A 72,089-nucleotide genomic window follows, 5' to 3' on the forward strand; every position below is an offset into this window, starting at 1 on the left:
GGTGCAACTTGGCTGTGTTTTTCTTTCTTCTCAAAGACGGGATACCAGCTTGATAGGCTAGTTGTCATACCTGATACTGAATGTTTTTACAACATCCCTAAAATATATTTAGTAAAATTATTTTGTACACCAGCTAGGCCTTTCAAAAGGCTCTTATATTGTACGTTTCTTTTTTTTTCCTCTTAGTAAATTGCTAAAAATTACACTTATATCTAGGAGAGAGAATATGCTTCCCATGAAAATTTTACACTTCAAGAAGATCATGCAACTCTACACTTAAGGAAATGATAGGCTGGCTTTCCAAAATCAAGGCAGTAAATCCTTTATCAAAAGTCAGGAGCAATCATTGGTAGTATGCCTTACTAAATCACAGATTGAGAATTACGTGAAGAATGCAGTTAGCATTAGTCTAAGCCAGGTTCCCAGGATTCCCAGGGTTTTTGTAATTCGTTCCTGAGAAACAGTGGATTACATTTGTTCATGTTCTTTGCCCTTAAAAAAGAAAAAAGGGGGGGGGGGAGGGGAAGCATGTATTCCTCTTGTAGCTCACTGTTATTAAGAATATAGTTCAGATTTAAAACATTAAACATGGAGTAGGTTTAAATGTTTTGCAGAGTTTTTTTGTTTCAGATATTGTAAGTCATACCTACAGATTTTTTTTCATTGCATTATCTCTTTTCCTCATCATGAAACATTAGAACCACTTCAAGCTCATGTTTTATGATGTTACTTTTGATAATTTGAGATAGTTTCCCTGGAAATTTGATGCTACACATTGCATGATGTGTTCCTTGGTAAGTTTGTGTAGAGACAACATGGAGAGATGTTTCTAGAGCCTGTTTTTTCTAGGGTGTTAGGAAAACTGATCATAAAGGGAAGGTTTGTTTGAACGGTGATATGAATGCAAAATTTGGACCTCTTATCTAAAAATTACCCCCAATTAGTTTTCAGCGTAATAGTTTGAAAGAATTAAATGGATTTTGTTTATATCTAGAGACTCCCAGACAGTGACATCTCAATATTAAATATGCATATAGTGTGTGTGTGTCTGTGTTTTGGGGTTTTTTTTGGAGGAGGTAATAAAAATTCTGGAGCCTTATCTAGTGCATGCTGCTAGAGAAGTGGCACAAAATGTGTCAGAACAAAGTGAGGGAGGGGGAAGGCAATTCCAGTACTGTGAGAATATTTATTTATTTATTTATTTGGGTAAAATATCTTGCATTGCAACATCAAGAACTATTATCTCTAATGGAAAAGAAAAAGCAACTGGTAATTTCAGGGTTTCTTTGTGGAATGTAATGCTGCAAAGCTTGATCTTATTATAATGTTGTAAAGGGACTGTGTACCTTAATGATTTGCCTGTATTTTAACACAAGTGCACAAGTCTGATTACAGCTAGAAGATCACTGTGAGGCCAGGGCAAAGCATGTTTAACACATTTAGGTTAGATAAATCTGATTAAATACAAGCACATTTGACCTTGCCCTGTTGCTTTCTTCCTGAAAAAAAAAATATATTACTAAGTAAAAAGGCTGGGACTTTAAGGCTTGATTATGCTTTTAGGATGGTAGATAAAATTGTGTTTCCATGGAAGGTCAGTAAGACTTATTTCATTATTTCTTTTTTATTGCCTTTCATCCCTTGGATTTTGAGATTAGTTTTCCTGGGTTGGAGAGCTAGGATCAGCTGTCCCTGTGAACTTGAACTCCACTGCACAGGTTTGGGAGGAAATCCTCGTAGAAACCAGCACTGCAGGTATAATGGGCCAGCCAGCAGTCTCCCTTCTCCAGCAGACGTGAGGGAAGTTGCCTTTGAGATTCTGCTATTCACATTTTAAAAATAAAATAGATAGAGTGCAATTTTTAACTTAAAAACACAGAATCTACCGTTTCTCAGTGGTTTTTTTTTTCTTCAATAAATGTTTTATTAGCTTTATTAGCTTTTATTCTAAACAATTCATCTCAAATGATTCAAGTCATTTTCTTTCCCAGGTTATGCTCCTATTTGTTAAGGTTTGCAATAAGGTTTTTTTAAAAGAAGAAAATTTTACATGTTGAAGTATTATTTTAGGAAATTCTGTGCATCTGTATTTCTAGCAGTTATGACTATATCAAGTTAAAGCTTTAATAACATGTTTGACAACTGCTTACCTCCAGTCGAGTGTGAGTATCAGATGGAAATCATACATTTAGAATGTACATATTTAAGGACTTTATTGGATGAAAAACTAATTAGGACTAATGACATATCTTAATTAAAACTTAGCGACCTATCTTAACCCTTATTATTCAGAGAGAGCTCTAATCCTACATTTACTGAAGTGCATGAACTTAAACTAAAGATTAAAGAATACTACAAGGCTGTTGTACTGCTGTGCTAAAATATATTGTATTTGAAATATATTTACCTTTTTCAGTGATAGCACCTGAACTTAATGATAGACCTTTTATAAACAAAACTGTTACGAAAGTGCTTGTTTTCTTCGCCGATATTGTATCATTCTGAGTGCATTGGTACTGCTCTGTTGCTGCTACAGGTGCTTTATTACTCTCACACTCTAGTCTGTGAAAATTGTAGTGAAGAGAAAAAGCCTTCCCTGAAATTATGGAAGTATTTTTTAACATAATCCCAAAGTTATTAGAAATTCTTCCTCATTTTGGGGGTCTAGGGATCATCCATGTTTCTGCAGAGCTTGAAATAGTATAAGCGCAGTTGTGCTGTGCCTCTTGAAGAACGTCTTTTCAGCTTAGTTTTGAGTAAGATTACGAAAATCAAGTTATTTAACTCAAACCAATGTTTGGTTTAACTTTTAATACTGGCTAGTATATATACTTAACCATAAATACTGTGCCAGGTTGTGCTGGCCTTGGGCCCAAGATCCGTGTTCTCCATTGCTGTGGGAATCATGCAGGAATTGGAGCTTCCACGTGCACGTCATGGGGTCTGGCCCAGCACCCCAGAGCCCAGAGCAGGGCTTGCTCCAAAGCCAGCACAACCGGGGGGCTTCACCTCAGCGGGGTCTGAGAGCCGCTGTCTGAGCGGCTCTTCCTGCACTTCCCAACCGCTGCTTCATTCACTGCTTCCTTCCCATAGGGGACACCTGGGAGCTCCATATTCTGCTGCTTCTCCATATTCTTCTGTATTGCAGGAATTTTAAAATACGTACATAAATACATATATATATAGGAACATACATAAATACACACACACATACATATATATACACATATGAATGGAACTTGTACAGAAGGGATTTTTTGAAATGGTTGTCTGAAGTACCTTTTCTTAAATGAGTTGGTGGCCAGTCCAGATTCATGTTTGGTGCTGAACATCTTCCTGAGAACAAATTTATCTTTCAAGGTCTAACTGAATGAAGTCTGTTGCAAAAACAAACTTCTTATCATCTGTATCAGTAGTTGTAGCTGTCATTGATATGTTCTCTATGACTAATAGGATGTGTGCTAGGGAATATGAGAAAGATTTTTGTGATCTAGGTAGTTTTTACTATTTGAAACTTGCGTCTGGGCATTTTTAAAATTCTAATTAAATTAATTTTAATGATTAGCCAATGGGTGCTGTTTATAATGAACTATCTGTTCACTATGTTTAAAACTGCTGATTTTAGGAGAATGAGAAAGGGAAAAAAGTTGGTTTATTTCAATTCTACTAATATGCATTTAACATACATTTGAAACCTGCTAAAGACGGACATTGAGGACACTTGTGTGTGTGCACCATAGCTCGTATAAGAAAATTAATGTGTTGTATTTCCATGTTTAGATATTGCAAATGGCTCCAGTTCAGGAGGATACCGCCCCCCTCCCAGAACAAAAGAAGTGATCATCAATGGACAGACAGTGAAACTAAAATACTGTTTTACTTGCAAGATTTTCCGCCCACCTCGTGCCTCACATTGCAGCCTTTGTGATAACTGCGTAGGTAAGTATAGGAAGATGTGTTCAATTTAATTTGTATGTTCTTAATACATTTCAAATACATTTGGTATCAGAGAGAAAAAGAACCAATCTGAGTTTGATGACAGGATTACCCAGAAGGTCTTTTTCTGCCTTCATCCTTCTTCCCCTAGCTAATTGTAAGTAAATGCTAATTATTTTAAAGGAGGCAGAAGATGAAGAGATTTGGCCTCTCAGTTGTTTCCATCCTAGGAAAGAAAAATATCTCTTGGCACATACACTTTTCCTGAACCGCTCTGCAAGACAAGGAACGGACCCAGTTTGAGTAAGACTGTCTAGTATGTACCTTGAACTTTCTAGCAAAAAAGAAAACCAAAGTTTAGAGGAGTCTCTGAGCTATTTCTTCACCAAACTAAACTGAGGACAAGGAGCTGTTTTTCCAGTTTTAATTCCAGTCTAACTCTATAGGGCATAATTTAAATATGTAGGCTTTGGTCTGTGGCCAGAATATATACTGTAGGTAATATCTAGCTTTGAACAGTTTCAAAGCTAGAAATTGGAAAAACAGAATCCATACGAAGTTACTGGGCAAGCATCATATTTTGGGAGTGAGTAGATAATGCTAGGACTTACTTGTAATGATGTTCTCTCTTGCTTTCTCTCTCTCTTTGAGCATATTGTTTTTTTCCATGACATTTTTCTTTGGAGGCTAGGCAAGGTGATTAAGATATGTTTCAATTCAAAAACCAACCGAAAAACCCACCAATCAAATCTAAGTAGTTTTCCAGTTAATTAGATCACATTTGGAGTTTAGGCAGCTGATTAGCCCACTGTTGAGCTTGGATCTTATGCATTCAAGAAAATAATGCAGAAAGATGTCTCCAGCTGAGAAATGTAATTGCAGCACTCGGCGGTGATATTTTTAGATATAAAGCAGTCATTGGAAGAATTATGTCTTCGTACTTAGATGATATTCATAGAGTGAATACTCTTAGATGAAAATGAAGTATTTAGCCTTTTAGCCCTGTATGATGGATTGATATTTATAGATGGTTCCTTTCGTAAATAATTAGTTTTTCTGGTGTTGAAGATTTATAAAGCGTTGTAAAAGTCATTGCACTTCACAAATAGGAATGTTTATGAATTGCAGCTGATATGTTCTCAGATAAGTATTCTGTTACACTGCTGTGGTATTGCTTGACAAGCCTCACCATGTGAAAACACAGTTTTAGACCAGTTCAATAAATAAAAGTTAGGAGCTGCTGTCTTTACAAAGTGTGTGCGTAACTGTGACCAATTTTCTTCACATGTGCACACCAAAACTTATTTTAAAATAATGCCTAAACTTTTCTTAATACTCTGAAACGGAAGAATTGTTTTACAGGTTATTCCATAATCTGATAATGTTCTTTTTGTGCTATATTTTAGAAACCTACTGTGCAAAACGTCTGATTAGTGATGGGGGGCAGGACTAACTCAGGAAAAACCTCTGTATTTTGTTTATGTTGGACAAACAGATGTGACACTATGAATGTATTTCAGAAGAGGACAGATGAGCAAATTCCTTAAATGATAATTGTATCAAAAAGATTACTCTTCTGCTCATAAAATGGCTATGAGATCTTTTTTTTGTCTTATGCAATTATGATTTGAAGTTTTTTTTTTCATATTTCATCCATTTATTGGAATGAATTGCCTGCAGTTTGCTCCTCAATTTTTAGAATGGGAAGCACAAAAAGTGTGACGACTTCGAGGTACAGGGCATAGTACTGTCATTTCCTGATTAGCTACAGATATTTCTCATATAAATATGCATGTGCTTTTCATGCAAAATATGAAACTTACTAATATTAGTAACTAATTTCCTGTAAAAAAAAAATCTCAGAAGAAGTGGATGGTTCAGGCACTTGTGAAAACTGCAGTCTGAGAGTGCACACTTGATCAGACTATGTATTACTCATCTGCCTCTCCATTTAAGAGACAGGCTTGTCTCTATGATGATGCTTTTGCTTAATTTAGGTTTAGTCTTACTTAGCTTTGAGTTTTCTTGTATCACTGCAATTTGCTAGTTCCCCGTTAATGTAACTAAACCAATGCAAAAACTTTCTTACTTCACAGATGTGTAGACATTTAAGTAATTTAATATTGCAACTCATGAACAGGCTGCCCAGAGAGGCTGTGCAGTCTCCTCTGGAGATCTTCCAAACCCGCCTGGATGCCACCCTATGTCACCTGCTCTGGGTGTCCCTGCTGGAGCAGGGGGGTTGGACTGAAGTCTCTTCCAACCTCAGCCATTCTGGGATTCTGTGTGAACTCCTTTTTGCCATGTAGCTAGTTCCTGAAGCATTTGCTGGATAAGTAAAAATCAACTACAGAATTGTATCATACGGGAATGGAATCTTTCTTCAAACCAGCATTCCCTGCACAGAAAAGCCAATATGCTTTCTTGCTTTCTTTCCTAAAAGAATTTCATGTTTCTAAGCAAAATGACTATAGGGTGAGAGAGAGGTGTTTTATTCGATATTTTCTTTTGATGCATTTTTACTCTAAAACATACTTAGCATCTAAAAAAAATAGTAGATACAAAAATGCTTTTGTGCATTATTTTCCATTTTACTTAATCCTAACTTTTTAGTTGGCCAGTAAACATTATCTATTACTTCTTGATCTGGGTTATGTTTTCTATTTCTTCGCTAATATTATACAGAATGTCACCTACAGTATTTCCTGAAAATAGGAAGTAGTAGTAGCGCAAATGCGGCTAGCTTTGCAATACCTTCATAGAGTATCTAGAAAAATCTAGATTTTTGTGCTGATGTGCTGTTGCGTTTATGCCTTCAAAGGTTTGGTCAAATAAGTGTTCCCTGAGGTAAAGATCTTGGATGGGTTCCTGGCTTGCTTTCTTTAACTGCCTTTCTGAATGTCAGGTGGAAGTTAGCTGCTCAAGGGCTTTCTGTGTGCCATATGTCTGCTTTAAAAACATAAAATAATGTAAATATAGTAAATAGAAGAACTAAAGTAAAATTTGTGTGTATACACACATACATACCTAAAAATAATTCATACATACATAAAAATAATTCAGCAGTCAACTTAGTTTGGTTGTTGCTGGGTTTTGGCAAAAGATTTTGATTGCAGTATACGATGCTATTAAAAAGCCAGAGGCTGGACTCTGTCTGGAAATGACATTTCTTGATCATTTGTTTCAGCATTGACTGTCTCATTTCCTTTTTTATTTTGTTTTGATAAATAATTTTATTCTTGTTTGCTTTCCACAAGAAAATTAAAGTAAACACGATTCAATTGGCTACGTCTGAACAATTTATTTAAATACTGTACAGAATGACTAAGTAGAAATGCTAAATAATTATTAGCAAGCAGTAAATCAGCTTAGTCCACTAAGCCTGAAGTCTGAAGACTCCCTTGCATTGATAGGCCTCATCTTTGCCTGCCAAGCAAATTAGCCCATCCTAGACTACGGCAAAAATTCAGCGTGATGGAAGGAGAGACACCACATACATTAACCTAAAGGAACACAACCTTTTTATTTCTGTCAAATCTGTGCATCTTAAATCTGTACGTGATTGTTAAACAAAGATCTCTCTTGATGCTCAACTGTGTTTCTTTCAATACAGATGATTTTTTCACAGAGGATTGAAACCTTCAAAATTTTGAAGTTGGTTGTCACAGAATAACTGTGAAATGTGTTAATATTTAATAAGGTTTGCTAAGAAATCAGCTAGACATTTCCAAGCTCCTAGATGAACACGAGAATGGATAGTCTTAAATTTTGCTTAGTGCAGTAGCCTATTTCCAGCCATTCTCAGCGTGGATCCCTAGGGAAGAACAGAAGAAGAGAGCAAGCATGCAATGATACTTCCTGCAGAATATTCTCACGCTCTCGGAAATTTGCAGCCTAGGCTTTCCTGTACCCTGGAGGGTTATTCCGTTTCAGTAGCCCATGATGGATCCTACTTGGCCGCCTTTATGCCTAACATAACCTTTTTCAGATGGGAAAACAGGATGCCACATAGTGCTAAAAGACTGTGTGTCACACTGGCATTTTCTGTTGATTTTTTTTTTCTCAGTGGGAGGTAATATTCTTCTAATTTGTATATCTGATTTTCATTTCTCTTCCCATTTCTCATCCTAAACATGGGAGTAAGGGTCGGGATTTGGTGGGGAGAGGGGTTATTGTTCTGAGTGTTCTTTTTTTTAATTTTTTTTTGCTTTTCAAGTAGAAGATATAAAGGATATAAAGGAAGGAGATGAGTCTAGAAAGTTGCAACATTGTGAATACTTTACATTGTGAATACTTTTTGACCTTCATTTCTTTTCTCTCACTTTTTTTTTCTTTAAGACCATATTGTATATGGTTAGCATTCTGTACTAATTCTTTATATCCACTGTAAAATTACATATGTTGCTTTTTGGGATAGTGATATAAGTGAAATGCTGCTTTCTATTTTCATTAACTCATATCTATCTTAGACAGTAGCTAGCCATAAGAGAGAGAACATCCTGGGAAAGGTAATAGGATATAGTTCCCTGAGGATGGGGAAGAAACAAAATCAGATTTGTTTACACTAAGTTGTAACATAGTCAAACTGGTGGCCCTTTAATGAAGAGGAGGGAAAAAATAAAAGACGGAAAACAAACAAACAAACCCCAAAATATGAAAATACAAATACCTACATCATTGGCAAAGAAATTATCATTTTTAGTCCAGAACTGGAAAGGTAATACTAGAGCATTATATAGTGACATCCTTGAATGTAGGAACAATTCTCTGATAAAGAATATAAAAGTATAGTGCAGGTTTGTCGAGGATATTGAGGATATTTCATGTTTTGATGACTCTAATCGCTTAAGAGAAAGCAGTGAAAAGCAGTGAATTTGAGATAAGCAAGAACAAACTGTGCGGTTTAAAGAAAAACAAAACTGGAAAACATGCAGTATTAGAAATCAGTAGACACCCCCTTTTCTGTTTAAATCACTGCTTCCATAAAGGATTTCTCCCAGGCAGTCACAGACACAGTAGTTTGTTTCTGACCTGGACTCAATTAGGTTGATTTATTGTTTTGAAAATATACTGTGTCATTTACCAGCAGTATACCAAGCAGCAGAATTCAGATAAAAACATTCCTGTTTAAAAAAGTAGTTTCCCAGATTAGGCACCACTGCTGTAAATTTATTTTCTTAAAATGCAGAATTAGTTATTTAAACATACAGTGCGTCACTGGTGGAAGATAAGGGGCTAGTGTGTTCAGAGAGAAGCTTTTCCCAAGGGCTGTCATTTTAGATGCCACCATCTTCTGGCTTGGAAAATGTGAGATAGTTCAAATAGGCCAAGTGTTGGCTTTATAACGGCTTGGTTTTTAACATCAACACTATGCCTGAGAGTAATTTACCCTAAGCTTCCTGGTGTTGTATAACCAGTGTGCATTTTCCTTGATGTCACAACCTGGCTTGGTTTTAATTCCGTTCTGTAGCACTCTTCCTTCATCACTCTATTATCTCATGTTTTGCTTTCAGTTTCCTTTTCCTGACCTTCAACTGTTTCTCTCCTTACATTTCCTGATCTTAGCTAGAAAAGTTATGAATTGCTAATAGGAAGTGAGTACAATAATGAAGTGCATACAGTTACTCTTTAGCTCAACAGTTGAGTCTATAAGGTGGTCAACTGTTAGGTCTACTTTTTCTTTTCGGTTTTCACAGATGGGAGTCAGTTTTGGCTCTTTCTGTTGCAGGTGCACTGCAGACAATACCAGAAGTACATACCAGCACTTAGAGAAATGACCAATCATTCGTCAATGGTTATGCAATTTATATACTGCACATACTTTAGAAATACAGGGAGAATGGCATGTTTCTCAAATTTTGTAGTCCAAACATTAGAAAACATTGCAGGAAGCCTGTTGAAAAACAATGTGTGTTGCAGGTTTCTTGAGAGAAGGATCACAACTTATGTGTTGTCCTGTCTGTGGAAGAAAAAGCAGAGATGGTCTAAATACCCCAGGATGTGAAGCTACTAAAGAAAATGCAAATATTTTTAGGAACCTAAGTAAACAAATATTTACATTTGAAGCAATAACAATTGAAAGATGGTTAAGGAATTCAAAGGCAGAGATAAAAGTTGTGTTTTGTAGAGAGCAAGAAAGAACAAAGCCCTGAACTTGGTGGAGACTGATAGCTGTATGGTAAGGATACCAAACTTCCCTCAGGAAGCAGTGAATACTGCCTTTTATTTACAGGATTGTGTATGTAAAGGAGAGAATGTGAAGCAGTGAGGTCCTTTCCCATGCACTCTGATTATTTTTCAAATAGCATCCATTCTTAATTGCCACTGGTGCCTTTGAAAATGTCACTGTTAATGTGCTTGCAGGCAAAGGGATTTATTGTTAATTAGTCAATATTTATTATTGGAGGTAGCACTGAAGTGAGCTATGTGGTGATATAGTCTAATTACTCTGAAATATCCTAGGGCAATGACTGGATGTTTTTCGAATAAATCAATTGCTATTTTTATTAACAAAATTAAGCGTGTTTATTTCCCTTTTGTGAATAACATGTGTTTGCCACTATTGGAGCTGATTAGCATGTAAGAAGTTGACTTTGCAGCTTCTTGGCAGTGGTTTTTTTTTTTTTTTTTTTTAATACCCATATAAACAACTTGGCTTTCTGGGATAGTATTTAAATGATCTGCAAAGTAAAATGTCTGCGTATCCCTTGTGTTTGCTTTTCTCAGTGACTTTGTGGTGTAGCTGTCCACCCACATTACTGATTTATCTCATTAATTAGAGGCCTGCTTTTCACAAAGTTACATTACTGTCTCACTTTACATCACAATGTAGAGATTAGTTTAGTGCCTAGGATGTAATCTGGAAGAAATTTTTGATAATATGTATTTCCTGAAGGTAAACCTGAGCCTAAAAGGCTCATTCTGTTCTATTTTGTTTTCTTGGAGTGTTTCAATTTGGGGTAAGAGTAAAAAAGTGCTCAAGTTTGGTGCTTTAAATGACCTATTGTGCATTGTCTCTAGCAGATGTTCCGAAATAACGTAAGAGTGCATATAAATGCAGTTCTCAATCAGTTCTTTGTTGTTTTATTATTGACTAATTTTCTTTATAAATTTCCCCTCTGATTTCATTCCAGAAAATAACATCAGAGGCATTGTCAGGAGAATGACTACCACACAGGTGGATGTGATGTGTGCCAAGATATACATATTGATCTATATTTTTAGATTGCTGTTGACAGTGGAGGGCAAGTCCCATCAATTTTGTTAAGATGAATAATTTTTGTCTAAGTGATGATTTTTAAGTAAATGGAACAAAGCATCTGAGCATGAGTTTCGTTAGGTTCTGTTAGGTTTGAGCTACTGTATTTTAGAACAGAATAAACAGTTTCTGAAATAAAAAGTACATATCCTGTATAGGAAAATATAAAAACCTCGTTTACTTTTCCATTTTAATAGCAACCAGATTCAGAAAGTACGCTTTGCTATACAAAAGAGCACGTCAAGAAGCTGAAATAGCTATAGTCATATCATGATGTCATGATCCTACAAAAAGCTGTAATTGTCATTATTGTAAATATGTGCAGATGTCGGCGATCGCTGCATAACTGCCCAGTGTGTGCAGAACAAAGGCCTGGTAGTACCTCTGAGGTAATTTGGATTAATGTGGCCCAATTATTTGAGTGATGTGAGCAATTTTGACTGTTGTCTAGTTTGAAAAGTAGACTGTCGACTCTTCAAAATCCTAGATTTTCATGCATTAAATAGAACTCAAGTATTAAATATTAAAATCATTAAACTATTACAATTATAATTATAATAATTAAAATTATTAAATATTCACTGAATGTCTTAGGTGTATGTCTTTGCTGTACAATGCTTTACTTGAACGAGATGAAAGAATAAGGAAAGAAATTTTAACTTGTGTGCATTAGAATCTGCTAGTGTGCATGTGACCTACATGCTTTTGTACCTGTAGACTTTGTGTCTTATTGAGACCTGCCTTCACGCTAAGCCTTAGAAAACGTACGTTGGCTGGTAGCAATTCAGTCAAGCAGAGAAAAAAAGCAGCAGTTCATAAATAATAATAAGTGCTGTTAAGGTCAGAAGGCATTACAGAGAAGAAAGGCTGCAAGCTGAAGGACCAAGCTGGCCTACAAATGTTCCATGTAAAAGCACTTTTTTGTTCTTCCATGTGATAGAACTTTACTGAATGTTTTAAAAGAGGAAAAAAATCCTTAGGGTCATTTTGCACATGGTTTCCTTGTGTGCAGTCATTCAAAAATGGAAGAGAAGTGTTTAAGGATTTAAAGAGTCTGCTTGCTGGGCTATGGAAAGCAGTTATTTGTCTCTCTGGTCCCAAGCAGCATGGAACATATTTCAGTGGGCCTTGTGAAGAAACACTCTGCTTCTGTAAAGCCCAAACTTGACATTGCTTATAAAATAAGAACTGTTCTCATTTCTGTTTTTATTTGAGATAGCCAGCAGTTAACATTTCTTAAGCAAGTTTGCAAATGTGAATGTTTCAGGGGGAGGAAAAAGAAAGAGGAATATCCGAAGTATGGTATAACTTGTATGAGCTTCTGTTATCCCGTTAGCACATATTATTAGGTGAGCTTTAGTTGGACTGCTTAGTCATGCTGGCAGCTTATGGCTTCCAAAGGGATGGTCTGCTAAGTTCCTCCCCTTCATTCCCACTTGTGTGGTTCCCTCCTCCGTGCTGATTCAAACAGCCCTGGGTAACACATAGCCCTTGGTAAGCTACCTTGCTTCCTGAGCAGCCTTAATTCCCTTTATTCTTCCTTTTTTCCTTTTTTTTTTTTCCCTCTCTCTCCTCTGCCAGGTTAGTTTACTAGTTAACTGACTTGCCTCATAAACAGCTTAGGTGAGGTAAAGAGGGGTGAAGGAAAGTCAGCTCACGACATTTTTCACTGCCAGTTGACAGATTGCCTCAGTAAACCTTCCCACAGTTTTGGGTATGCGGGTACTGATTGTATGCAGAAGCTATTACCCAAATTCTAAGCTATTGATGTCTTAGGAAAAAAATAGTATAATGAACAGTATTGGAGCCTTCCTGATGTCGCTTGAGGCTTCTTACCTCTTTGTTTTTGTGTGATCGTTGCAGCAGCATTTCTAGTCTCCATATACTTGTTTTTTTCATTGATACTTCACCTGATAAAGTGTTCATATATTTTCTCAGTCCTTTTTATTCTACTTTTGTTCTTAGGCTCTTCAGAATTAGTCAAAACTGGATTTCCTGATCCATTTTAACCGGTAGTGCGGTTGGTGTTATAACTAAGCTAATTTAATGCATAGCTGTCTCTGAAGGGGTTATTTGATCTCTTCTTGGGCAGCATATTCTCCCTGCTGCACTTTGTGCCAGCTTTGGTGTTCAGTATTTTGATGAGCTGGTTTGTGGAACTAAGCAATAGAAAATCAACCCAGTTTTCAGTTACTCTGCCTCACTGAACCACCTCCCTAAGGAGAAAATGAGCACTAGTCATAGCCCAAGGAAGGAGGGCCATAAACACACAGGGAAGAGGCTGCTCACAGGATGCTAAAAGGGGGGAACAGGGCCATCCCTTTCAACAGTAGTTTGTTATTAAGTGTTGATATAGCTGTTATACCATGTCCTGAAGCAAATGCCTGCCTTATTTTGTGTGAAAGTCAGAGTGCAGGAGGAGGATCTGTCCTAACTTCTCTGTTCCTGGGATGCTTCCATAGACAAACTTTCCAGGCCTTGTATCTTCCTTCCTCCCACATTAGGAGTTCTAATATACATCTTACCAACAACTATTTTTATTGCAAACATTTTGATTCTCTCATTTGCTGCAAAGATTTTTGCAATAACTTTGACATAAATATCACATTAGCTAAGGTAGGAAACACTGTGAATTTAAACCAAATTTCCAGCCACCACCTTCAGACAGTTTGTGACTCTTCATAACACATGTCATTGCATTTATATTTGCATTGCATTTTAAGTTCATTAGGCCAGAATTCCCATTTTCTCTCAGTATTATTCTTTTTCAAGGAAGGTAAATCCTAATTCTTCTGCCAGAATGATCCAAAACAAGCAAAAATGATAGGCAAACATTGTTTTACCCAACTGATGATGGTTTGGTTTGCAGGTTTCTGGACTGTTGAGGATGAAAGTTAATATAATTTGTTATTTCTTCATTAATACTTATTAAGCTATGAGATACTATAAGAAAGAAGAAAGAGCTCTAAAGAGAGGCAATATGTATTTTTTGATAGTGCTAGAAGTTTCTGCTTAGTATATGTTTGCTAATTTTCGCATTGACTGTTGACTCTTCTCTTGCATTAATAGCTAAGCAGAGTGGTTCAAAAACTCTAAGATGATAGGTGTTTTAAGTTCAAAATCCCTTTACTTTGCAAAATAAATACATAAATAAAAAAAATGCCGTTAATTCCTGAGGATTCTTTAGACCTTCCAGTAATCATTATGGAATTTGATGGAATGGATTTTTTCACCTAGAGGCTGAATGAACAGGTCAAAAACATTTCCGGGGGTGGGGAAAAAAAAAAAAAAAAAACCTACAAGCAGCTATTTGAGTGCCTGGTGTCTCTCTGGCACTTTGTTCAAGCACCAGGCAAAGTGAGCCTTGTCTGGCATATAATGTGGCTATTATCTTTAACTTGCATGTACGTGTTTGTGTTCAGCTGAGTAGAATAATCCGTTACTATTTAATGTACTATTTTGTGGCACATAGCATTCATGTCAAATCCCTTTGTATATTTAGAGCTTTTTATTATTTGTAATGCTCTGTATCTGTAGAGCTGGGATTGCTCAGCCTAGAGAAGAGGAGGCGCCAGGAGGATTGTGTCCGTGTGTATAAATATTTGAAGGGAGAGTATAGTGAAGATAGAAACAGACTCTTTTCAGAGGTGCCTAGTGACAGCGTGAGAGGCAATGGCCCTGAACAGAAACATGTGAAATTGTCTGTATTTACAGAAAAAAAAAAAAAAAAAAAAGTACCGGCAGGGCAACAGAGCACAGGCTGCCCAGAGAGGTTATGGTATCTCCTGAAAACCTGAGTGGACACAGTCATGGGTCACCTGCTCTAGGTGACACTGCTTGAGCAGGGGGGTTGGACTGAATGGTCTCTAAAGGTCCCACTGACCTTAGCCATTCTGCATTTTTTTGTGACTGTTGTTGAGAAAGATAAAACCCATTTTTTTTTGTTCATAATACTAATTGTAATAATTTGGTTCAATTTGAACACTTTAATAAAAAGCTTTTCTTATTCAACTAATATGTTCTGACCTATTCTGCTTTATTAACATCATAAATAGTTATTTTCACAGTGATTAGTTAGGCTATTATTGTAAAAACAGAACCTTTCAACTTACCAGAAAGTCTGAAGGCAGAAATGGAAAGGAGTTATCAAGGTAGTTTGCAGTATGGAATGTGTGTATGTCCATTTATATGTCCACCCTACATACATCTGAATATCATCATGGCTAGCAACTGGTATTTATACTAGTAAACTTGTTGGTTCCTACTGTTTCAGCATAAAAGAGAATTAATATATATATTTTAGATTCTTCTTCCAAAGACACATCATGATTGTTTTTTTCTGAAGCAATAGGGTACAAAAAGACCTTTAGGACTATGCTTTTAAAATGCTTTTTAACTTGATTTTCCTTTGTGGTACTACTTGCACTAAATGTACTGCACTAGATACTATTAAATGAAGTGTTTATCAGAGCATTAGGACTCATGCAGAAGCACAGATTTTAAAAATAGAACTGTCCAGGTTCAGTGTGTGGTTGCTTTGGGAATACTACTATATTGCATTGAGGTAAAGGTGATAGTGTCTACCCTTTTTGGTACTTAAGGTACTTAGTATTCATAGCAATACTCAACAAATTAAAGTATTTTTGAAGCTTTGCCCTAAGAACATTCAATAACTTCACCTTGAATAGCCCTGTTGAAATTTGAAACAGATTTATGGCAAAAACATGTGGTTCAAACAGCTGTCACACAAAACTAGTTTAAAAAAAAATCTCTGAAAGTCTAGTGAACTCAGAAATCTATAGTGCATGTTGTTTTGACTTTGTTGCTGTTGTTAATGAAGATAATCCTAAACACATCCTTCAAGGAAAACCTCTCATGTAGGTCTTTAACATAAAACCATAGCTAAAATAAACTAGTCTGTTTGAACAGATGTGCCTTTTTAACACAGAGCTTAAGGACTTCAAATTTGTAGCTTGCCTTTCCTGTGCAATTACAAATAGAGTGATATCATACGTCAATGGAGGCATAAAAGTCAGAGAAAACAAAACAAGATTTGGACAAGGATCAGAGAGTGAGAGGGATTCAGCATGAGAGCATCTGTCTTATGTTATAATCTTGGATTTGATTAAAAATTTAAAATTCTGTTACTATGTCATGTAATCTCTCCAAAGCAAAGTTACGAAATGCTGTTTTGTTTCCTGACAATCATTCTGTTTTCGTTACCCGATGTATTGGAACTGGGAGGTTCCAGGTTGCATGGGGAGACCTGCACAAGCAGCTGGATTAACTATTCCCTGTGACATCTGCCAACGCTGGGGCATTTCCCTGATGTTCTGGAGGCCAGTTTCTCAGCTGCCCTGGCCTTTTTCTGACTCACTAATGAGTTAATCTCTCAGAGAAATAAAGGGAAAGGGCTTGGTGTAGTACGGAAAAGAGGGAGCCCACGTGATACATGGGGTGACAGACCAACTTGTGCCATATGGTGTTCACAAAGATAAAACAAGTGATTAAAAAGCAAAACATCTAATTTAAAAAAAAAATTATTAAGCTAAAGGAGAAAGTGGATTTTACCAGACAATCTAAATCATAATCAGTGAAAATGTTGTGGTTTTGGTTCTACAACTTTGAACAGTTCTGTATGGCAATGTCAATTCTAAGTGGGAAATTGGGAGGTCTGAAATGGATAATATTTGAACAATACTAAAAGAAAAGGGAGAAAGTGGAAATACTTCATGTGCCGTAATTGATGAGTGATATAATGGTGGGTATAAACCTTTAAAGGTATGATCATGAAATATGAAGAAAAAAGAAAAAAAAATCAAAACCTCCAATTTTGAGTAGAAAAGTCATTGGAAAAAACAATCCTTACATTTTAATTGATACTGTGACATATGCTGCTGGAAAATATACACTTATCGGTCAAACTGTGCAATTTATCATCATAATATTGTTAGTTTAACAGAAGCTCGCCTCAGCCATACTTTTTCTTTAAAAAATGTAAAGTTTCATTAAAATATTTGTTTTTTCATTTCTATTTTTTCTTTTTTAAATGAGATTTCTCTGTGGCCTGAGTTCTAATATAGTATTCAGAGAGCTTTTTTTTCAAATAAAACAACATTCTATTAATTGTTTTCCATTTTTTTTTCTTCTGCCTCTCATTTCAGAACGGTTTGATCACCACTGTCCCTGGGTAGGCAACTGTGTGGGGAAAAGAAACTACAGATTTTTTTATATGTTTATTTTATCTCTGTCCTTTCTGACAGTCTTTATATTTGCATTCGTTATCACCCACGTCATCCTTCGTAAGTATGCTGGTGAAATCAGATTACGTATGTAGCCATTTGCTTGAGTTTTTTATTTTTAAGTTAATCTTTTGATCATTCAGGGCTTGTTTATTTATTTATTTATTTATTTGCCTTTTCTCTGAAGCGTCACAGTCTCCAGTGACTCCCATTCAGGGTCTGTAGTAGACCCTGAGCATGGTAGTCATTGATGCAGCACAGGCTTTATTAGTGTTATTTTTTTTTTTTTTTTTTTTTTGCCTTTGTGGACAGCTGTTTTGCAAAAACAGCACACACATTTTACATCCCATCGTAGAGTTAGTAGCATTTCCCCCTCAAAACAACTGTGTGTGCTTTCTCAACAGTAATCTTTGGTCACTTGCTATTCATCCAAAAAAGGTGACTTAGAAACTAATAATTTGAGCTATTTTGCAGCTTCTCTTGTTCTCCTGTTTAGTTTTACATCTTCCTCTATCCTGTTTTTGACATAAGCAACTTTCATTTGCATAGACATTCTGGAAATGATTGATTTATAATATAGTGAATGTTGGAAGATGAACATTCATGATTTTGAGGCAGATTTTTATTTGTATTTGGGATTGGGTTTAAGGATTTTTTTTTCAAAGCTTTCTTATTTTCTTTCTTTTCTTTTTTTTTTCCTCACACACATAACAAATTGTCTTAGCTTCTGCATGTTGTTATTATTCCAGTTTGTGGTGATAGACTATATGAGCTGTCTTCAAAGACCTGTTTTGTATTCTGGATTTTTTTTAACCCACTTTCATTAGGAAATTTAAGAATGCTGTATCTTTTTTTTTACTAAGTGTATGGGGTGTGTCCTCTTGAACAGAATTTTTTAAAACATTTTTGAAATACGATCTTTTTGCTGCTTTATGTTCCTTGTTACAATGGAAACCTGATAGAAACAAAGTCCTGTTTATTTTATAATACATTTAGAAAGCTAGCTTCATAATGACAGTGCTTAAAAATCATCTAAGAAAACATATGCCAGATTGTGCTCAGTTTCTTAAGTTATTTACTGGGTGTGGGGATGAAAATTTGTATTTTGAAAGGCAGAACTCCTCTCGCTTGTGCTTCACAGCAGAAGGATAAGGTGACACTCCACAGTGCTCCTGTAGCTTGCATTTGAGACCAGAGCTAGGGACACTTCAATTCGGTGTGGTTCTTGAGCAGCAAGTTGTCCTCACTGACAGATACAGCAATTCTAGTAGTAGTTGCAATAGCAGAGGAAAGATGTACATGTACTTTAAAAAGGAAAAAGTAATTATTAGAAAGAGAATGCTTGCCAGTAATATTTAAATCCTTGAATTTTATTTGGATATACCTGAGCACACACATGCATAAGTTTTAAGGAGGAGGCACGCTTTTAACTGTGGTTTTGCCTGCTAGAATTCAGTAGTTGAAAAAGTAATTGCTCTGACAAGGCTTTTGTTGTTGAAGCTAATTTACCTTTATTTCACAAAAATGACAGTGCTTTTTCCCACTTCTAAGTATTTAAATTACTAAAATTTTCCTAGCATTTCATGTTCTGTATGCCAAGTGAATTTATCCAGTGTATCTTACCTTTATAATGTTGACCAATTAGAAGTGCATATCTAATTCAAAGTGAGCTTTAGGTAAAGGTCAGAGAAATGGATTATTTCCTGTTGTGTTTGAGAAATGCTTTAGGTATAGGTGTTGCAGGTAATAAACGTTAAATGCTGCCTTTTTAAAGTATATCACCTGTAAAAGATTTTGGCTGTAAAGTTTTCTCTCCATTACGTGAGTCAGAAAAACCTCTACAGTTCTGAGGATTGCTTGGTCTTTAAAGGCAATGGGAGCAGGTACGAACATTGAGCAGTTCTTGTGCTGTTTGCTCACTCATGTTTGCTACATTTGAAATTTAAGTTTGGCTTTCAGATTTATCTAGTGCATTCTTGATTGCGAACAAAAAGAGTTCCCTACATGCTTAATCAGTCTGAACTCCATTCTTTCTGTGCCCAGCATTCTTCTGGTGCTCTTCCTGTTCACTTTTTTTTTTTTTTTCCCACTTTTCCCTCAGCTGATTTTGCTTTATTTTGCAGCCCTGAGGTTATTCAACTGCTGTTTACTGTTAGACAAGGATCTTTGCAATGGGCATAGGGTGTGTTGCGCTGGTGTGTCTGTGAGCAGGCTGCCTCAGTCCTAATGTTAGGACCTAACCTAACTTAGTTAGGTCCTAATCAAGATTTAGGTCCTAATCAAGTCTCAGTCCTAATCTTAGGACTCTGGTCTAGTGTTTTGAAAGTCATTCAGCTGCAAAGATACTTTTCTTTTTTCCTTTCTTTCTAAGATGTCTTCTAATGCAGTGTTAGTTTGATGAAAAGGAGGATCACTTAGTGATAGTTCCTTAGTCGAAATAATACCATACTGACCGGGGGGGGGGGGGGGGGAGAAAAAAGGAAAATAAAAATAAAAATTTAAAAAAAAAACAGAACACCCAATGATAGGGTTGTTGTAACCAGTAAAAATACCTCCGGATTTGTATATTGTTACAATAATTATGTTTGCAAGGAACACTATGGTGAACCTGGAACCTCTGTGGAAGGAATATACATATATTTTCAAAGAAAATTCTGGAGACAAGCATCATGATGTTGCAAAAGAACTTGATCTCAGACAGGAATTTTGTTTATAGAGAGAGGAAGATTTTGTCACTTTATATAGTTGAATATTTTGTCAAAGAAAATGCCCAATTATTTGTATGTGGCAATGGGAAGAGACTATAGTAAAAAGTGATGTGTTTTTCACTACTTTTCCTGAAGGGGGAGAATAAATTTGTTCTATTTCTACAAATCTTGACAAAATTCTTGATTGTAGAGAAAGTTCTGATGATGTTGCCAAGTCCAGTTCTTAGCTCTTGATGATGAATTACCTTTGTCAGCAACATTTTATTCTGGATCTCCTGTGTTTGACTTCACGCCATCTGACAGTGGATATTTAGAAAGATGATGAGGGATAGTCATAGTAATCTTTAGGCATTTATATTAACAAAACCTTACATAGCTCATCTTAAGAGGGAAGTTCCTTCTCTGGCTTTGTTCTTGTTGATAGAAAACCTATTCTTTATCTTTTATATATCTCATATATATCTTATATTATATATCCTGCTTGTGCATACAGGTGGAACTAGGTGATCTATAGAGGTCCCTTCCAACCTTAACCATTCTGTGATTCTGTGATTTCTTGATACAGACAAAATGTTGTAATGATTTAATCTTGTTAGCTGGCATTTTTGTAATTTCTGATAAGCATAAGAGGCATTGAGATTTATGAGTTGTAGCTTAACTTCCTGTTTCTCAGGCCTTACTTTTGGATCATCCCTTTGAAACTTTCCCTCTCCAGGATTAAGAATCTTTGCACATAATATTATGCTGAAATAAGTCTGAAGTTGGTGTCTTTCAGTTATTCAACCCGGAGGCATCAGTATTTCGTTTGTGTGTTATAATGAGGAGCCTTTCCCTTCTGGGGGAATTGAAATAGTGTGACCAGCAGTAGGACATGCAGATAATACCTACCTGCTGCCATTGCCATTAAGGATCTTAAGCAGAAAGAAAGTAGGGGTATGTCCCACTAATCTTGTGCTTTGAGACTGTAAGACTCAATTATGAGATTCTAAAAGAAAAATCTCGAGACTCAGAAAAATAAGGTAAGTAATTTTTCCCTTTTTGATGATAAACAGTAAAATTGGCCAAACAAGTCTGGAGAAACAGTGTATTTTTTTAAGGATATCTTAAAATTTTGCTGTGAGAAATGCTTTCAACCTGATGCATTTAAATAAATTATAGAATAAAATAAAAGCTATGTATGCCTTATCCTTGTGTAACAATAAGACAGTTGCAAATTGTCAAATTGCCCTTTTTGACTGATGTCTCATGGCTGGAGAACCCAAGTAGAAGCTTCTCCATCTCTGATTCATTAGAACTGTTCTTGGGTTTGTTTCAACTAGCAGGTATTCTCAACTCAACCAGAGGCAACAAGCACCTCTACAAAAAAACCTATGTAAATTCAGTGAAAGCATAATTTTAGTCTAGAGAACTTCAGCCGTTTCCAGAATAAGGAACGGAAAGCTGAGAATCTGGGTTCATAGTATAAATTTCAGAAATTTTTCCAAGTCAAAAGTTGCTTTTGAAAAATAATATTTATTAAGGAAAAAATAGGGTTTTTTTTTTTTCCTATATTAGGTCTAAAAAGAACAGGCACAATCGGAGATCTTCTTCATGGGAAAGTATGCAGGCATCAATCTGGTATTACTGAGAAAATATACTACAGGTTGTTGTTGCAGCTGAACAGCATAATTTCAGATTCACATTAGTAAAACTATTCTGCAATTATTCAGTAGATATTCAAATATTAATTGTGTGAACTATGGTGAATACAGCCTGTAATTCAGTATGATATTCAGTTTGTAATTTGGGTTCTCTTTCTGCAGGTTCACAGCAAACAGGGTTCCTCAATGCCCTGAAGGACAGTCCTGCAAGATATCCTTTTGCTGAAAGAATTTGTAGCTTTTGTTGTGTAATAACATCTGAGATGCCTTTTTTCTTTGGTTGCTTGCTCTTGTTAGATGTGTGCTTTTGAGACTTTCATCAACGACTTCAGCACTTCCTGCACACACAGGATCACAACAGGATTTCTCACCAAATTTTGGAGTTAGGGAACAGATTAGCCTGTTCTTTAGCAGCACAGTATGTTTGAAAAAGTACTATACATGTGTGATGGAAATATGTTCCATATATTTGTGACGGAATTTGTAAATAAATCTCACACACAGGCCATGGTTTCATTTAGGGTTTTAATTATTCTGCTCTTTCTATAGTAAGCATATCTGAATTGGCAAGTGTAGAAAGTACCTGAAATGGCAAGTCAGAATACAAAAAGTGGACTGTGAAATAACTGAAACCTTAAGCTGCTTTTGAAGAGCTGAATACTTCAAAGTATTCTTAATGTTGATTTAACTTATTTACAGGTTTTAGAAAATCAGATTTTCAAGTGTCTACTTCTGTTAGATTACATAAAAGTAAATATATGCATACACAAGGACTACTATTTTGTAAATAATATTCCTTTTGTTACTTGACACCAGCTTTCTGTATATTTCAGTGAGAATGGAAAGGATTCCTGCTCCTGTCTGAAAGCAGTTAACATAAAGGAAAATGGGAAGCTTCCATTTAATTTTCAGTTTACATTACTGTATAGACTGTAAGCTTTCTACTTATGTACATCTTTTGAATGGTGTATCTGGATAAGCAGCTTGTACCTTTCAAAAAGCTTCTATTAAAATAATGCTTTCCTGTGCATGTGCTAAAGCATCTTCTGTTGGCTTGGCTATTGTACCTCATACAGTTTGTTCTTTTCTACAAAAGATTAAAAAGAAGAAACTTTTCTTTCCCCTCTTCACAGTCATTGATTGTTATTACTTAGAATGGAATCATGGGAAAACATTCCATATGGATTTCAGAATTTTTTTAAGGCTTGTTTTCTTGCCCTTTTAATGTATACCAGTTCTGTGTCCTCTGAGGGATGTCACCATTTTTTTTTCTCATTTTTCAAATAGAAAGGTTGATACATCCACTTACTTGACTCAGTCCTCACTGAGTTGCTCCGTTGAAGTTTTTCACGTATTAAAGGCCAGTAACTAGTTTTAAAACTGAATGTGGTGAATGATGGCACTGTTTATACTCTCTCAATTGTCTGTGAAGCGTAATGCCATTAAAATCCCTTTCTTGTCTGTGAAGATAAATGCAAAGAATGATGTACAACTTAAAAGGGAGGGGGGAGAGGATAAAATGCTTGTGAAGGTATGCCAGAAACAATTTTTAAGGGACAAGTTCCATTCTCTAAAATATCTTTTCATTTTAATGACAAGTAACCCGTTAAAACAATTATATCTATATTGTACATGAAGACATAGTTCTCTTTCCAGGTTGTCTTTCTATAAGTCAAATTCTGCAGATACAGCTTCTTCGCATATGTTTGTAAATATAGTCACTGAGTTGTAAAGCAAGTGCCCTTTTAAAGCAAAGCCACAGTTGAGTTTTTTTTTTTTTTTTGTAGAAAGTAATTTTGCAAAGCACAATTCTAAATAGCACAAAAATAGTTTCCAATTAAAAAATAATAATCATTTCTTACCAAAGATTCATCCCTCATTTTTTTCAAAGAGAGAATAGCTTTCAGTTGTGCTTAAGTCAAAAGGTAATTGATTAGACATTTCAGGATCCCTTGTACAAGAAAAACAGACTGCTTATTCATAATTTGTATTCAGACCTATACAAATCTGAAAGGCTGAATAGCACATTTTACAGAAGCAGACAGGTTTCATAGTGCCATACTGGACAATTTCACAGCTTAGTAACAATTCCTACAAGTAAAAAAATTGAAATTGTCCAAGTGAGTCTTCTCAGGCACCAAGAGAATATTGTCATCTCTTAGGATCTTGATGTGTGTATGGTAAGTGATACCATAACAGGGTGTTGAACCGAGTAACTGAGGAGTTCCCTTTCTTTGTCAGTAAGCACTACCGTGTGGTGGGCGAAACTCCAGTTCTGAACCCTCTCAAGTGTCACAGTGGTGAGAAGAGCTGTTACTGGTGTGCTCGGTCACACACCAAGGCTGCAGGACATTCATTTCCCCCCTCAGCTTCCTCTTTTCAGCTCTGGTGGTTCTACCTCTTTGTCTGCGTTGTAGATTCCAAAAAACGGTGCTTTTCTGAACTCTTCCTTAGGGCTTCTCCTTTCTCAAAGACCAGTTAGGTGGATTAGCTTGAGTTGCGTCTAATGTTTTCTGGCCGTTCCCCTTTCTTACACCTTCTGAATATCCATTCTTCCTCTTTCTTTAGCTGTGACTGTTGAGTGGCCGACAGAGGAATCTCTTATCTCTGTTGGTTTGATTCTCCTTGTGGCTGGTAGAAGAGCTGAGACACAGCAGTGGCCACCTTGCTGAGATGCTCCTAGGTCATTCTGCTACAGTAGGAGCAGATCTGGTTAAAATGTAAACATCCTTTTTCTAAACAACTCTGAATTTGAGTGAAGTGGAAGTTAATGGGAATTACAGAGGTAATTTATTAATTTTCTAATTATTTAAATCACAGCAGACTGCAAAACAAGACTCTTGACTATTAATTTATATTAAGATATTTTAGGATGCTTAGTTCCATCCATGCTTTTCCTAGGCTATATCTCTATATAGTGGTGCGGAACTTTCCTGTTTCTTTTCTGTTGATAGGTTCAGTGATAAGTGTATTATTTGTGTGTTTTAAAGCTGACAGTGTCCCTGTTATGGAATATTTTGAGGTGCTGTTGTCTTGGAAACTGACTTCATTAAAGGTTAGCGTATGGTTGGCGTAGAGATTATTTTTATCCTATTCTTTTCCTGTTGTCTTGTTCTTACTGATTTATTATATAATTTTTGTAGGAACCAAGGCCTTTTCTGCTCTTGATTCATGTTCCCTGAAAAAAAAAATGCTACTGAAGGATTGTAAAAAACAATATTAGAAGCAGCTGTATTCCAGGTTCCTGACTGTTGTTTATAAATGAAAATAAATATCAGTTTAAAAAATGGAACCATGGGCAGGCAGTCTTCTATAGGAAATTGCTCTTTGAGCTTGAGTATATAAAGTTTTAGAAGTACCTTCACTATCTCGTCACTGAGGTGGTGAAAATTTACAGTTAAAGAAAGTTAGTAGATTTGCAACAATATATGCTGGCTGACTTTACTAGTATACCGTCCTCACTTAGAAAGCCTAGTTACTTTTCTGTGGCATGCAAAGGTGGCTTGAAAGGGGGGAAAAAAGAAAAAGGCAAAAAAAGGGAAAATGAGTGAAAGACATGAGCTCACATGGACTTAAACATAATCAGACAATCTAGTAGTGATTTTTTTTGATTTTTCTATAAAGCTAAGGTACAGGAAAATGTAATGGTGGTTTTTGCAATGAAAATCTGTAGTTTCACATGTAGTTTAACCAAATCAGTATTGAAGCAGTTAGCTGATTTATTAATGACATATAATTAACCAGCAATCGGTGAACCATACATTCAGAATGAGTATCAGTAGTAGAACAGGTAAAACCACCGTCCTAGACACTTAGGAGTTATTAATGAAGACCTGCAAAAATGTCCCAGCACCTTTCTTGTAACTCAACCCTCCAAAGTCCTGGTGATGTGCACTCGTGCACACATGCACACACCTCCCTCTCCTGGCACCTTCCTTCGTGGCACGCTCCTCCTGTGTGCTCCAGCTTTGCAGGAACCTTGGCTGCTCCCGACAGCCTGCTGGTCAGCGTGCCGTTAGGAAAGAGCCGCACAGGTTCACATACACCCGTGTCAGATGGGACTCTGGGCACGTGGCACCCCAGAGGGCCACTAGCTGCTTGCAGACCGCTGGCAGCAGCGGACAGGGAGGATGCTGTGAGCTCTGGGGCAGATGCTGGAGAGTGACTTCTGACCACATCTTACCAGTTCCAGACCAAACCATATCCAGCCATGCAGGTGCCCCCATAGTTGCAAAGCAGAGTGTATCCTGTTACCACGGTGATTTGAGAAAGCAAGTGGATTTTGGACGTGGACCAATACCCTTCTGTATTGGGTAGTAACATTGATGGTAGTGTTAGGGTATCAGCAGCTTAACTTCCATAACAAAAGAAAGAAGAGTCTTAACACTTAATACATATAACTGGTCGATACAAGTTTACTCAGCTACTGTTATTGTATGAGCACAGGTATAGAAACTTTATTCTTGATCAAGACTTCCTTTATACACAGAGTGTTTATGCAAACATTTTTGTTCTATTTTTTACTATTCAGTTAGCCTTGGGTTACCTATCTTGTGTTTATTCTTCCCTTCACCCATTAGAAGTATTATTTACTGCTATTAATGTAGCTGTCTTAATAAAAATGTGGAAAAAATATTGGGTGAACATGTGAAATGTTCAGCTATTAAAAAGATCTGAACCACTCATCAGTAGTGTCTTGTCTTTCTCAGTCTGAAGACCCTTAAATAGTTTCTGGTGTAGATGTTATCCAGTGATCTATACGCTAAAGTTGACTGATGATAGGAATGCTTTTCTGTTGACCCTTTTGCAGGATCCTCAGGACTTCTAAGCAGTAGTGAAGTACAGGTTGGTAACTGTGATTTTTGTGATTGTAACTACTTGTTTTTAAATATAATAAATTTTGCTTGTGTTTCCTTGACTTTCAATTACTGTGCTGGAAGCTGTGGTGTGTTTTTTCTCTGTATGGTCCATTGTTGGTCTCTCAGGTTTTCACACTTATTTGATCAGCTCCAATCAAACAACAAATGAAGATGTAAGTTCATGGTATATTTCTACCTATATGTTTTCAAATAATAGTGATAACTAGATGATTAATTTTAATTGCATACATTTTTTTTTTCTCTGTAATTCTTAGAGAAGTTATTACTGCATAACTTGTGATTTCCTCAGTAAGAAAGGAGGAGGTAACACGACTAAGTTTGATTCAGAATGTCAGAGGCGATCTCTTGGACCATGCTTATTTGCCTTGATGGTCTCCTGGTTGCCTAGTGTGTCCATGGTGATTTATCCTGTATCTTGAAATAGGAAAATACAGAGAGTAGACAAAGAAGAACAAGCCAAAAGTGTATTTTATATATTTCAGTCGAGTAGAAAAACGCTGAATAGTTTTCAGTGTCTTTTTTATATGCAGTCCTAAATATTCTTTGACTCAAAAATTGCTTATTCTAAAAATTCCAAAGTATGTTGACCTCTCATAACAAAAACTTTATGTTTTATCTCATCTTTTCTTTGAAATTTCTTTGACAGTGTGAGGGGTATAACCTTTAGTAAGAAATACGTATTTAATTTAAAGGTCAACTTTATACATTTCTGCAGTTGTCCTATTTAGCACATAAGTTTTCATTGATTTTTGGTGTGAAATTAAATATGACTATATGTGGAGGCTTAATGTGCTCTAGCTAAAAGGAGAAAATAAAAATAGGTAGTTAGATAGTGGTATAGAGTGCTTGTTGGAATTTGACGAGTAACCCAAATACAGTGATCCTAACATTTTTGATTATTGGATCAAATAATCTAAATTACTGCATGTTTAAAGTACTAATAAAGTTACTAATGATTGCTGATTTTCTGCAATTTAAAAATGATTTTAACTTTTTGTTGTAGCTATTTCTTGATGGCTGATAAAATTAAAAGCATCTCTTGCACTGCCACATACATGTTTTATAGTATGTAAATACTCATAATATCCCTCATAATTAATCTTGAGGAGAGGAAAACCCCAAACTTACCAAAATAGACTCAGAATGGACTGTGCCTCAGGCCCAGGTATCCAAGCAAGGAGCCTGACTCTAAAGAAATTCATGTCATTAGTAAGACAGAGGAGATACGGTTGTGTTCCTCCGTTATGAGGTTCAGGCCAGTTTTGTGTCTCTAGATGGACCCTCACGCTTCCATCTTTTTTTCCCCAAAATAAATCTCTCCCTCAGAGTGTTGAAAAGCTGTCAAATAATGTCAAAGTAGACTGCGATAACATGTGTGAGTTTCAAGTAAACTGCTTAATAACTTCATTTAAAAGCACACATATTTTAGTTCAATACAGCCAGACATTTTACTGTGGCTGTTAAGTCTCTCACAAAAAGAAGTGTATGAGTGGCTAAAAGAAAGCGTAATTTGGGTGGAAAGGTAATGAAGACTGCAATTGCTTCATGATATCCGCAAGCCCTGTTGAGAATTTGGGAGAAGGAAAGGTTTTGTGGTTTTGTACAGCTTGAGTGCTCTATTGCTTGCTTTAGTGGTGTGTCGCAACTGAACCTCTTCTCTAGAACATGGTATAATCTTTGTACAATTACATCCAGACCTATTATGCAAAGCATGCTCAGATGCTGAAATTCCTTCTGTAAATATGTTGACCCTTTGAGATTAGGGGCACTCTGAGTTTATGGAGGTAAAGCATGTGCTTTTAGAGCGTACTCCAGGGTTTTGGTGTACAGCCGTTCAGAATAACCCACAGCTCTAAGATGTTAGGAGAATGTAGTCATTAGTTTTCTCCAGTCTGGCTCTGACATAAGTAGCCTATTACAGCTTTGATAACCCTTAATTTGCCTCACTGCTTTTCTGTATTGTATTACATGAGGTGTGTCTTGTTCATATCTCTTCAGATTAAAGGATCGTGGTCAAATAAAAGAGGTAAAGAAAACTATAATCCATACAGTTACGGCAACATCTTTACTAATTGCTGCGCTGCTCTCTGTGGGCCCCTCTCTCCAAGGTAAGAGTATCAAAAGGATTATTAGCCAAAAATTAGACCAAATAGTTACTAATTAAAAAAAATCTTTCTGATTTCTTTGAGTTAATAAAAGGATTTATTTTACTGGCCCTGGATCTTTGACTAAATTTTCTTCTATATTAGACAGACAAATTGGCAAATTTTGATTAAACTAAGTTAGTGACCAGATCCTGTAACATAGGTGAACATAAAGCTAACATCTGAAATTAAAATTTGTTGTTGTTGTTTGAACCTTTGCCACAGCAGCTACTGCTGGCCATAAAAAAAATCTGTGTAGTTAGGTGTTACAGGGCGAGTGAGGACTCTCCTTCACTCTACAACTTTCTCACCATTTGTCTTCATCCTTTACTTACTAGGATAAGTAAACTTTCCATAAAATTAAATGTATTTAGCTCAATGGTTCTCTTGCTTTAATCCACAGATAGCTGAAGTCTCTAGTAGGCTTTCCTACTGATGAAACTTTTGACTCCATTCTATATGATAAATCAGCTTAAAGAGCAGCTGATATCTCCTGCATATTAGTACATTATGTAAACAAAGGATGTTCGGGGAATAGAAATTGTGAGGATGTATTGCAAAAATTCAAAATGACAAATATTTGACTAAAAAATAATCTCAAAAAAATAGAATACCTAATCTAAAAGGTCTTGAATATAAGACAGCTTCCAAATAGTAGAAGTAGCTGACCTAGGACACCATTTTTGTTTAGTCCAGGTCAAACAGCATCAGACATTTTCAGTGTGACTGTTAGAGTAACGGAGCTGCACTTGGGATTAGTGAGCAAGCTTCAAAATAGTTTAATTAGGAAAATCAGCCAGAAATAGAACTAGATGCATCAAAATCTCAGATTAATTTAAAATATACTTTATGTATCTCTATGATTGCTTGAATGATATAATCAAAATTGCCAAATAGTTAACATAACCTTTTTTTTTAATAAATAAAAGAAAAAATAAATAAAAATGCCATTTGATGCATCTTGGATATTTATTGCCAGCCATTGGTCTTATGTGGACTTTGAGTAATGCCTAACCTTTTCAGGAGAGGAAGCCTGTCTTTTATAGCAGAGTAATAAAACCGCTGTATGATGTATGCTTCTGTTCTTATTTCAAAGCTCACTGCTTAGATTTGTTTGATACATGTTTGATGGAGGCCCAGTTCCTCTGCAGAGAGTGACTTCATCTTGTAGATTGTTGTTGTGGTAATGCTCCTATGTTGAGGATGTTTGGTTTTGTTTGGAATTTGTTGGCATAAATCTGAACTAGTGAGAAAGAAAGAGTTAATGATTTCATAGCACCATAATGTAGCAGTTGTGCCTCATTAGAAATGGAATTTCTGTCATTGCTACTGTGAATATTTGAAATTCTGATAGAGTGGTAGAAGGTCACCTCAAGAGAGTGATAACATCTTTTCCTAAGGAGGAGATAACTGAGTTATGTTTTCCATATACTAGGTCAACACAGTAACCATTGTAGTGGGAAAGGGTGCCACTGTTTCCTGCCATTATGGATGGTGCCTTTCAGGCCAGCCCTTTAATTCTGTTGTTTTGCTTTCAGTAGAAGTATGTGACATAAAATCTCAGTGCTTTGCTCTGAATCAGAGTCTTTTGTCTGACTCCAAACCAAAAATTTTTATCAGAAATATGTAAGATTTCACAATATTTGAAATAGAAACTTAGATTGATGTAAGTAGCAGCACACCAGACTTTGTCAGGGCTATTCATTCTGACCAGACCTGTTCATTCTGACTGGCCTTGTCCCTGGGTTCTGATTGAGTTGGTAGTTTTTGTTTTTCTGAATCCCATCTAGCAGCAGGAATTATATAGGTGCCGAAGTATTTACAGCTTCTGCAGAGAGGTATTTTGTGACCAACTGTAAATTGTAAATTATAACATGCAATTGTAAATTATGCTCTGTTTCCTAGTCCGAATGTAATTAATCTAAATTTCTGCTTTTGAATAAAATTACTTTGAAATACTTAATCCTAGCTGCAAGCTAAGTCACTATTTATTCAGGTTTTTTTTTTTTTCTCTCCTTAAATTCTGGTGAAATGGACTAACAGCAATTAGAGCTTGAAAGACGTAATGTTCACATTTGTCTAAGGATGCAAATTCACCAAGGATCTCTGTAAATAATCTATTTTTTTTCGCGTTCTCTGAAAGATAATGTTTCTTAATTTTGAAAGACCTGCCAGTGAATTCAGAATGCATTTTACATGTCAGCAGTAACTTTCAAGTCTTTATTTGGATCCACAGTAGTATTTTGGTGTACTAAATCATGAACTTTTTTATAAGAACCTGATTTTTGAAGGAGTGCTTTCTACAAGAAATTGTGGTCTGAAATGTTTTTTTAAGTGTTCTGAATATACATAAAAACTGTTCTGCAGGCCTTTGTAATAAGAGTTTAGATTTGTCTCTGAATGGTGGAAATTTCATTTTCTTTTGAGAGAGAAAATGCTGTGTTTTCTATGTATCCTGTTCTTATCTTCAAGAATTGAGGCTATCTTGACCAAGAGGCAATTTAGAGGTCCTATAAATTAGCAAATAAAACCATTTCTATGCTAATTCTCTCTCAGTTATTTTTATGGCATTCTGGTTATTATCTCTTAGAAGCAAGCACTATAAAAGCTCTTGTAAAATTTGACAAACTGTGGTAAAAATTTGGGGACAAAAATTTTATAGCATTCTTAGCCTAGTGAAGTTTATAAAATTTTTAGATGTGAAGCGACACTGTTCGCATGGCAGGTAGAACAGTTTTTTTGGCCTAAGATTAAAAATATATAGAAGTATAAGTGAGAACACCTAAGTTTTGGAATGCATTTGAAGCACACATGATTGAGAAATTTTGTCTTGCATAGAAGCAAAAAGTGCTAATGCACATGTAGAATACTTTATTTCAGCTTGCAGTTCAGTTTCACATATTATTAGCTGGCAGAACCAAAATGAGTTTTTTGATTCTGAAATTTAGAGTAAAATTGTTCTATTCACTGTTTATTTTATGTTGTTATATTACTTCTCTATTAATTTCTCCACAAATCGACTTATTTTTCATAAAATTTTCTTACTTCCATCTTACGAGTGCATAACTTTACTAAAGAACAGTAGAATAATGTTGTCTTAAGAGAGCTGTAATCACCTTGGTAGGTAAACTGTCTAAATTAGCATTCCTCTTTCTCTCTAAATTTCTTTATTAAGTAGCTTGTAAGAATTATTTTTTTTCCTTTGGTCTTGGTGTAAAAACTAAATAATAAAATACATTTTAAAGTGGATATTCATTCAAAATGTGCTAGTGAGTCTTGTATTTTGTTTCTGAATCTTCTTTTCTTAGTATCTGCTACTCAGCTTTTAAGTCTTTTGACTATGACAAAAATCCAGAAAAGTTGCAATATATATAATGATATGGAGGGATAGTAGTTAACAATTATCGTGCTGATGAATAGACACAAAATGTCATACTTCTGCAGTTGAAAAAAGAAGTTTGAAGGTGAATTGATGATGAATTAAGGTCTGTTTCGTCTTACACTCTTTTCCTTTTATTAAGAGGAAGTAGTTATTTATAGGAAATATTTCTTATTTTCTTTATTCCACAGCTTAATTGACAGAAGAGGATTTATACAGCCAGACACACCACAATTAGCAGGACCGTCAAATGGCATTACTATGTATGGGGCCACACAGTCTCAGAGCAACATGGTAGGAATCATCCCATAATATTGTTCATCAAGACCCCTGTGAATGTTTTCCTTCTCCACTTTCATGTGAACTAATCAAGTAATAACTAACTGGATACAGCTGACAATGGGTGGAATGACTTTGCTTATTGACAATAATGAAAAAAATCAAGGCCTTTTTTAATGTATGTTTCACACAGTGTAATAGATATTGCTCATGGATTCTAAAAAAGCAAGGCTTTTCTACGGTGTTGATTTATTGAATATGTTGGCATTTTGATTTTTTCTGTTGACACCTGCCATGTTTTGAACTGGAATATTCAAGTGATACGGACTTGCTCTGGTTCACTGGTTTCCAGCTAAATGTTATTTGGTATAGCAACTTCCTCATTCAGTGTTTCCTCCTTTGCATTGCCGTTTGCGTAGACTAACATGCTTTAAAAAGCAAAGATTAACAAAAAGGAGTTTCTAGGGGAGAAGAAAGAGCAGGACACTGAACTTCCAGTGAACAAAAAATGGCGACTGGAGTGATGCAACAAAAGCTTTTAAATGTCTACTGAAACTGTGCCAATAGTTCTTACTATGTTTTTTGCTGGTAGCATTGGCTATCATGATAGATAGGATTTCCTCTTTCTGAAGATTTGAAGATAGGATTTCCAAGAAGACAATAACTGGAAAGAAATCTTTCTTCCCAAGGGCAAGCATCTTACGTGCCTATTTCTGAATTGTTATCCACACCTCTTTACAGTATATGGGTTCTAAGATTTTATCAAAGAAGCTATGAATTATGGACTCCTCTTTCTGCCAAAAGAAAGGCGATCACAAGGCCTCCTAATGTACAGCCTTTCTTTTCAACAAAGAAATGGTTCCCTCACTCCCAGACAAATTAGTTTTAGCGCTACTTACAAACTGATATATACATCTTGTTGCAGTTCATAAGCTGTTTCTACTTACTGTTTCTAGAATTAAAGGGAAATTTTGTCAGTCTCCTTAACGATTAGAAACTCAGTATTCACTTTGACTCTTTTCTGAAGTGCAGTTGAGTGAAACAAGATAGTGCCTATACAAATTTTACTCAAGAAATGTAACCTTGAAAAAATAAAAGAGGAAAGGGAAACTTAGAAATATCCTGAAGTCTTTGAAGGTTTGGCCCTACTTCTTCACTTTGTCAAGGCTTCTTATTTATGAGGGTTGTTAGCTCCCAATAAGTCCTTGGCGTTATGTTATACTGGCACTTTAGAATTTTTTTTTTTTTGACATAGTAAGAAAGCGCTAGCTAATTGTTACTAGGTATGAAAGGGCATATTTGTTGTTAATTTGAATATAGATTGACTACATTTTTCCCTAGAAATGAAAAAGTCTGTTATAGTATGATTTAAAGTCAAATTGGTAGCTCTTATAATTCTAATGGTGTATTATTTGTAAATACACAAACACAGATCTTCAAGGATTAGAGCTTCTTAAAACCTGGCAAAACATCACAGGACTCAAACTGGGAAAGGCTTAGATGATACAATGGTTATCAGAGTCACATTTAAAGCTGTTGAAATCTTCTGCTGTTGTTCCCACAAATGCTCACCCAGAAGAAAAGAAGAAGCAAAAAAAAATTAATAGTTTGTATTTTGCATACAGGAGTACCTTCAAGACTGTGATGCCATTTTTCTCAGGGTATTATTCCTGTTCTGTATCTGAGACCGACTTGCATCTAATGGCAGCTGGCTATCTGTATGATCTTTCAAACTTGCAAAAATGTCTCTCTTGAATTTTGTTGCAAGCTATAAAAACCTGGTTTTGAAGTCCCAGTCTCTCTCTCAACACTAACTTCTCTTCCCTATTTAAAGTAGCACATTTTTTTCTGAGTTGGTTGGAGCATAAGAAATAATACATTAATTTCCTATTGGCAACAGTACAACAGGACATAACTTCACTTTTGTTCCTTCCCTCTTTCTCTGCTGTTAAGTGGATGTTTTTCCTTTCCTGAACAGGCCAGGCCCCCTCCCATCTCTCCTGTATTTGTTGCAAGCTGCAAACCTGATTTTCCTAACTTGCATCTAAGACCTCACTCATCCACAGAACAGGCTTATTTTTTCTACCGCTGTTAAGTCACATTGCTGCTAGCTGACTTGTTCTCTGCTGTTCTGTCCAGTTACCAGTTTTTCCGTTCTATTTTAAATATAGACAAAATTAAACAAATAAAACTTCGTCCTTCTACTTAAACCTTTTTTTCCCCATTAGTGTTCTCATTCCCAGGTCACTATGTAGTTGTTTTCTGGGCTTTACAGTACCCCTTTTTCTCAGCTTTCTCCCCAGTACAGAATCCTTGGTTCTTCCGAAACAGTTTAGGAGCAGCGGTTTTGGGAACACCAGCCATTCACTTGTTCGCTTCTGAGAAAGAAGTGCAGAAGCTTCTTGAATGAAAGGCTTGAATGAAATTCTTGAATGAAAGTGTGCTTTATGACAGAAGTCAAATAAGGCACACGGTGGCCTGTTGGTTTGAGAGGAGAAATCTCCATAAGATCCATGGAAATCCTTTCCAAGTTCCTAAGCTTGGATGTGAACATTAAAACTCCCTTGGTGGATTGATAGTTTAGATGACTGACTAGCTCCAACCCAAGACTTCAGTCAAAGCAAATGAGTAGATTATGGGATTTCTTTTTACCAGCCACCTCCTTGGTGAAGGCTGGGCAGCAGATGGGAGATGGTTCCATCTTCCCTTGTGAGTAGCAGACCCCATGGAATTAAAGCCAGAGGCATAAAATGAATAATACATTCTTGGAGCTGAGCAGACAGGCTCCAAAGAGCTAGCCAGTCTGAAGGAATATATCTGAAATTGCAGCTTGCATGTTATGTGGTTTCAGAAAAGGACAAATAAAGTGAAACTCCATATTTTAAAAGCATATTTAGACAGTAGTCTTAAGCTGTAATTACTGTTTAAATGGGCAGAAATATAGCCACTTATACAGTGCCATAAGTAATCATGCTATTTTAGCAAATTTACCTTGATTAAGTATAGCGAAACATTTATTAGAAATCTGAAGTGTGTTCCAGTACTCTTTATGGCATGACTGCTTGGATTTTATTCTAGAGTGTGTTACATGTTATTCTCTCTATAGTCAAACTTAATTTCCAGGTGTTATGCTAGTTAATCTATATATTGTCCTAAAAGGTCTCTCCTGCCCTACCAATGGGATAGGCAGGAGGCAGGTTTTAATGAGTGTCTTCTCTCTTTACACTTGCAGTCTCTCTCATTCTCTAGTCCGGCAGTCTTCTGAGTAGTCCAGAGAAATGAGTAGGATTAAAGAGAGTGCACAAAGATGAGCGTGTAACTCTTTTTCAAGAGAAGGTATATGTATGTGACTGTCTTATCCCAATTATTTTATTCTGTAAATTATCTTGTATTTCTCTTTGAACATCTTAAGTTCGATATAGAATTCCAGATCTCACCTAACTGGGCACAAAGAACTGCTTTAGTTGCCCTGTGTTGTCATATATGAAAACAATCCCTTTGACCTCTTTCCTGCCACAGTGCATTGCTAACACTTTTTTTTTTTTCCTCCCTATTCTTATGATTTTTCTCATCTTTTTCTTCCTGTTGACTGACAATCTTCTTACCCATTGACTGGCAATCTTTTACCTATTGACTTACATCTTTCTAAACAGAATTCTTATGCCCCAGCCATCTCATTTCTGGTCATTCTTTTATATCTCTATGTCGCCTAGTCTTAAAATTTGTCTTCCTTTTTTTTTTCTTTTTTTTAGGAAGGAAGGAATCATTTTTTACATTTAAACTTAAAGGATTATCAGTCTAAGTTTAGACACAGTGCAATATGTTATCTTTTGTTCAGGGCACCATCTATGGGACACCATTTTTACATTTAAGAGTTTTTATGGTAATTTTGCCTTTGGGACTTTTGGTATTTCATAGAGGTTCTACTCTATTTTTGGTATTAATTACATTTGCCACAATCTCAGGAAATCAAGATTGCTAGGAATAACCAGTGCTTCATAGACGCTCAGTATCGTTTTTTTTCTAGACCTTTAAAAACAGAGTTGTTTTCTCCTTTGTACCTCCTTTAGTTTACTGAGGACTGAAGTTAGATTTAGCAGAGGTTAATTTGTTCTGAAGGTTAGTTTCCACATTTTTTTCTTGGTACACTCCCAGTATTTTAATCTGTTTTTCAAAATAAAATTAATCTGATAAATTCATTATTCAGCTTTATTGTCTTTAGAAGCATGCTGCTTGGAGTTAATGAACTGTAGGCATTCATATTTCCAAAGTATTTCCCTATTGCCTTCTATTGCTAATTATTTTTATAAGCTCTTCATTAGGTTGATTGCCCAAGTATCTCTCTTGTCCTAAAGAGATTTTTTTTCAAGAAGCACAGCATCTCATCTGGTATGAAATCTTGATATTCCCTCTGTTTATTATTTCCTTCTCTTTCATCTTACGGGTTATTTTCTTTGTATTCTGTTAAAGCTTTTATTTCTCCATAATCCGATCAGCTACTATTAATTGAATCTGCTTCTTCTGTAGTACTTACCTTTGTCTTAAAAGCCTGAGTTGGTTCTTAGGTTTGACGCAGGATATTTTCTTCTGTAGCAGTTAATTATAGAGAAAAACAAAATTTCACTCCATGCACTTTTTTTAAGAGTTATTAGTTTGGTTTATTTTTACTGTGAATTTTTCTCTAGAAAATTCTCTATTGCCTTACAAGTGGCTTCCTTTGCATCAGGGCTGGTTCATTTCTCTGTTTTAAAGTAATTATCTTGTCCCCTTGCATTCTAGACATCTCTTCCTCAGTGCTTAGTTCCCTTGCCCAGTTCCCTTGCTTCCAGTTCTCCCTTTCCTTTCTTGGATGACAGTTCCTTGACTAGAGCGGTGCTTTTGTTGCTCATACTTACCACTCCTAAGGGAAGGAATCCTTTTATTGCGTGTGTGCAACTGTTTGTTGCAAGTGAAATGTGCAGTGGAGTCCTTTCAAACATCCACATCAATATTTCTAGCACTGATCAGGAAACAGGAATCCAGCAGACCCAGAAAACATTACTCTGAATACTCTAGCATCCTTTAGCTTCCATATTCTGATCATTAGTCATAAATATTTCTACCATGACTATACACTGTTTTCCAAGGATTTGGGAGTTTTGCAAACATGGTTCCTTGTGTATTTGCTCTCATGCTTTACAAATGTGATTTTCTTTGCCCAAACCAGAACTTAGGGATCTAATCGAGTCCAGGTTACTACAGCAAGTTAAGGTTGAAAGAGGATTTTTCATTAAAGCAGTTTATTTCTCAGACGCAACATGCTAAGGGCAAAATACAGCAGTGAATCTGCATTCGTATTTTGTTCTGGGTCAGGGTATGCTCTTTTGATCATCCCCATTTACTGCATTTTTGTTCACATCACAGCAATATCAGAGCACATGAACTACTATTTTTCTGGGGCAAGGTATGCTCCCAGAGTGTACCTAATGTGCTGTAACATGCATGGGCATTCACTCCACAAGAACAAGCCACAGCTAGTCCAAAATAAAATCCCTGGGACATGGATACTTTGTCATTGGGCTCTCGGAGCTGTTTCTCTTCATACATCCACTGCTGTTGTGCTGCACAACATGCTCCTGTGACCGCTGTCTTCGTTGGGTTTGCTGCACAAATCTGCAGCACCATGATTTTGGGTGTGAACTCCTGCAGAAATTGTGAACAGTTACACAGCTCTATCCCTCCGCTCTTTACCCATCCAAGTATCCATCTGTTATGGTATTTTAGCATCCTTTTTGTTACTTATAGCACTGTCATTCAGTGCAGCCAAATCTCCACTGAACTCGTTTTGGTATTGTTAGTACTTCAGAGATGCTGAGATAACTCAACCTTTTTTTTTTTTTTTTTTTTTTTTTGCATCTTCCAAAAACTGTAACATTTCTTTAATGTTATCAGTGTTAGAAAGTATTTAAGAAAGTCGATTTTAAATTCAAAACAATCTCTGGTCTTGGCATTAGAAACGTGAAAATTATATTGCCATGTACAAGAGCTTTGTTAACATGTATGTTTTGTATAGCCTAGCGAAAAACAGATTTTCTTCAATAAAAAATAAAGACACTGTTTCCTTAGTTATTTGTGTTTGCTATTTGTGAAATAAATACATAATTTTAGTTTTTGTCTAATTTGCTTTGGTTTGTGCCTTTTGATGTAAAAAATAAATACCAAGATGGCTAAATAAGTCTCTGTATACATTAAATTGAACTTCTCTATTTACAGAACTTGCTTCAGAATCTGCTGTTCCTCTGAAACAGTAGAAATTGTAAATGAAAAATAAAATCAGTAGGTCTGAAATACAAAGCCACTAGTGGAATAATCTCTATTGGTAGATTTTTAACTATTTAGACTTCAGTGCTTTTTTTTTTCCCTTTACATTTTTAGTGCTTTTTTCATTTTGAAATGCTAGTATTGAATAATTTATGTGACTTGTAACTGCTAAGACTTTTGTCCATATAACTTATTTAGAGTGAAATATGTAACCAAGGAAAACCATCATTCCAGCCCGATAACAAATACAGTTATTTTTGTGAGTTTTGTATGGGCCATTTAAAATGAAGAATATTCTACTGGCAGAGTATTCATTGTATTTGCCATGGATTTTTTGAGAGCTTCACTTAAGAAATCTAACTTTTCTACTGTAAACCCTGTTTTAGTGACCTTGAAAGCTGAATCCTGCCTGTGTTTTACATACAGTATTTCATATTGATCACTGCTCATTAAATGAATGAAGAGTGAAAAGCTGAAGTTACGCGTCTGAATGAGAGAATATTGTAGAGGTTAATAGCTGATTTGTTTTAGCTGTTCTTTCTCATTGATCCATAAAACCAGCTTTCCGTTCCAGTTTGTCTCTATATCTTATCAGTAAACTTAGCACGTGACTAGATATTACTGATGTCCTTACCCCATTACGATGTGGTGTGCCATCTCCAAAAATCTTGCAGGCTAACTCAGCTCACTGCACCAGAAAGTGCATGAAAAAGTAAAGAAATACATCCCATTTAGAGAATTAGGCCTTACATCCATCCTTCCCCCTCCTGCAGATGCAGTTGTTGGAATGTCTTTCCTGGGGGCAGAGTTATCATGTGCAGGCAAGTTAGAAAGTGCCTTTTTAAAAACAAAATGTAAAAATGTGGGGGGAAGTGGCAGGGAGTAATGCACTCCAAGCCAGGTTAGGAAGAGAGCTTTAGGAAAGCAGGAAGTGAATGGAAAAGAAAACCAAGAGGAGATATACAGCTCCTGAAAACGTTTTCATAACATTTTGTTTAATGGAGCTTTATGAGGCTGCTTTATCTTTTAGATGTTGGTTCAGTTGAAATGCAGCAGAATTTGGAGAGAAAATTAATTCAGGCTATACAATGAGCTCAAGCAAATTACCTTCAGTTATTTTAAAACTGTGTGCTTGCGTTGCCTGGAATGCCTTAAGTAATGATTTGCTTTTGGAGTACTGAAGCTTTACGAAGGCAATAAATCAGCTCCTAAAATTACTTCTTTTTGCTGTACCCCAGCGGTTGTAGGCATTACTTTGTTATTTAACATGTTCTTTGACTACTGCTTTTCGGAAAGATGAATTTTATCTGTCGTCTTTAAGTTGTTAAATTCAGTTAACGGCTTTGTAAGGGGTGCATAGCAAGGTTGGCTCGGGGGCCTGTTGTTTAATTTAAACCAGCAGGGGTGAATGACAGTATATGTATCAAGAATGAATTAGTTGCAGTGAATTACTACTTGAGAGCTTAACTTTATAAGGTGCTGAGAATCTTCTTGCCAGTAAGGTATTTATGCAGGGTTTTAGTCTTAACCCTATGAATAATCCCCCTGAAATGATAGGAGACTCCTTGTTTGACTGGGGCTACTCATCGTTTTGCAGGACAGAAAGTTGCCTAAGGTTGCGTAAAGAATTGCTTGACTGAAAGCATAAGTGCTGGATAATGTGTAACCAAGTAAGGATCAGACTTCTGCCTCTCAAAAAGTACTTGGCATGGTGCCCTAACCCACTTGGACACATTTTCAGTGGTACCTGTCTGTTCTGACACGATAGTTGGCATGCACACTTTGTATGTCATGTGTATTCACCCAGCCTTCAGGTATTGTGTGTTAGAATTTAAGGATCTGAAAATACCAGAGGAAGCTTCGTTCATAATGCTATTTGTGATATGCTAAAGGAAACAATAGACTTTCTATTATTTTACATACAATATATCACCATGGATTATTAAACTTGAATGGGCGTTGTAAGGAATTGCTGCAATGCCAGTTTCAAAGGTTATGCTTAGGTATATCTTAACCTGAAGCTGGATTTGTAACATCTGACAGTAATTTGATATAGATCTAAGAAGTTATTGACAAAAAGCAGAGCATACTACTTGAAATGACAGCAGTAAATAGGCTTATTTTAGTCCTGGGTATGTTCTTTATTCTGCTTGCTTGCTTCCAAGTTTTATCCTCATTACACTGAATTTATTGTTGTATTCACTAAGTGTATAATGTTTCTCTTATACAGCAGAACAGCAGTATGAAAAATGAATTAAACTAAATTTTGAAAATCTGCAGTTATAACTGTTCAGACTATGAATTAAATATATACTGTAATTGAAAGCTCTCAAAAATCATGCTGATGAGTGTTAGAGGAACTTAATTTAGCAATAGCTGTACAAGAGAAGTTCTTACTAAGTGACAAGTATTAAAGCTCACCAGAAAAGATTAACTGTAAATATTATTTGAAAAGCAGTTATCTCTATTTGCTACATCCATTTAGTCAACCATTATTGAAATACTCACCTGTATTGTCATCTCAAGGAAGGAATAATAATTTTACATTCCTAAGTGCCAAATCAAAAGCATTCCTGGTAATACCTACTGAGCTTAAATAGTTTTATGTAATGCTGGATTTGGCTTGTTATCACACAAGTGTTTGCCAGAAAACTTGCATTTTGTATTTTGAACCTTCACGTAATCTCAGTTAAGCACATCAAGATAAAAAAAATAGCCTTGTAGATGTCCTTTAGAAGAATACTATTATGTGATAGACCAGGAAAATAAAAATTTTGATCATGGAGACTATATCCTTATAAAATTCCCTGCATCCAAAGTAATTTTTGTTCTGGATCTGTTCCTAGATCGTGTGATGACCAACAAAATAAGAGATTTGCCTAGTGTTTTTAAACTCGGAGGATACTTGAATTATCCCCTTTGAGCCTTTCTCTGAACTGCTAGCTAGGGTAGGCTAAACTGGGTAGCAAGAAGTGATTTCACCTGCCTGCTGACCTCCTCTGAAATCCAGGAGGCCTTGGGGTGGCCCATGCTGTTAGCTACACAAAAATGACTTCAGCAGGGTGCTCTGTGTAAGCAAAGCATATGAATTACAGTTCTTACAAAATACTATTTTGGAAGTAACTGAACACCATTAAGTGAATATTGTAGGTGTTTATCTTAGCCTACTTTGACAATAAGGCAAAACACTGGCTTGGTTATGCATGTTTTTATTTTTTATTTTATTTTTTTCCTCCTGGGCAGCATGGTATGGGATTTTTGGGTGGCTAACCATGGAATGATACTAATGGCTTTCTTTTTTCTCTTCACATCCCATTCTTTTCCATACCTTTTGTCCATTTCCTCCTTTTTTTTCCTGTTTTGTTTGCCTTATATGATTTTGACACCCTTCCATTCTACAGTGTGACCAAGATCAGTGCATTCAGAGCACTAAATTCGTTTTGCAGGCTGCTGCCACCCCCCTACTACAGAGTGAGCCCAGCATAACTAGTGAAGAGCTACCTTTACCAGGAAAGACTACTATCAGTGGGCCTTGTGCAACCCTAACTCTAGGGCAACCAACACCACCATCTTCTATGCCAAATCTCACATCAGATTCAGGTTTGACAGACATGATACCATTAAAAGAGGAACATGAAGGTCATCAGTTTCTTACTCCTGAAGAAGCTCCATCACCCCCTGGGATGCTGCCAAGCGGAAGCCCTATTACACACAGCCATACAATGCACGTCCTGAGTCTAGCCAGTCAAGATTCACTGCATGAAGACTCAGTACGTGGTCTTGTGAAGCTTAGCTCAGTTTGAACAGCTTTTTTTTTTTTTTTTGATGACATTGCACCATTTCATGGTGTCTACATAAATCTTTACTCAACAGGAATGACACTGTAAAACTTTGAAACATGCCTATATAATGGAAACTTTACTGCATAATGGAGTCTATTACAAAGACAAATTATTTTTTCAATGGAGCGATGGCATTTTTTGGCCAGGTTGTTAATGATTGTGCTTTGATGGTGACTACATTTTATTTTTAAGTCAAGCCAGAAGCAGTCGATGATAATCTTGGTTTTCTGAAGCTTGAGTACAACAAGTTGGAATTCAGCTTGTAGCAAAGACCATTGTACAGTACAAAAGAGAGAGACTCGGATGTAAGTGTCATGCTCTGTGTTCTGTGCTCTTGTAATACACACTTGTAAAGGCTTACCACACTTGTGGCCAGAATGACCTGCACTTACATGTTATGCTACTAATATTTGAGATAGAAAATTACCATTCCATTTGTTAATAAACAAACAAAAAAGACTACCGATATGGATTGCATGCCACGCTACAGTATGTGTTACAGTGGTGTTGGTATTAAGAGAAAGTGCTGCTTTTTTATTTGTGACTTTCCAAGTGCTGTTTCATTTAAAGACAGTGCAACAAACTTAACTAATAACTAATGGACTATATTATTTTTTCAAATTATTAAAATTTATTTTAAATTAATCAGTGGTGCCTAGAAGATGGAGAATTACTGATTTGATCATGTTACATATCATTTAACCTTCTGTTTAAGTGTTTAGAGTGAGGTATTGTGTTGTGCCATACCAGAGATCCTTCCACTCCCTGATGTGATACAATTACCTGTGGACCTCCAATAAAAAGACATCCTCTATTTCTTGGACATGTGTACAGTTATCCTTGCACAGTTTTCCTGGGGAAAAAGAGGGAAGTCATGATTTGATGACACAATCTGTAAAGGTTTCAAGTTGAATATATTTACATAACAACTGGAGATAGTGAGGAAAAGCTGATTATAATTAGTGTTGCTTCCACTTATTTATGGTCTTGTTTGAGATGTATATTTGTTCCCATAGAAATCTGTGTTTGGAGATGGTGAAGTTAGCATCTGCTTGCACCCTGTTCCTTTGCTTCCTGTCATGTGGCTAAAGAGTGAGGGACTTAAGGCTCAAGATAGAGGGAGGTTAATGGGGTAAACTTGAATGGTAAATGGTGCACTATAGCTGCTCAGTGGCCATCATGCTTCATTTGTATTTTCCTTTATTATTTTGAATATAAATGTTCATTTCAGAAAATTATTCTGTGCTTTTATTTGTGTTTAACAAAAATACAATGATCAGGTTAGTGGGTTTTTGTCTTGTTTGTTTTCATTTGTAACTGAAGAGGACTTTAGTTAAGCTAAAGCTGCAATATTGTATTTGCCATGCTTTTCAGGATGTGGAACCTAGATTTTTCTTTTCTCAGGACCAGCTAAGTTCAGTATGTGCCTTATTGGATGTTTTTATTGTGTGAAATTGTTTAGCGTTTAAGAAATGTGATTAGCAATTAAGAAATTTCTGTATGGTTCATGCATGGTCATTCACTGACATCAAGCTAAAAATCTTTTTATTTCTATTTTTTGGTGATATTGAGGACAATCAACTTGTAGAAATTCACCCACGCATGCTATTCTAATATCTGACAAGTTACTGGGAAAAAGGAAAAAAAAAAACTTCTCTAAGATTTCGTAAGGAACTATATTCGTAAGGAAGATTCTGTAATTGATTATGCCAGCTTTGACCTAATTCAGTGTATAGAAAATAGCAACCCTTTCTTGCCATAACTGTACAAATGATCCACAAAGGAACATGTGGCAAGCGGGTCTGTCCCAGCTATTGAATCTCCTTCTCAGCTCTTTCCACACTCTGGGATGCTCCCAGGTTCATTCCCCAGCCAAATGCAGGTGCCCGACACTTTCCCAGTTGCCTGGTCTCCCATTAAATGAGCATTTTTATTTCTGAGTCTATTTTGGAAGAGTTGGTCGTGCTCATAGTCTTGGTTTCATCTTTCCCTGATGCAGGGATTTTGACTTTACAGCAACTTTGTGACAGCACTTGTATATCCTTAAAACTATCAAGTAGTGCACAAAGCTGCACATTAGCTTTATGCACATGATAAAATTAGTGACAGTTTTAACATAGAACAGAAGGGAGGAGGATGGGGTTACCAAGGGATGTCTATGCGGCTTTCAGTGTGGGCTTTTCACTTTATGAACCTTCTCTTTTGTTGGTAACTGAAAAACAGTACCTAATAAAATTACCACAGATGTGCTAGCTACATATTTGATCAGGCCGCTTTTTTTTTAGTCACTGAGGTGATGAGATTATTTATCAAAATGCTATCTATATCTTTAAGGTTGGTATTTGAGAACGAAATATTTCAAGCTTGTCTGTGTAGAAATTTCTATCACCCTTATTTTAAACCTATTTTCCCTCCTATGTGCGTCAGTTTTTAAATGGTGCCATCTCTCCCCTGGCGGCCACAGCTGCCGTGTGAGGACATCTGCTGGGAGCCCTGGGAAGCAGGGCCCGGAGCGCCTGCGCTTGCGGAGTCGCGGGCCTGCATCGGGAGCAGGCCGGGTTTACCCTCAGCCTGATGGAAGTGGAGTTTCTAAAAGGATCTTCAGTCTGTTCCCCTTCACCTCCATCACAGCCCTCTCCTGTCACGGGAAACTGAGCGTGCATCTGGAATGAGTCAGCAAAGCCCCTGTTCCTCCCCGCACTGTGGATGGAGTTGATTTTACTGTGATTGCAGCGCGTGCACACGCGGCACTCCAAGCGATAATAGTGCACAGGGGTGCAGGGGTGGTTTTCTTTCTGTGCTCCTGTTCTCCGCAATGAGTATACTGGCATTGAATTGCGCTTCTTATGTTCATCTGACTTTTTTAAAATGTGGAATATATATGAAAGATCATATTTACAGAGAAGTGAAGCTGGTTGGTTTGTCTGATAAAACTGATTCTGCTTTGGATTTTTTTTCATTAATGATTTTTTTTTCCTTTTTCAGTGTCTATACACTATAATATTCTATGTAGAATAAAATACAGTGCTTCATACACTGTTCTTAAATGCTTTCTCAAATACATCTCTGTTTTAAAAGGGAATTTTATATTCGAATCAGTTAAACAGTAATGTCTTGTAATAAATGTCAAAAGATGATTGTTTTGTATATCAGTGAATCCTTTATCAATTTTTCATCCATTTATATTGATTGATGATACAGGGAGATTCATTTGTCCATAAATTGTTTGATGTGTTCATTAAAATTAATTTTATAGGTAAAGGTAAGTTATTTCAGATTTGCTCCTAGTGGTGGGATAGAAGAAGCAAACTGATCTCATAAATCCAAAGATGTACGTGCAGCATGTGTGACAAGGGATGAGCAGCTCGTGTTAGTAGTAGAAAGTCTTTGTATCTTGTAAAGTGTATACAATGAGTTTACAGTATACAGTATACAGTATACAATGGTTTACAGTAAAGTGGCGTCTATTGATTAAAATAATAAATGAATGAGCAACTCTGTAGAAGTAACTGCTAGTCTTCTAGTCTACAAATTCAGTTCAGTTTGAAGAATTAGTAATGTTTATAGAGATCTAATCCTTATTTTAATTTTGTTCAATTTTGAGTTGTATGAGGGGACTGCCATTGGGTGCTTGATGATCTCCCCATTCTTATCACCTTTGGTACCCTGATCATTAAGCACAGTGTGTTTGGCATCCAACAGCCTGACTCTTTGTTTTGAAAATCAGTCGCTACCCAAGAGATTTTGTCTTAAAAATCAAAGTGAAATCGGGTAGCATACTTTAATGCACTTCCAGATATTCTTAGGCCCTAAGTATGAATGGAATGTGTTTCAGACAGTTGCATACAGATTTAGTTCATTTATGCTGGAAATGTCCTAGTTTTCAAGATTTATCTGGGTCAATGCTTCCTGGTTTTGATTATCTGTTTTAGCATCCTACTGCCAAAAGCAGTAGTTTAGCCTTCAAAGATGTTGCAATTTGACATCTGGCTGAGTGTAGCGCTTTGGCAGCAAAAAGACTAGTGGGATTAAGTGAGCTATTTAAACCTGTGCAAATCTATACTAATTCCGAGTTGATGCAGCAGTTTACTTCTGTCAACAGCATGCAAGTAATCTGTTAGCATTCAACTACATAATTTGAACAGTCTCCCCAAACTGTACGGGGTAAAGGATGGAACAAGTTGAGGATGTTATAAAGAGATTAAACGGGAATTTGTTTCCGTAGTAGGACACAGAAGGCAGGAATAAGAAGATGAAAGGAAGAAGTCTGAGTGAAAGCAAATCAGAGAAGATTAGAAGGTGACACGGATGAAGACAGGAATTACCTGTAAGCTGTGGAGGAAGATGGAAGAGGAATAAAACAAGACAGTCATGAAGAAGTCACAGCTTAAAGAATAGAATTTAAAAAAAAAATCAAGAGGATTGCTCACTCATATTCAGATATTTTGGGGAGAAATTTCTTAAAATTAGTTATGAAAAAAAAATTTAAGAGAACTAAGGTCATACTTGGAGGCAAAAGAGCTGTGGGAAGATGGTGAGAAAAATGTGAGCAGTTGATGTGCCTTAAAGCTTCTTTCTTCAATATCTTTTCCTGTTTTGGTTTTGAAAATAAATCTGTAAACAGCAAAACTGCTGAAATCTTGGTCCTTTTGAAGTTAATGGTAAACTTAAAAACTTAAAACACTGACTAGGTCAAAAATTGGTAGTTGTTTAGCATTCTCTATTTTCATAGCAGAAGTCCTGTTGCACTGAGAGAATAGTGTAGTAGGGTTCTGTTTCCTGGTGATTCCTTTGTTAAATTTGCTCATTTATAAGGAAAGGGATTTTCCTAAGTAGTAGTCTAGCCAACTGGGCATAAAGCCTGGAATTCAATCAGAGTTTCTGTGTCTAGCATGCACAGGACAAAATAGAAATGGAGGTTACAAGTCAGATAAAATATATGGTTTACAGAACAAATCTGTCTCAGAGACATGTTGCTATTGGCAACAAAACATTGATATTATCCTGATGCCTTTCCCGAGTTCAGGTGTACTGTTCTTTCTGAAAACGAAGACAAAACAAAACTAGAAAAACAAGGTACCATAGTTCAGCTCCTCCTAATGCTGAAGTAGTAGCTACTGGAATTTGTCTCTGTGCATTTAGGTATAGTTATGAAAAAGACAGGAAGAGACCAACTTGAAGTAAGTTGGTGGAGTGATCTCTGATGCAAGAAGACATCTGCGAGGCGTGCTTGGGTTTCTTGCAAAGGAACCATGCTCTTAGGCCACCATATACAATTGAAAGGAAGAGGAAGGCTCCATAGTATCTCACTTTGGTGTTTTACTCCATAGGGTGTTTGTATTAATGCACAGGGATGTGACTATACTGGGGACTGCCAACAGTGAGGTGGAGCATTTGAGTTTCATACTTGTTAGAGAATGGACTTTAAAGAATAGGGCAAAAATCAGTCAAGCTGGTGGAACTGTAGCTGATGCCGTGTTTGTTGCAGGGTATGACTAAGTAATTCCTGCTGAGTGTATTTTTGGTAGGCACAAGGTTAGTGGTAGCAAGAGTTGTTAGATCCCAGACTGATGTCCTGTTTCCTGAGTATTGTGCACTGTCAGCAGAGAGCACACCAGCACAGCCGGCCATCGGGGAATTTCATTTCTCACTACTTAAAAAGAAAAAAAAAAAGCTGCTTAAAGTTGAGTGTTATTTCAACTTTGTGTAAACATGTGCCTGCAGGTGAGCCACAAGTGTGTTGCAATGACAGCCACGTGTCTATAGGATCCCTAGGGTGGCAAAAAGCTTATTCGACTCCTAAGTTTCCTTCTAAGTAGATAACAGAAAATTTAACTCATAGTAGAGCTAACTCTACATCTAAGATTGTAGCATGCAGAATATACCTAGGTTTTTGTTTTGTTTCTCACCTTAAATTGAAAGATTAAAAAAAAAATCTGAAATCCACAGCTTCTGAAAACTTTTAATTTGAAAAACTTTGTGGAACACAAATAGCAGTTAATTGTTAAATGAATACTAGATTTGTGCGTTTCATATACAATTTCTTGCCTATATGACTCAATTTCTCTATTAAAGTATTAAATATTTTAATTTTATTAAAGTAGTAAAATATTAAAGTGATAGCCCAAATTCCAACAGTTGTTTTTCATATTTACAATGTCAATCTTTTATTATATTTAACACCACGGAAGAAAATGGGGCTATATGTTTTATTCCATAATTCCACAAGTAGCACCTGTTTTCTTGTCTTAGTCTTGAATATTTTTCTATAATATCAAAGATTAAAATTCTCTTCCACTCCTGAATAAATATTCTGTAACACATCATATCTCGTTCTATTAGTTTTTTAATAATCAGCCATCTGATAGGATAAGACAGGGATCCCGTTTTTAGGGATACTAAAGACGGCTATAACTTTAGTTTATGCAATTAAATTTTAAATAATAACAGTGCTTTTTTGTGTTATAATCTGTACCACCCAGTAGTAACAGAATTAGCACACATGGTGTGAAAAGACCCGCTGCAGATTCCAGCGGTAACATGAAGAGCACGTCATCTCTTCGTTGCTTGTTCTCGTGCAATGCAAGGGCGTTCATATTTTCAAACTTCAACTCTTTTTATCTGCTCTATTTGAAATATCTTCTTATATGTAGAGACTGAGAGTTACACTGGCAATACACTTGCATAGGAAACCAAGCTGAAAAAAATAATAAAACTTTCTGCTTGTAGGCTGACAAGGAAAATATGAAAGGATGAGTGACAGGCTGTATATCCAGACTGTTTTGATTAAATGTGTGTGACTGAATTTCCTCTGGCATTTAACTAGTATCTTAATGCATCTTTGAAAGGAAACTTCCTGTTTTCTTTGCTTACCTCTTTGTTTCGTATTATGGAGCAGTCTTGTAACATGAAAGCTAGATTGCTTTTAAATAAAACTAAACCAGAAGATACATTCCAGTGGCAAAGCTAATGCACTCCAAATGCTAATGGGATCAGACCAGAGATAGTCCAAAGTATAGATCCCCAAAATATTCAGGACACATCCCCAAACATCAGCATCAAATATTTTGCTACAAAGTTTTCCTCCTATTACACTGCTGTTAATGCCACTGCTTGTGAAAGTAAACATAATCCTAGATGGATTTCATAGCCAGCTTGCACTGTTCCTTTTGTTCCTATGTTCATAATGCTGAAGTTGTACTCTTTCTAATTAAAAAAAAAAAGGAAAAATTCTTCATAATCTGTCAAAAATAGCAATTGTGAATTCACAGGGCACATTTCTTAAAAAAAGAGAAAAAATCCTAAAAGAGCTATTAACAGTATACCCAGAAAGTACTTCTGGAACTTTTGTCAAATGCAAAACTAACACTTGCAGTTGAGGGATGTGCTATCAGTAGCATCATGTACATCTGTGAGACGCCCACTCCCTGTGACAATTTGTTTTACAGAAATCTTAGAGCCTGATTTGTTGTACTGATTTCATTGGTTCATAAGCCATAATATCAACTGTTACAAAGAGTTCTTTGCTGGCTTCTACAGGTAAGACCTTGTTTTAATTTATGCAAATCTATTTGAAGAAATTTAAATAGGTTGTATTTTAACTGCATATGGTTTGTTTTCCGAATCTTTATTGATTCTTTTGTTGATCTCCTATTTCGTCCTATCTACTTGAGATTTCGTTGCTCTGAAAATACAGATCTAAGGCCAGCTTAGATCTTACCAACTACTGTCAAGGATGTAACACTGATGCCTGAGGAGTGAATTAGTAATTTGAGATTGATCTTTGCATTTCATTTTCCTACATATATCCACTACCTGTAATAATGATAGCATCCTGCCACATTTTGCTTATGTATGTTTAAAAATTTAATTAAAGAGCATAGTGCTGCTTAGACTACAAGCATAAAATGCATGTGTTGCTTTAACTGTGAAGAAGTAACATCAGGACACATTTGAGAAAATAGGAATATTGTGCAGTGTTTTGGATTTTATCTAATCTCATATGAGCACTATCATACCACATTTGTACAAAGTGTCTGTGGTGGCTAGTTTTACGTGGGAACATCAAGCAACATAAAGAATTTAGAGAAGAGACCTCGAAGTCTTTAACCTTTATGCCAGGTTATACCATGACGATTCACTAGCTCCAGCAGAATGGCAGTCACATTGCATATGTGTCATGAAGAAACAGCATGAGAGTGGGGCTGCTTTCTGGCGCCCATTACGTGATTCAAGATGACTGTGTGCAAACTGAGCATGCGTATGTGCCTGTAATCTACAATTTATTGTTAGTGTCTTATCTTATTCTAAAGGTTAGTTGTTGACCCAGCGTGATATTTGCATCATCAGTTATCAGTGCTTGAACATCTGCATTAGAGGCGTTGGTAGATACTCAGAGTCCTGTACACAAAGAAGTAATCAGTCCCTAAACACATGACATTTTCTCTCTTGCTTTTTCTGAGGCTGGCCTCTTCTGATTTCTCTTAGCAAAGAAAAATAGGAAGCCTTATCTTTGACACCAAAAGCTGTTTTCCCCCCTTCCCCACTCAGCCTCAGTATCTGAGGCTAATGACTTTCCAGTTGGATTGGTAGCCTGTGTGACTTAGGAGTTTATCCCAACAATAACATGCAGGGTATCCGTTTCCAAACGCACTTTTTAATGTTGCTTGTCAGTACAGTTCGTACTGACTTGTAATTGGGTCTGAACGTCACCCCAAAGTGGATTGGTACATGTGAGCCAGGTTCTGGCTTGCTGCTTTTTTATGCAGAACTCATGTAGTTCAAAGGGTAGTAAGGCTAGCAGAAAATTGAAAGGGATTTTTCAAACAGTTTGTTGATTTAATATCAATCTTTAAATTGTTTAGATTGTAAGATTGTTCTTTAATTAAATGAATAAAGATGTATTCTCTGAATAGAAGATTAAAAGCATACAGTACTATTTTTGAACATAGAATATCTTCTTTTTTAATGCAAATTTTCAGTGTTCTTTGTCATATCTGACACTGCACAGCTTAGACTGTCAATACAAATCCAGTCCAGGTCTGATCTCTCATCAAGGTGTTCCACAGAGCCAGGCTGTGTCCCCAGATAGTCTCACAGTACAGGTCTGAGGTGCTTTTTCAGTCTATTCTTGCAATTTAGGCAGTATTTTGCTTCCAATTTTAGTGGTAAACCCTGTTCTAAAATAAACATGTGAAATCACCGTCCAGCCCCAAAGAAGGAGCAGGAAATGTTTTCAGGTTTCTTGTCTATCATCCGAGTTGCATAAGTACTAACCTCTACAGTTTGACTTCTGGTTGCTTCCTGCAGTAGCAGTGACTGATGTGGGCTGGTGCGCAGTCCTGCTTTGTTTTTATGATTTCATTATGAGAGGGTTGTTCTGCTGGGAAGTTTCTTGTCAGGAACTTTTAGGAGGTTTGGTAGAGATCATGTTCCTCTTCTGATTTCTGATCACAGCTCTTCGAAGGGGGAATTGGTTATAAGCAGAGTTTCAGACAGCCAGTACTTAGGTCAGTGGTGTTGAGATTGTGAGGTCTGTAGCTTTCCACTGGGCCTCAAATATATCTCATCTTTGGGATGGGGCTTTGTAGGCTCTTCCAGTTCAATGCAAGGTTCTCTTGTTTACAAATAAGCCTCTTTTTCCTTTTCTTGCACTTACTTTTAGGGTTATGACATCCTGGGACCTGAATGCTATCTTTTTCTGGCTTTTATAGGTCTTCATTAGTTTCTTCAGTGAAAGAATATATAGGTGTAATAAAGATGCAGTTGGATTTATGATTCTGATCAATTAAGTATGCATTTTCTAGTGATGTGTAAACTTAAAAAAACACATTTTCTTTCCCCACAGTTGCATGGATTTACAGAAAAATGCTAGAAAACAAGATTGTTTTGCTTTTATCATTTAGGTCTATTTTATAAACAACCCAAAAGCTTCACTCAATTCATGTGGAGGGGGAAAAAAAAGAAAAAAAAACTGCTAAACGTTTGGTTTTTGTTTGTTTTGCTTTGTTTTTCTCTGACCACAGTGGCCTTTGTTACTTGCACTTAAACGTCAGAGGGCACCACAACTGCAGCAGCCCCCGGCCAAGGGGGCTCCATGGCCTTGGCCTCCGAGCGCCTCTTCCCGATGGCAGCGTGAGGATCCCGTGCAGCTCCACGGGGCCATTCCCCACTTTGCTGCAGGGATTTGCCCCTGCTCCAGCCCATCCAGGGCTCTCTTGGCATCAGCCCTGCTCGCAGCGTAACGCCCGACACCCTCATAATTTTGCTTTATGCTTTGACCTTTAAGTGCAAGCCCCCAGTAGTGTGGAGTTTCAACCACACACATGCAAAGCTGTGCAGCACGTGGCTTGCCTCCCTGCCCACTGCTTCTTGCAGTGCCCTTCTGCAACTCCCCAGTGTTTCTGAGTTTGAACTACGGCTCTTCCTTGAGCTAAATTGAGAGTCTGCTGAAAGCTTCGAGATAGCAGATAGTACTTTGTGTAAGTGGTTTGGTGGATGACTCAACCTATAAATGATTTAGTACCTGCGTTTCTGGAAGGGATGAAGTCAGGTTATCTCTTCCATAATTCAGAGGACTCTTAACACTAGGGTGAGCAGGTGTACACAAAAAGAAGCAGTTTCCTCAGCACAACTCTGTCCTGTGCAATTTTTTTCTTGCATCACTGGTTCTATGTTCAAAAATGTCAGGAATGAAGAGTTTTCCATCTAGGACTGAAAAACAGTAGGTAGACAGTCCTGTTGAACTGTACTGTTACACTGGAGCATTTAATACTGATTAGAAAAAAATATGTTGGATTTGGGTCTTTTTTCCCCAGAATAACTACCTAGTGTAGCGCAGCTGTGTTTAATCACAGGCTAGCTCAGACTTGCAGAAAATCTGATGGTACTTTTCCTGTGGAAATATATTGCAGAAATGAAATAAATGCATTAGATCTATCGCTTCATCTTATGATGCATGGCAGTCTGCATGTTAAAATTAATATTTACTTACTGACATTGTCATTAATAATCACTGTATCCGAATAAAGGAAAGTTTCTGGACAATAATTGTACTCGCTTGTGGTAACATGGGGAGTTTCTACTGCAGGGGTTAGTTCAACTGAGTGAAAATCCACTTTGTGAAGCAGGCAAGCACAACACCCGTGCATAGCTATTACCCCTATGGCTTTCTGGCTTAAAAGACCTTGCGTTACAAACTGGAACATCATTGGAATTAATATGTTTGTCACTCAAAGGAAAAAATGATTACTTTCTTCAGGATCTGATACAGGCAGCTATGCAGAAGGCATTTCAGGCAAAGGGAAAAGTAACAGACTTCCTGAACAGCTCACATCCGCCATTCAAAATCATTTTTACAGCAGTGGAACATTGCAAAACAACCTGTAGTTCCTGTAGAATGCAGCAGCATTCTTCTTTTGGAAAATATTCTGTGTCCCTGTATTGACAAGCATTTCACCTACAAAAGCATATTTTTGGCAAAATTGCAATAACGTCTGAAGACTGCACACTCTCTGAAAGCCTTTAGCAAAATGGCTGTTGGATTGCCAGTATATATATATATAAAAAAAGTTATTTAGTGCATAGGAAGGAGTTCCATGGTCATTCTTACTGGAGGAAAAAAAAACAACAAACAAACAAAAAACCTACTTCCAAAAGATAAAATTATATTTGCAGACAAGGTCTTATAAAAGTTTCTTTTCCTGTCTACCTGTAATGTCGCAAAATTGGTAAGCAAGTGATAGTTTTGGCCATTGTGTGTAGTAGGACCCTGCATACTACAGAGCAGTGCCACCCATGGACTTGATCAGATAAGGCAAATTCTTTGTCTGTGTGCCCACATTAACAAATAGAAAGAAATCTTCTTTTCATATGACCTCTCCATTGCTGTATCTGCAAATGTTTGGATCAGAGTTGCTTTTTGTCAGTGTTTTACAATAGCAGGTACATAAATAGGCCTACATTGATGCCAAGCTCAGTTATCAGCATTTAGAATCCGTTCTCTCCTGTAGTAAGAGTTAAATGGGTATAGGTGAGTATGAACTAGTAAACAGATCAGGTTTTGCTAGTAGACAGATTAGGACCTTCTTTAGTTTGCTGTCTTAATGCTATCCTAAATTGTTTGGTTTAGAGTTTTAGTTTGTCTATTGTGATTTCCATAAAAGTGAGAAGTTCTTGCGTCTTTTGGGAGATTGTTTTTTGTTTTCCTGCTTGAAGGCTCCCAAACTCAAAACTGGCATCATTAGTGATAGTTTAATCCATGTCCTAGGCTCTGGGAAGAGAATGTTTAGCTCCACAAGGAAGTGAAATGTATTCTGTAAGGGTTTTCTTGTTTGTTGGTTTTGGTTTGTCTTCCTGTTTTCACTCTGAGAAAACTAAACTAGACATGTCTGGCCTAGTAAGGAGGTTTAACCAGTATTAATCTGGGAGTAGACAGTATTTCACAGGAAGCAAAAAGTACTGGACTTTGTTAAACCCCAAGTTAAAGTCAGGAAATTAGGAAGTGTTGCTGGAAGGGAACTTGAAGGCATCTAATCCATCCTTGCATGCCAAGACACACTAATACCTTCTTCCTGTCATGCCTTATTTTGACTATACTCTTTGCAATGAGGCAGTGCCTTCCACCTCCCCAGGCTCACATCCTCTGCTTTCTTCCAAATCCTTGCCATTAGATGGAGTTTCTGAATGTCTGACCTAAATCTCCCTTGACATAATTCACTGCTGTTTCTCCTTGCCGCATCCATGCGGGCCATGTTGCACAGACTGCTCTTTCCTCTGCCTCGGCAGCTGCTGTTCTCCTTAGGCTGAACACGCTGCAGGTTCACTCTGCGAGCAGCCTCCCACCGCTGTCGGTGCTTTTCTCAGAGCTCCCCAGCTGCCCTGTAGCATCCTGGAAAGCACGTGCCCGTGTAAAACCACATGTGAAACTCCAGCTGAGGTCAGTGCTGAGGGAAGCAGAGCATCAGCTTATGTAACAGAAACCCTCCACTTACCCATTAGGTCATTGATCTTGGTCATTACACCTGATGTTATGATTCAGGTTCATGCGCAATAAGCCATAATTCTTATTGAAGAATTGCTACCCAGCCAAATATTAATTCTACTTGGGAAACTCCTTAATGAATTCAGAGCATCTTACTGATATTTATTGCCAATGTTCAATGAAATGAAGAAAAGCTGATCAGTAGTTAGATCGCAGTGTATTAGCTGAAAGCATAAGGAAGATGATGGAAATTTTGAGTAACTTCTAGTTGTAAGGGATGTGTTGTGACCATGTTTGTTCATGCCAGCTCTTCCAAAATTCATAAGGCAATTTGCATAATTCTTTGGGAAGAGATCACGAAGTCTTCCTGCAGTTGTACCACAGTTTCAGTGCAACATGGATCTCCACATTCTTTGCAATGATAACGCATCCAGTGCAGGGGACTCCCATTTCCCAGACTCCATTTCCGGGCCTCTGGAGGGCCTGGTGGCAACAAGAGGTCTCTCATTAGGTCATGCTGCATGGTAGCGGGCAGACTACTATGTACCTTAGAGTGCAGCCTAGTGAGCTCAGCACTTTGAGGAGAAGTGCTGGAATCCCAGTGAGTGGGATGAAGGAAAGGGTCCCCTGGAGTGCTGTAAAAAAACCCTTTTACCTGCAAAAGGAAAAAAAAAAAAAACACAAACGAACAACAACAAAAAGGAGTTCTGAACTAGCCACTTCGCTGAGGCTACAGGTTACCCAAGAAAGAAGTTTATAAAGTAGGAAATACAAAATTTGGATTGTCTACTGCTATGGAAATTTGACACTTGACATACACCTAAACCCTCATGATCCTTTTAGTTGTGGATTTTTTTATTTTGTTCAATTTTTTTGAAGATGGAAAAAAGCAAAAGCCCTGTCCCGAACACAGTATTACTAAGATTGTTGTTGTAAGAGTAAGCACCATTTAAGGTGTGTCTGCACCATAATCTTCTGTTAATTAACCTTGCTGCTCAGTAGAGCCAGTCATCAGGAGTAAGCTGCAGTGCAGACCTGCCCTTAATGACTAAGCCACAGGACTATGCTCAGCCAGGAAGCTGAATCACTGACGTGCTGTGTGAGCTCAAGCAAGTTGCTTGTTGTCATCATGTTTACTGTGCGTGGCAGATGCTCTTTATGCTGGTTAGGTTCTTTCTGGGAATTTTCACTGTGTTACAGTATGAAACTACAGTTTCCAGGCAGAAAAGCATTTTGCATTAGTTCTCTGTTTCTGCATACGTAAAGTGTGGTTTCTTGCTTCCTCAACCACCCAGCCTCTGTGAGAAGAGTTGTGTTTAGTTAAAAATATATATATTATTACATTGAAAACAAACACCAGTAATCTAGAATTTGAGAATTCTGGGATTTGGGTTTATCATGTTCTGCAGTTTCCAAACCCTACAAAACTATCTAGAATTTAGTTCAGAATGAACTAGTTGGATGAGTATCACAAAGTGCTGCTTTATTGCATATGTGTGGCCACTTTTTCTGTGGCCTGGAAACCTGACAGGGATGTCCCAGGGCTGCCATCTGTTGGAGGCTGGGGTATTCTGAAGAAGTGTCCCCATAGCCTTTGTAAAATCTTTCTTGTCTTAGATATAGATAAAGTATCTATGGATACTTTAGATATGTGAACAAATGGTCTCACCTTTCACACACTTGATTGAATGATGCACAAGGAGCGAATGGCTTGGAACCCGATTTCTGGCAAAAAAGTGAAATTCTGGTTACAAAGAGAATAGGAGTTTTTAACGCAACTGATTACAGAATCAACTCATCCGACTACCTATATAAGCACATGAGTCTAACCATGATGTCATTTTAAAGTGCTTAAGAATTAGATAAATCCCAGAGAATATGGAATTGTATGTGTTACACAGTTGATGTGATTAAAGAACACAGTGAATTGTGGAACCATCATGGATCAACCATTTTTACCTCAGGCATATATGTTTTCATGCCTGTGTCTACAAACATACCTATACATACACACATTGTACTTATTAAGTCTGCATGTAGATAAACATACATTTTGACACTGATAATCACAGTAAGTTATAGTCAATAAGGTGAGAAAAATTGCTTTCCTGACTATCTGAATTCTAGTCAGACTTTAAATACCTCTATTTTGGGAGATTTCACTCTTGTGCCATCCTATAAGAAGAGAAAACTTGACAAAGTGGCATTATATTTCTTAAGTGGAATGCATTTTCTGCAGTTAATTGCTGAAAATATGTTTGTGGTAACCTGAGGCATATGTTAAAGATGCAAAGATCCAATGGTATCTAAAATACCATAAGAATTGGTTATAGACCTTCCAAAGCGCTGTCCTCAGACTACTTGCAGCTCTTGGACTTTCAGGTTGGTAGCCCGTAAAAAGATGGGCTACCCTAATGTTCCTGTAATGCTGCATTCCTGACAAAAAAAAAAAAAAAAAAAAAGTGTCTGTGTAAGAAAAAAATGATTATCATTGTCACAAAGATGGTACTGGTCACTAACAGAAAGGAGAACAATCCTCTCAGGCACGCTGAGGCCAGTTTTCAGACTGCGAAACTCACCTTTTATTGCTTGTGCCGCTGAGCAAAACAGCGGGCTCCTACACTATGATCATAGGAGCAGTCGTACAAGTCCGTGTATTGGAGGGAAACTGTGCAAAAGTAACTTATACTCTGTGCTCCCCCCACCAGCGACTGCTGCAGGCTCTGCAGACCAGTCAGATGGATTTGCGCCATGATTCAGTCTCACCGCTGATCTGTAGATCAATTATATTCACTAATGTCTGGCAAATTGGAGTGATTGAGAGACTTGAGAAACACTGATAAAGTGATGTTCTAATGCTAGGATTATCCTTAGCAGATGTGAAATAAGAAAGGGAAGAAAGGCGAATATACCTCCAACTTCTCTTTGCAGTCTTGCAGCCTTCCGACCATTGCCAGTGTGGAGAGTCAGTTGCTAAATACTCATAACTATGACTCCTTCTCTTCCGCTACAGCTTCACAGTTGTCCAAAACTGTGTTCCTGACTTGTCTCCGTCCATGCTACTAGTCTCGTAGATCCTTGCTGTTATCTCCCTAGAGTGTGTGCAGACCCGTAAGTTTCTGTGATCCACAGATGTACAGTAAGAGGGGCTGTGACTTCAGTCAGCTGGTGCCTGTGCTATAGGTCTGCCATACACAAGGGAATGAGGACCTGCTGGATCTAGGAAAAAGGTAAGCACTTTTCTAAACCAAACTCAGATTAGCAAACTTCAGGGAAAAGTATCTTTTATTTTTTCTCTTTCACTAGCACTAGTATAAAAACAGGAAGTTTTGATGAAGAGGGTCGTTTTCTTCCACGAAAAATCAGTAGATCAAATTTGCTCAAAATAAACTGAATTTAAAGATATATTTCTTCTGATTTAATTTCCTGGGAGCAGGAGGGGGTATTATTTTCTCTGTCTCCATAGATCACTTTGACTCATTGTCAGGTCTAATTTCAAATGAAAAGGTTCTCAGAGATCTGTTAATTTATTTGCTTATTAATCAGGGTACTTTGAATTGATGTTTTGTTTATATCTGTCAATATAATTTTAAAAATAATAAAATAAGAAATATTTTATAACATTTAAAAAAATTAAGTAGTTTTAAAAATTATAGATTTCTAAATAAAATTAATACTACAATATTATATCAGAAAAAGGTTTTGAAAGTAGAAATATGTTATTGTAAGTTACACGTTCTTTAGGCTTAATTAAAAATAAGCATAGAACAATTATCAGGCTATTGATCTGTTTTGTCCAGTTTCAGTGGTTTACAATGGCCAGAAGCAAAATGCATGATAGCCTGCCAGGAGCACTGATGGAATCATCTCTCCTAGAAAGTGCTGGCCTCAGTTATGAAGCCTGGTGATTCGTAGCACTTTCAGAAATCCAGGATGGTGGTGTTTTTTTCTCTTTGTTTTAAAACAGAACACCTTTGGGTATTTTTGTCATTCCTTAAAACTGTCTGATGTTTTTGATTCCAGTTACGATCTTGGTGTCTGTGATATATGTGGGAGAGAGTTCTGCCATCTAGTTACTCAATACACACCCCTCTACCCCAAAATATTTAAGTTTTTCTTTTGCTAATTTTCAATCTCTACAGCAAAGTTCTGAGACAAAGCAAATAGATGTGTTGCTTGTCCAAGATTTGTTCTGTTGTGCTAGTTCATCACTGCATAGAGGCTCCAGTGTAACTGACTTTTTGTAAGCTGCATGCAAGTCCAGTTCTTGAGCAGCAGTGCCTGAAAATCATATACAGATTCCTTAGCTCTTCCTCCTCAGAAGCAGAGCACCCAACCCACTGACTGCCTCCAGAAATATCTCCAGGACTTTCATCCAGCTAAGTTACCCCAAAAAGAGTTTTCAGCATCCATCCCAGATTTTGAGATTTATCCTAGGCAAAACCCATCAAAACTCCCTTTAGGCCGCTTGTCTTCAAAAATTAACGCAAGCTCCTTGTGTGAAGCTGCCTTGCAGTGGGAGTAACTGCAGAACTTTAGCTGTCAAAGCCTGAATTTAATGCCATAGTCACCTTCAACAGAGGTTGAGAAAACAAGTATTAAGCTCTCCACAAAGCATCTTTCATCATGACACGGACAGGCCTGCTCCTGAGGCGATCATTTTTTCAGCCTGGGCACGAGGAGCAGGGAGGAGTGAGCTGCGAGTCCAGGTAAACCTTCCAGGAGCTTGGCGATGGAGGGCCCTGCGCGCTGCCACCACCCGCACCTCGCCCCTGCTGTGGTGAGGCTGGCCTTAACACACCATGGAGAGCTCAACAATGACTCGGGATGAAAAATTCCACTTCGGAACGATTTAACACCTCTTTGTTCATGCCTTTGTACATGCATTCCAGAGAAGTTCTTACACAGATATTAGTGATAACTGATGAGTCGAAAAGAAGAAAAAAAATCTTTATATGTGACACTTAAACTCTTTTTAATTTTTTTCACTTTCAGTGTGGATATATTTATCTCAGATAACTGTGGGCCTCTAATGCTGTTCCTTCTGTAAGCTGGACACTTCATTCAGGCCAATTTTGAGATGAAAAGTCTACTTTTTTGCAGGGGAGAGGTGTACAGAGCCTTCTCTGTAAGGCTCTGTTGTATATATTTGTCTGCATGCTTGAATTCTAAAAGATTAGGGGACAGACTAGAGGAAGTTCAGACATGTGCCTGTCTGAGCACGGCACTCCCAGCTGTGGACTGGCAAACAAGATCGCAGTAGCGGGTAGTTGTCCTTATGGCAACCAGGGAGGACACAGAAGAGGAAGTAGATGCAGAACACCCCCCCAAAAGGCCACCCCTTCATCTCTGTGTTCCTCACAGCTCTAAGCCAGCTGTGTGATAAGCCATTCTCTTAACTGTTAGTTGGAAAACCATTGCAATTCAAAAAATAGCCTTTATATGTATTTTAATTACGTAAAATGTAATGATTTTAGCTCAATGCAATCAGCTATTTCGAATTATACACAATTACAAAAAAGCAAGTGTGACCAGCTTTACAAATTGTACATTAATAGCTTATAGGAAATCTGGGAACTTTTCTATTGAGGAAATGTAATTTAGGTTTATTTGTCTTCCAACCTTTTTTTAAATCAGTAAGCATATTTGTGTAAGAGCAAAATCTTCTTACTCTTTAAGAGCTTGCTCATGTTTGTTCCTGTTTCATGCTCTCCAGAGTTTTCATGCTGTTGTTGAGACTGTTTCCTTGTAGCTGCTGTCAGCATCCTTGTTCCAGCTAGAACTGCCCCCTGCACCATCCACACACGTATTCCAGAGCTGTTGCTGCAAGCAGGCCGGTTTTAGAACAGCTACTGTGTAGTAAACAAATACCCTTTGCCTTTTTTTCTTTTTTTAAGCATGCATAGGACTTAATAATTTTTATGTGATGACTGGGGCTTGCACTTTCTTTAAGTCAGCAGACTCTATTTTTTCCTGAATTTTTTTATTGTGTTAGTACATATAGCATAATCAACAGTGAGTCTGTTGAGCAGTCACTACATTTTGAATATTTGTTATGGGATATTTTTGTGCATTTCTTAATTGCTGCTTGAGATTCCAGTTTGAGTAAAATTAAGCACTGGTGCATTATAAATGCAAAGACTTCTTTTTCTTTTAATGTCAGGATAAAAATATCTCCTGGCTCCAGTAGAATGAGGTCTTGTATATACCCATACTGCCTTCCAGTATCAGGTTGTGGTAAGGCATAAACACACTATGAGTGCTTTAACATGAATGCTTTATCGTATTTTTCTGTTTCTTGGTATTGTGTGTGTCTTTACAGACACCTGAATCTCCTCTGGCAGCTCTAAGCCTCCCTGGATCTTTGCCTTCGACACCTGTCACGTGCCAGGATTGACTGACTTTCTTACATTTCCTCATGTTTGCTGAGGTCCTCTCAACCCTGCTCTCACACTGCTGACAAAGCCACAAAATGTGCCTGCTTAGTGACATCGGAGAGTGTGGCAGTGCACAGTCCGTCATGCATTTGTGAGCCGCAGTGATTTGCCTTTTGACTTCCCTGGTGCTTCTGCAGTCATGGCAGGAGCCGGTACCTGCCACCCAAGCCCTGTGCTTCAGCCCTCGTGTACGTTTTTGATCCTAGGCTATACTTCGGAGAGCCCCAGGTGCTCCAGCTGCGCCACTTCCACGCCAGGGAGCCTCGCTTGTGCCTGGGCTTTTCCTTTCCTCTCCCCTTGAGCCTTCTTTCATTGCCATCCTGACAGGAGCTCTCATGATGACAGAAGCAGGAAAGGTTGACAGCCCCGACAGACTGCAGTTGGCTCTGGCTGCTCAGGCTTCCCTCTCAGGCCTCTGAGAGCCTGGGACAAGCAGGACTCGCCTGCAAGTGGTTGCTGGTATAGCTGATATCGCACAACAATTCTGTCTGTGTGTTTAGGTGACGGGCTGCAGGCTCTAAGAGTTTGACTGTGTTGTGTATTCTGTCTTCTTAAGGTGTATTGATATACATTGTGTCTCCTGTCTTTGGGGTGCATTTACCAGAGATATTTATGGATTAACAAAGCAGGATTGTTATTTTATTCCATGTTTACTTTTCCTCTGAGCCTGGAGTTGGTTCTCCACTTCCCAACATTTGTCTGTGCTATCAAATGTTAATGTCTCTTCAGCCTGACCACTGCTTGCCCAAATGTTCAATAGCTACTGCTTCAGTGCCAACCTGAGCCATAACAGATTGCAAGCCCACTGTGCAGCAGAATGTCCTCCCGCATGAGGCTGGACAACATTTATATTACAGATTGTATTTTTTTAAAAAAATCTCTGTGTTGATCTCTGTGTTTGATATGAATAAATGGGACAGTATGTAGTATGATGCTGTGTAAAGTTCTGGGGATTTAATACACATAGCTCATTGCTGTGGTACAGTACTGATTAAATTCCTCCAGGATGGTATAGTCTCTGTGAAGAGCAGCTGCTCTGAACCCTTCTTATCTTTCCATGTGGCATATTAGTGACTGCAATACCTTTTAATCGGGCTTTTAATCAGCAGGCTTTGACCTTTTTCTGCTCTAAAAAGTGTGAAATCTGAAATCTTTTCCTAGAGTCAGATTATTCCTGCTGCAACAAATGCTCTGGGAGAGATTTAGGAAAATAAATCTCTGATAAGATCTTACACTACGTTCTCTAGCTGGGACAGGAACTGGCATATAAGAATAATCTCCCTAAGGATGAGTCCAAAGCATGGGAGTTTTCAAGAGTTTGTGTAGGCTATGTGCTCCTATGTCAGTGTTTCTCCCCTATCAGCTCCTTAGACTACTGCTGCCCTGAGGTGTTTAACAGTTTGCAGAGTGGTTACTTTGGTCTGAACTGCTGATACCTGTCTGGGCAGCTTGCATTAGTTCTTGCCATTAGCTCAGGATATGCGCTGGCAGACCGACTGCAGCACAGTTCATCATACCATGTGCAGCCTATCTGTGGCCTGTGCTTAGGTGCTAAGTTATGTTTGGGCTTTTCTGTCACCTCTCGCTTCCTCTCAAGTGTTGAGCAGAACCTGTATCTTTACTTTCTTGGCAGCGCAGATAGTAAAGACCACGTCTGAGGAGATGGTTTGGCATGTCATACCTACTTTGGCAATTTTGATAGGATTTCAGGCACATAAGCAGGTGCTTTATTTCCTTTGTTGGCTTTCTCCAAAGCATTTGATTTAAACTCATAAGGGCAGGGAATTGAAGCAGGCCTTCCAAGCCCAAGGCTAATTCCTAATTACTGGATTGCTATTCTTCTTCTGACCTCTGTTCCACTCATTTTGGAAAAGAAAAAGAAGTCTTCTGTTCTTGGCCCACACCAACAGCGCTCCTCCACAGGGCATACCTGCTGACCCTGGATTGTAGATGGAGACATGGACCTTCCTATGGATGGTGCCCAATAAGGATGGCGTGTGTGGGATGTATAGGTATGTTGGCGTTTTGATTTCCAGCCTTGTTGGAGTTCTGATTTCAGCCTTTGTGGGGTGTTTCATCACTGTGTCCCTGCAAGAGTGACAGGAATTATAAAGCAGCCAGCCAGCCAGTCCCTTGGCAGGTATTCAAGCTCTGCTTAGTATAGCAGTGTTGGCCAGGAACTGTTCAACTCCCTCTTCCAACTTCATCCAGGCTGAATAGAAGTAGGAAGACACCCCTCAGTTAAAAAGCATTTCAGTTCCTTCATTGGCACCTTGAAATGTTTTTGCTTCTCTTCTATCTGTTAATATTTGGTGAGTCTTGTGTTGGCAGGTGCTTGCGTTGCCAGCTTTCATGCTTTTATCAAAAGCTATTGGGTAGCTCTGCAGAGCTTCAGCTCCTGCAGCCAAAGGATTAAATGACAACCTCTAGCCTCATTTTTAGGGCTATGGCAGAAATGTGACTATAACAGATTTAAATCTAGAACCTGCAAAGAAGAATTAAATGTCTAGTGTTGTTAATACTAATAAAGCCATACGGTTGTAGTGCTAGTTATATTATGTGGGGCCTGACATCCACAAAGCTACATGCTAGGCTCGTCCAGTTCTCTTAGAAAAAATCCTTAACAAAGGTCACAGAATGCAAATTTTATCCCATAGTTTTGCTAGGAGGGAAGTTTTCAGACTGTACCACACTGACCTAAACCACCATTCTGTTTCTGTTTAGATACTGGGCAGAGCTGCTTCTCTTGATGTAGATGTGCTGGTGTAGCAGTGGGTACCTAGAGGTTCCCTCTGTGCTGGCCATGTCTCTCGGATGCTTTCTGAGATGGGGCCATCCCTTGCTTCAGCCATCCCACCGTGGCACAGCTGGGTCTCTTGGTTCAAACTGGTGGCTGTTGCCTTTCCTGTGACCTGCTGCTAACAGGGGAGACATGGCAGTCAGTCGTCACCTCCCTTCCAGCAGGGCCACACCACAGTAGCAAAGCTAAGCTGGGATTTGTTGTGCTGAAAAGGGAAGAGAGAACAACTCTGTGTTTATGTTATATATCAGCTCTAGGGAGTTGTGCTACCAGGGCTCAGAGAAATCAGTTCCAAAGGTTAAAGCTTAGTAACAGTATATGGCAGGTCAGAGTCCAAATCTGCCTCTTGCACTTTGCTCTCTCTGCCCATGGCTGGCTGCCCTGGAGGGAGCTGCTCTCCAGGCCTGTTTCCTGAGTACAGCTCCCTCATCCAGCCAGAGCCCACCCTTCTGTCCTTTGCAGTGAGGCAACCAAAGGCAACGAGGTTAAATGAGTAAGCCATGGCAAATGATGAGTCAATACCAGGAGTCAAATTAAAGCTCAGGAGACCTCGGCTTCTGTCCCTCTATTCTCTCCCCTATTCCAAGAGCAGGGAAGCTGAGACAGGTGCCTGCAAGACACACAGCATGTAACGGGCTGAATAAATCCTGGCTTATGTGAGAGTGAACTCAACCTCTGTCTGTGCCTGGTGCTCTGAGGAGGAGTTTAACGCAAGCTGCCGTGACAAGCTGCAGAGCCAGGTCCCCCCCTGCACCACAGCTGCTCCGCGGCACCAAGGCCGGCACGGCCAAGCACGCGCCTGTCGCCTCAGGCACACGGGGCTGCTATGGCCTCCACAGGGACTGCCAGAGCGGCCTACCCGCGGAGGACGAGAGGGGATCTGCACCCATGGAGGATGAGAGAGGATTCACTCCTGCAGCGGGATGGCCGGAGCGCAAGTCATGATGCTCCCTGTGAGCAAGCGTGGGACAGGGATGGGGAGCCAGGGCATGCTGAGACCAACTCTGCTTCTGAATGTTGAATGCCCTGTAAAAGGGCAGCAAGAAGTAAATGTGTATTACACCCCTGACTGCATGAGTGGAAATAGCGCTTCTGAAAGCACTGCGTGTTTTTAATTAATCAGTGTTATGAATCCAGAAGGGTTTGACGACAGGTTTCCATCCAGCCTGGAACATTCATTATCAATCCTCTGGATGTGAGGGATTTGCTCATGGGAAGACTGGTAAACTTTAAAAGGTTGTGAATGGCAATATTTTCTTTGTGTTCTTAGTATCATTTGATATGCAAAGAAAAATCACTGCTTTATATTTTTAAAATACAGCATATTTAAATCTAGTGGCATTTCTGAAGGAATAATATGAGGCTCGAATTGAAAAAAAAATTAACAACTTCCCTGTATTCTTGGTCCTGCCTATATGGGGTGAGGGAAAGGTTACCTCTTTATCCCCTTGCCTTCTTTTCCAAGATGCTTTTGACCATTTCCTGGTTTTGTTTAGTGGGAGCATCCAGCTCTGTGGCCAAACAATCAGCCACAGAGGATGTCGTGCTATATTTATGCTTTACCCAATATTTGTGTCAAAAAGTCTCTGTCTAAACAGATCTAATATCAGTAAAGATGACCCCAGAACAATTGCTCACAAATCCCAGAAAGCTGCTCTTTCCCAAAAGCGTGAGCAATGTGAGGCAAATGGAAAATGTTCCTAAGTAGATCAGATACAGCTGTACAAATCTGACTTAAAACATCAATTGCTGGACATCTAAACCAAATAAAGTATTAAAAATATTGAATAAGCAAAAATAGAGGAAACTGTTAGTATCTTGAGTATATATAAAACTGTGTGTACTGCATTATGCAGGCAGTATGTATTGCATTTTCTATCCCAAATTACTTTTATTTCCTTAAAGCCAAGATGGAAATTCCTGTCCCTCTTCACTGTCAATCTCACAACCAAATTAGCTGTGTTTTTTTTTTTCCTTCACTCTTTCATTCCAGATGGCCTTCTATGCAACTGATATTTTCAGATCTTGTAGAACTGTATCTGTAGTGTTTTAGTCTATAATATTCACTCTATATAATAACAGCAAAAAAATGGTTTCCAAAACTTTTTCAGGGCATCACAAACACAAAGAATGAAGTCTGAGGAAATCTGAGAACAGAGCTGGCAAGGAAAAAGTCAACAGTAGGAAAATGTCCTTTTCTCAAGCACAAAATGTGGTCACCAACATACTTAATTCACGGAAATTCATATCAACATGGTCATATAATTTTGGAAAACAGTTACAAATGCTTCTTATGACATTAGGTTCAGTTGTTCTGGGATCTTCTGTCAGTCTGTACCTGCTAAAGAAAAAAAAAAAAAAAAAAAAAAGCTCGGTTCTTCAGTTGAACAGGAAATCTAATTCTTAAGATGTTTGTGCAGATTATTTAACATATCAATTGTCATAAAAATGTATCGGCTTCCAAAAAATTATTGGAGCCAAACCAGTGGATATAGCGAATGCTATTGTGGTAATCAAGGGAATTATTTTGATTTAGGAACTAGTTTTCAGGAAAGGCAATCCCCAGTGAGCAAACTGGGATAGAGACCAGAAGAGTAAGAAAATTAAAACTGTTTGAAATGAATGAAATGTTAATATCTTGTGCTACATAGAAGCATTATAGGCACAGCAAAGAAGATTTGTTCTTAGAGCCTAGACCAGCATCAAGTGGTTTCATAGTTCTTCTAAAGCAGCAATAGGAGGTCCTTCACTATATTAGCCCTCACTTTTTCCTGCTTCTTTTGGGGGAATCCCTAAGATGGTCTATTATACAAAGCGCAAAAGAAATAAGGACCTTGGCTGCTTCAGCACATGGCAAAAAATAATGCCTCAGATCAAATTCATCTGTTCATATCCCCTCCATAGCCTGTTTTGCCATATCTGCAACAAAGCGGTGATAACGGTTAGTTCCTGATCCCTCTGATGATTACCACCCTAAAGCAGTCAAGCAGATTAGCCAAGTTTAGCATGATTATATTGTTCAAGAAATAACCCATCTGTCGTCTTTTTTTTCCCACAAATAAGTAAGCAATGCAGTTTTGATAAGTGGAGAAATAGGGAAAAGGGAAATGCCTTCTTTGCAGAAGCAAGGTTCCTTAATTGCAGGATACCATCCATCTTCTCAGAATGTCACTGGATTTCCTTCTCCAACTAACGAAAAAGAAATATTTATCAGACATCCTGAATTTTGCTCTGGTTTGTATCTATTTACGTAATTTTCTAATATGAGTCACTCTATGACCCATGCTTAGATATCTGAAGGTGATAATTGTGAAGTGCTTTGAAAATCTGTTTGAAAAATGTAATTTTGCAAAATAGTTAATAAAAACAGTATGAAGCAGCTACAAACACTGCAGCTAAAGTTGTTTAAATGTATGTAGACCATTAGGATAAGATTCAAGATCTATTAGAGATTGTAGCGCTGTATTGTTTTATATTCTGACTGCCTCTACTGGTTATAACTTTACTAGCTGCTATGTGATTTTAGGGGAAAAAAAAAGACTCTTGCCCAAGGAGCTGTCTTAAATCCATTCTTCTTGATGTAAATCTAATAATAATCTAAATTAAATACATTCCCATTGTGTATAGTGATAATTGCTGCTTCCTCCCAAGTATTTGTGATAGGCACCACAGAGCAGCTATCAGGTTTTCTCTGAGTTGTATGCACCAAGCGCAAAATTTGTTTGAGAAGATTTTTCCTTAATGATTCCATGAAAGCTGAGCTTATTTTAACATCAGGCATATTCAGAGAGTTTTTTACTTCACTGAAGAAGTAGTCAGATACTCCACACGAAAACACAATTTATATGAAGTCGGCTATGGATTTACTCCTGTTTACTTGGCCATTTCAGCAGGTCTCTTTGTAGAAAGGAGAGTACAGGGATCTTCGGGCAGGAACAGGGGCCAGCTGACTTCATGCTTCAAGATCAGCCCCATAAACCTATGGAACAACAGGCCTGCCCATTAGCATCATTTTAGTATGTATTACCTTTCAGAGGTAAGTTATTTTATCTTTCAGTGGTTTTTCTCAAGCTTCCTCTGAGCTTTCTTCTCATAAAGTTTTTATCTGTGGTTATTGCAGCTGAGTAGAAAGAATAGACTATATTGTGTGATAGGGGCAGAGGAAACATTTGGCAGCACAACATGATTCACTGCATGAGGCAATTTGGCCAGAGAGTCATTCAGAAAGAAAACAAACACGCGCACACACATAAACATACACGCGCACACACACACATGAAAACGCTTGATGCACCCAGAACCAAATATCTAGAGAAGATAAGAAAGCAATGAGTAGCAGAGAATCCATTAGATGAGTGTTGGCCCACATGCGCTGGACATGTCAGACAAGGAAAGCACGTGATGAAACAGCAGCAGACTACTGACTAATGACTCACTCTGGATTTCCTGAGCAGATAATGTTGCCTTTCTGCAGGGATGAATCACTGAATGTTTTGCTGGGTCTGAGCCTTCAGGTGATAGGGCCAATGACAGCTGGAGTGGAAATGTCCTCAACTAAATCCTGCTGGCATAGTCCAGGGGTGACACTAAAGCAGAAAGGTATTGGGCCAGAAGAGTATGTATACAGCAAGGCAGAGCTAGGGTTTAATTGCAGCTGTGAGGTTAGGACTAAATAAACATTAAGACTTTAAGAGTGCAGCTCTACTGCATGTCTAAGTTGAAAAAGCTGCTTATAACATCCAGCTCAATAAATTATAATTGTATATCCTGCCTGCATTCATCCTGGAATGAAGCCAAGTTGTAAAGTTGAAAGTGAGATTTCTCCCCTGTAAAATTTTTGCTGCTTTACAGCACTGACAGTAAGACATTCAGTTTTAGATTGTGAAGATCCGTGATCAAATTTAACTTTGTTACAGCACCATTACATTACATTAAGGATTGATTCAGTTGTTATGTGATCATAGAACAGTGTATCCTTCTTAAGGGTATAATCCTGGAATAAAGTACCTAAGAAATGGAGTTAACATGCTCCAGAGTTTTAAGCACATGTGAATTTTAGTGACATGGAATAGGTTATGTGTATCTATGCCTACTTACACATTAGCTCTCTCTTTATGAAACAGCTTATCTTGTAAGTACTTTAACAAATAAATGAGCTATTGAAAAAAAAAACAAAGACATAGCAACCAGCTCGTGTAGCAAGATACAAAATAATTGTCCCTCCACAAACAGTTCTCTTGAATTTGAAGAGAACAGACGTCCCTATGGAGAACAGGGAGAAGTGTTGCTCCCTAATGGATTTGCGAGCCCTCAGTTTCCTGCCAAATCTCATTTGGGTGAAGTGTCTGTAGCGTGCTGCTGAATGAGCACATTCTTTGGACACATCCTTTTGCCACAGCACTCTGTAACTGCAGGGGTGGCCAGCACCCTGTAGGCTTCATTACCTCAAATGAGGGTTCAGCAAGTTTCCACAACGCTGTTGCTCACAGAAGTTTCTGCTGTCTGACAGACCTACTGTGGATGCAGCAATGCTGGCTCTTGCTGAGGAGGCCTGGGTGGGAAAGGCAATGATGGGAAGCTCTGTTAAAATCTGGAAAATCACTGCATCCACAAACCAATATAAGAACCATAAGAAGACAGACCACACAGGCCTTATCCCGCCATACCTACCAGACACATATGTAGGAGAGCAACGGCATAATTTTTCAGACTCTACAAAACTAGTTGTTTCACAGGACAATGAATTTGAATTAAAAAAAAACACTTCCTCTGTTGACAGCCAATGCCTACTTGCCCACTGTGCTGACGCACTAACAGCAGTCCAGACTTGGGCTTGATACAAATCTTGTCCATGGTCAGTAAATGGGTGTGTTTCAGGAACATGATAGTTTTTTTTTAATGTTGAAATATTAGAATTATGTAGTATGTTAGAATTACATAGTTACATATTATTTTCTGAAATGAAAATTCCTTTTAAACTTTCTTCTTCACCAAGAAAATACCCTGTTTACATGTGTTTGTCTGTTTCTGGTTTTAAAATCACCCACTGCACTGTAGTGCCTGTATGTGAATCAAGCCTTGTTGCTAATAAAAGTGTGAGGGTTCAAAACTGCCCAAGGTCTTTTGGGCTACAAAAGGGACAACATAATGCCGAAGGTTTAAATATCAACATGAGGATCTTGAGGAGAGTGCGTTTTAAGAGTATTTTTGCAGTATCAGTGCCAGTCTGCTGGTGAATGGCATTAATTCAAGAATTTCTTTGCGCACCAGGCTCAAAAGTCTACATAAATAAGCATTTACAATTTTAACTCTATTTATTCATAACTCTATTCATAATGCTGTTATGAGAAGCTGAAAGATGAGACTAGAAAAAGATCCTAAAGGAGCAGTTCAAAATTTCCTGAAGTTTAAGAGAATGTAAGAAGCTTTATTTTGTTTTGAACAGCTACTTAAGTGCTGAAAAAATTTCCTGTAGTCAAAAATTCACTCTGCTTTAATAAATTCAAACACTCTTCATGGCTCAGGCAAAGCCAAGAGGGATTGGAACTTGGCAGAAAGCTTTCCTAATGAACAATCCGCATTTATCTCCTAAATAATCTTGCTTTGTTTGTCTTATAAGACAGAAACACATCTGAGTCTTAAAAGCCTCATCATTACCATAAACTTGAAAACATCCTTTGCACTTGAGAGCAGGCAAAATGGAAGCTAGCCTGCCACGTGCTGTGCTTATCCACAAGTAATTTGTCCTCTTGTAGATGAACATAGGGACAAAGGTGCTGCCGCCCCTCTGGGCACCTGCCCTAGTGCTTTCAGTGATAAGAGAGGATCACAGCAAGTCCCAGAGCACAGTATTTTGTAGGAAAAAAGTTATAGATGAAGTGGCTGAGAGGGTGGAGTTGACTCAAGACACTTTCTGAGGTAGCTACAAGTGCCTGGCTAAATCACTGTCAGTCTTTTGGTACTTTGATGTTAAGGTCACGTTTACAATGATTCTCTCCTACTTAGCAGTTTGACAGTCTCTGGGAATATAAAGCTACACAGATTGCTATATTTCTCAAAAAAAAAATCTAACATTGTCATAGAAGATAACATCATTCACACTGCAGATTAGTATGTGTTTACTTTACAGACCTGGTTAGGAGCAATTTTCCTAAGTTAGAACACTGTTCAACAAGTGGATTCCATCCACCTAAATTTCTTCTCATTACCCCCAAGCAGGCATGCTTTCTCTTTCATGCTTTCTGGCTTTCTCTTTCTCTGGC

At 37.6% G+C, this 72,089-nt stretch overlaps 1 protein-coding gene across 1 annotated transcript; it reads left to right on the forward strand.

Annotated features, from left to right (window-relative positions):
- Positions 1-3,773: 3,773 nt before the first annotated feature.
- LOC148596345 (palmitoyltransferase ZDHHC14-like) lies at positions 3,774-43,422 on the forward strand (the record flags this gene model as incomplete). Its single annotated transcript, XM_088521018.1, has 7 exons — positions 3,774-3,939; positions 17,359-17,496; positions 21,947-21,995; positions 26,714-26,816; positions 28,663-28,772; positions 32,379-32,481; positions 42,168-43,422. Coding segments are annotated over 7 exons (1,071 nt in total), but the record flags the coding sequence as incomplete, so codon positions are not given.
- Between the last annotated feature and the right edge of the window lie 28,667 nt (positions 43,423-72,089).

This window comes from Tinamus guttatus, unplaced genomic scaffold (assembly GCF_059628265.1).
Source record: "Tinamus guttatus ecotype Peru unplaced genomic scaffold, ASM5962826v1 Tinamus_guttatus_pri_ptg000005l, whole genome shotgun sequence".
Lineage (NCBI taxonomy): Eukaryota > Metazoa > Chordata > Aves > Tinamiformes > Tinamidae > Tinamus > Tinamus guttatus.